The sequence below is a fragment of the Ciconia boyciana genome, chromosome 7, assembly GCF_034638445.1.
Source record: "Ciconia boyciana chromosome 7, ASM3463844v1, whole genome shotgun sequence".
In the NCBI taxonomy this organism is placed as follows: Eukaryota; Metazoa; Chordata; class Aves; order Ciconiiformes; family Ciconiidae; genus Ciconia; species Ciconia boyciana.
The window spans coordinates 4574134-4633807 of NC_132940.1; the positions used below are offsets into that span (position 1 = coordinate 4574134).

The following is a 59674-nucleotide window of genomic DNA, read 5'->3' on the forward strand; positions in this document are numbered from 1 at the left end:
GACAGTATGAGTAAAGCAGCAATGAAATCACCAAAGCCTGTGGCCAGGTTCTGGTGTGCCACAGCAATTAACAGTGTGACACCCATATGGAGAACAGGGAGCGCTCTCCATGCTGACAGATCTCTCTATAAAACATTTGTACTTGTAGCTCTAAGAAGTTGTGGGTCCTGCCTCCTAGACTATGCTAAATGCTCCCCATTTACCTGCTCAGCATCTCCGAGCAGCTTTGGTGGCAGAGTGGTAAGCTCTAGCCATGCATCCTGCATGGCTAAGCCTGCTGAGCACGATAGACTAATGACTAAAAGGGTCCCCTGGAAAATACCAGCAAGAAATTGCTATTATTTTAAACCATCACATGCAAGGTGAAACGGTTCCAAGTAACAGTCGCACTGCGGGAGCCCGGCAAGGTGAGAAGCTGCAGTTCCTGGCAGGGCAGCGGGGCCGCCTGGCAGGAAGCCATGGCACAACACAGTGCCAATAACACACACCTCCAGCTTCTGCTCACCTGCCGAGGAGGCGAAGAGAAAGCAATCTTTTCCTGTTCATTTTCTATTTTTCCTGGAGTACATTTTGCATGTTCCCAGAGGAAGCAGATTTTTCCCCAGTGCCTCTTCTGAGAATTAAGTAATCTCCTAAAGGAATTAAAAGCAAGCATTAAATGCCCAGGTGAGTTTTAAATCCTTTTATTTTAACCTGCATTTTCTTCTCCTCCAAGCACAGAGGGGAGGCAGCATGGAAGGCTGGGCTGGCCCTGCAGACCTGCCCAGAAAAGGGCAGAAACACCCTGTGGCCCCACAGCTGCACACTGGGGCCTAGCACAGCCATACAACATAAAACAAAATTTATAGCAGGTGAACACGGCTTCTGGCAGGGCCCCTTCAAGCATAGGGCTTGGTGGGGAGGCTCTGCCCCCTCCTCTGATTTTCTGTGCCAGGCACAGCTGGGCGCAGACAAGAGGTTGGACTAAGATGCTATTTGTGGCACTGGATGCTCCTGTTTCACAGATCCGTAAGGCGGAGATGTGAGAACACGTGGTGGGAACCAAACCAACCTGTTTATAAAATGCAGAAGACTTGACTGGTTTCTCACTAGAAGGGGGATGAGACATCCCCAACCCCAGCTCCCCACCGCTCCTCTCCCCATGCAGCTGCCCTCCTGACCTGCTCCTGGCAAGGGGCTCCCACATCTTCCCTTCGCAGCAGAAACAAGGAAGTTCATTTGACTTTCTAGACCTTATGTTCTTTCTTTTCCTTCCTTGGGAGAAGCAGAATGGGAAGGCTAGAAGTGGGCTGCATGCCTAGAATTGACTGGGAACAGGAGAGGGTTTCTGTTGTGTAGCATTACTCCCAAAGCACTTCCAGTTTGCAGGTGTCATCTGACTTCTTTTTTTTCCACTCCTTGGCTCAGATTCCCGTTTCCTTTCCCAGGCTGCTGCTGTATCCAGAAGCTTCCTCCAAAAGCTTCCTCCCCAGGTCTCCGCTGCGTTAGTTATACTCTGAGCAAAGAGCACATTTCACAGGACTGTTTTGCACAGGGGGTCCTTGGATATTTTACCCCCTCCACCAAAACCATCTCCCATGCACAGCTGGCCTCGCCTCCTCCCTTTCTTTGCGCTTGGGGCTGCACTCCTGCACCTCTCTTCCAGGGACACCCCTTGCCTAAACATACAAGCTTTCTGCTGCAGTGTTTGGCTCTTAAGGAGCTACCAGAAAAGCCGTAAGCAAACAGGGTCACAGACCCAGGCTCTGCACAGGCAGTCTGCATTTGAACATAGCTTCTCGTGACCTTGGAAATGGAGCACTTGGAAATGGAGCTCCCCCCCGGCACACACCAGCCCTTGCTCACTCCGTCTGCGCTCAGGAAGGCAGCGGTGGCTGCTGGTGTGTGTCCTGTGACAGATCACACACGGGCTGAAAACATCCTGCAGCTCGGCTCAGGCTTCCTGCACAGCTGAGAGCCTTTTCCCTTCCCTTCTCCCTCAAACACACACCTGTGGTTTTTATTCTTCAGTGTCTGAAAATGCTTTTAAGTCCAGCCTGAGAAAGAAGGAAAAATGGTTCTTTTGTATCTGGCCGTTCACTTCATGCTCACTGGGACACTTCTGCCAGTGCAAAGGCCCTTCCGTGTCAAGGTATCACACACCTCCCCATCCTCATAGGGGTAACAGCCCACGACAATAAATAATGGTTACTTACCAATGTCAGGCTAGTCAGGCTGATGATTATGGTTCAGAGAAAGGGAAAACCATGGTCTGTGGTTTTCCAGGTCTGAAACGGGGCCCCTGAAGGAAACTTGTGACACCTTCTCCTGGCTGATCTTCACTTTGGAGGGCTGAACAGCTGCCTGCTCTCATTCCCAACCTCACTTCTGGGTTGAGGTTAGTGCTAAGGGAACAAGAAAGCTGTCAACGAGACTAAGAACCAGGCACATAGGTAACCTGCAAAGCAGACTGAAGAGGGCAGTCGGTTTTCTCTTCCAAATAATAAGCATGGCGATTTAGGATTTGTACCTGTCCTCTGTGCCCTCTTCGGTGGGGCTGAGGAGAGTAGGCAGAGATCCTAACCTATTTCAGTAGCGATAAGCAATTACTGAAGTCACTTGACAGCTAATTTGTGGTGGGTTTTAGTCTTTCCACTTCACAAGGTCCCCTGCCCAGCTCTCAGATGACTGTCAGCACACTGAGCAGAGGTAACCAGCTTTGGGTGGGAGCAGAACTGGACGTGGGAACGAGCTGGAAAGAGGAGGGGAAGGTAGCACAACTCTGATTTGCCGTTCTTACAGCAAAACACACACACACACACACACATTATACTTACAAGTAACATGTCCTGTAACATGACATTTTAGATGGTGTAGTTACATCAACATGCAGACTCAGTTCATACGTTGCCCAGAAGTATGGACGCTTACATCAGCTAGGGACCAAACACATTGCTTGGAATAAAGACACCGAAGAACTAATTTTAAAAGTCTTTATGTGAATATAAAAGAATTCTTTCCAAAGAAAAATAAAACCAAAAGTTTAAAAATTAGTGCAATTTTTCAAGTTCTATGCAACACAGTGTTTACATTTGTTTTAAACAGAAGATGTAGACACCGATACACTGAAAACCTTAACTCTAGCTTGACTAGTGGGGGGGAAGGGAAAAAAGCAAGGAAGTTAAGAAAATTACTTTACTAGACATTACCAACTCTTAAACAATTGTTTTCATTTTCTAACTCCTAAACTATTTATGCCTACCTAAATAAAACATCAGTATTGCTTATATTACTTATTTCCTAGTAAGTGTATATTGTAGAAAATAGAGTACCCATATATATATTTTTAATGAACAAAAAAATCAGTTAGGTGAAAACTTATTTTCAGTGAACATTTCTTAATCCACTATAATACAGTTGTTGCAAAAGAATCTTCTCAAAACTGCTGCCTGATCCACCTTGAGTAAAAGAACCTACTAGTCCAAAATTTGTATTATTGCTACAAAACACTTCTCTTCCATAGTGGTTAATCTTAAATAAAAAAAATATTAACAAATGATATGTCAATCAGAAGATATTTTTGTTTCTTTGGATCTATATTACCCGTTTTACTGGAAACTGGCTAAAGTTACTAATAATGCTGACTAAATTCAGCAATATTCAATGATTTCATCTCGTAATTTGAATCTGTTCCTAACTGTGCTGTCTGGGCATGATATGAATTCATCTTGCAGCAGAGATAAGTAGCCTCTTTCTTTGTCCTGCCTCAGCAGTGGTGCACGTTACCTCAAAGAACATTGTATTGATGTTGTTCTGCTGCTACGTGTTGCGTACAACTCAGCTGTAACACAGCAATGCTAGTAGTAGCTTTTTTTGTTTGACATGAATGAAGTTAACATTAAAATGATACTTATTCTAATGATCCTTTCTGCACACCCAGATGAGCTGAAGTGAATACACCACCATGGCTTATAATCAAATATTTATTTCCACAGATCAGTTCCTCATTCATAGTATGTAACCCAAGTTTAATCAGTTATAAAACAGCCACTCTTAAACAGGTTCTCAGTCCCAAAGAAACAGTTAAGTTATATTCACAGGCTTAACTTTTAACAGTTTGGAAAAGTCTCAAATAAGTAAAATTTTATCTAATAGCTGAAAACCCGATTCATTTTTTGCAACCCCAAAAAGACTATCAGGGATGACCTTGCCCTGAAAAAGGCTGATCCCTGTCTGTAGTTCCGTATTTAAATTCTTCCATCGCTAGTCAGAAGACAAGCTTCCAATTAAATGATAGGGAGGTTCTTGGTTCATTTTTGGTTCCAGGGTCTGCAGTTTTGAGAAGTGTACATCAAAGACATCTGCTCCGAGTTTTTCACTATTCAGCACCTGATAGGACTACTGACACAGCTCTACTACTGTGAGAAGTACGACAAATGCATCAAGCCTACTAACTAGATGAGTATTTGAAAGACGACCATGAAAGTTTCCATGCTGTAAAGAACGAGGGTTAAGAGATCCATTCAACACCATCAGTGACAGTTTCACATTTCACTAGAACACACCAAAGTACCAGGCTTTAGAAATGTAAGCATCTTGCTAAGACTTAGTCTCCTGTTCCAATGCTCACCACCACATCCCACACCACTTGCAGATTAAACAAGCAATTGTATCTTAAAAATACAAACCCCAATAATATCACTGCAGCAATAAAAGACCTCAAAACCCAAGAGGTAGTCCAAAGAAGCACAGAGTCCTGAAGAACACAACCTGACAGATAAAACCGTCCAACGGCCGTTTGTCTGGCATATTCTCTGCTCCTACCACGTTTAGCATGAGCCTGGCTTTTAAACAATGCCTTGTGTAGACAGAAGTTTTGAAAGAAGAAATCTCTGCTGAATGCCTACATGTATAGCACTGTAAAACTATCATCACAACTAAGAAGCAACGCTAACTAAGTATTAAAAATGAATACTTCCCTTTTCTCTAGCATTGCATGCAATGCCCAATAAAGAATTTAAGATACTGGGGAAGGAAGAAATCAAAGACCAAGCCATACTGAGGGGCATGCAAAATGGAAGACTACTCAAATTTCACAATTGAAAACTTAAATTCCGCAAAGGTGAACCCCGCTCTCAAATCAAAAGATGGCCTTAATGGTGAAGACAGACATATGCTTTCATTCATGCATATGTTTGAGTTTTGTATTAGATCACGGACTGGTACAGCACCCTCAAATACTTAGTTGAAGTGTATTCATTTTATTTTAAGGGCTGCTGTAATTTTATTGTATTTAACTATGGGTACAATGAATTTGTTCTAGACAGTTTGCAAAGAAGAATGGACATTAACAAGTTTCCTAAAAATACAGTTCACAACAAAAATAAGACATTTGGTAAATAAAGTGACACAAATTTTGTGAAAGATAGCAACTTCTTGCACACAAACTTCAGATATCAATCTCCATTTCATCTTCTTCAATCTAGACACTGCAAAACTATTACAGTTTATGCACTCTTCTCCCTGCCAACAATCTTTGCTGCCAACAACTAGCAAAACTATCTTTCATTGATCTGCCTACCACAGTTAGTTCAGAACAACTGAAGTGAAATTACATTTAAAAAAAGGAAAATTAGTTTCTATGCACAGGGTTGTATAAATAGCTGGAAATAAATGGGGTTCCTTCCCACCTAACCTCCCTTCTGCGAATAAATGCAGTGTACCAATAAGCCAGACTTCTAAAACATAGCCCAGACTTTTGAATTATTATAATAGCTTTTTTTCTTACACAGGAAAAGACAGCTTATTTGGCTTTAGTGAATTCAACATCTTCAAGACAGGTTTTCCTTAATGTATATATGCACAGACTTAATCTTTTTAAAATAAAGTGAGTAATTCTGCTTCTCAGTTGAGATGACAAAACAAATCCTGTCTTCTGTTATATAAAAATCAACTGGTACTACACTTTTTTTTCCTTTTTCTATAAATGCAAGTATTTTCTTGCTTTTAAAATTGTACTTTGTATTCTAAAAAAAGTATTTTTTAAAACATGGTACCAATCTTTTAAATTTATTTTTAGAAGAGCCCAGCAAAAACGCCCAATATTGCCAGTTTCCTGAAGTACATTTTTGCATAACATCTTCCCATTACAAAAGTCAACTTTCTAGCCCAAACCCATTAAATAAAGTTTTAAATATATAGTGCCAATTTTTATATTTACAATATATTCTGAAGGCAAATATAAATCTTTTAAGTTGTGCTTGTAAATACATACTGCCGTTATTAAACCTACTTCTACTTGGAAAACTATGTGCTACCTTCTAGACACACCACTGATCAACTTAATCACTTCTTGATAGGTTCTGATGTTGAATTCGCAGTTGCCCACCATTCTAACCTCCTCTTTCATGAAGTAGTTAAAGTGGAAGTTATAAAACATTTAAGGACACTTTAGCATATAAGTTTTCCTCATGGTCCTTGTGGTTTAATCAGATGTTGCACCTGGTACTTTAACAGTGAGATTCCTTCTGGTATTGGTGACATGACGTTGTTGAGCTAGGAAAGAGCGTCCGGGACCATCTCTGCAGGCACCACTGCTGCCAACCAGTCTTGCTTCCATACCTAGCTTCTGAAGAGTTTGGCTCTGCAAGCAAGTTAAACAACAACATTTACACTACAGCAAATACAGAAGAAAAAAAAATTGCCCATCTCTTTCATACACAGAGCTCATGCTTACTTAGTATGCACACAGAATTTATTTTACTGTTTTTCTTACTGCCTCTTGCTGCCATAAAAGGTATGAACCAAGGCTGAAGAAAGTAAGATTGATTCACATTCATATAGAATATGTTAATTTTAGCTTATTGTAAAGCTGTTCCTTTATTAAGCCTTTTACTTTCCTTTTTTGAGTTCCCATTCCAGTCTTTCTTTATGAAACTCTATTTAAACATTGCTTCATATGAAGATGAACAACTTTCACCAGTCCTTTTCACAGCAATCTAACATCAAACGTTCTAACAACCTTTGCAACACTGCTGCAGGATGGCAAGATGGCTCTAGCTTTATTTCACAAATACTGCGCTGTTTGTGAAACATCTAAAGCAGGAGTCTGGAAACCTTTTGAACCACAGCCTCCCTTTGTCTCAAGCCCAAAAACTTCAACAACAAATGCTGTTGAACATTCAGGAATTTAGCATGCCAAATCCAGATGGAAGCTTGTGGGAGCAAATAGTACATTATTAACATGGAAGTCATGGCCTATGCCAAATTTTAAGTCTCCTGTGCTTTGGAACAGAAAACATGTAACAAAATAATTTCACAAAATAGTTGATTGTTAAAATATTTTCCCTTTACGCTGCTATCAAAAATGGTGATGCTGGTATTTCCCAAGTTATCTCAACAGGATTGGAAATTCCAGCTAGAACTCACTCAAGTTTGCATTCTTGCTTGAAGTCAGAATTAGCAAGTGGAAGAGTGATCTCATTTTAAACTGGAACTCTCAGGCTTTGTTCCTTTCCTTAGTTCCCTGTTTTTAGACATGAGGCCATGCTAATCTGCAAGTTCAATTTTTCTGCCACAAGCAGCTAAACTACTAGCTTTCTCTCCTAAGCACCAGTTTATAGTGAATCTAAAAAGGAAAAAAAGGCAATGTAAGATTTAACTGTCACATTTAGCAAGATGTGTTTTTCTGATTTCTGAGATATCAACAAATGAACTTTTGACCCACCTTGTTATACCACGCAGTTACAATTAGCTTTTCCTCGTAATCACGTAACTTAGCAAGTTTGCATTCAGCCTGCAAGCAGACAATAGAGAAGACAATCTCAATGAGAACACAAAAATAATCTGCATAAGCTTACTGCAGTCCATTGAGTGAAACAAACACATGCAGCAGAAATGCTTAAATACGCAAAATAACTAGAAGGCTTAGAAGCGTAAATAAAGATACTTCCATAAATGGCTATGAGAGAAGTTACAGACTACTTCAAGAAGAGGCTAAACTTTACACAAGTTGCAGTTCAACTTAGAACCATACTTTGAGGGTGTGTGTGGGGGAAATGCATGAAAGTCTAGGGTGTATCAGAAAGTCTATAAATAATTTAGTAATTTTTTTACCTGAAAGTCAAAGACAAAAATGTACCTCTAGTGGCTGAATATTTTTATCATGTCACTGCACTGTTATTATTTAGTAAAGTTACCTAGTACCTACACATAGAAGAAATCTGAGGCCACAGCATTTATAAAGTCAGACCTTTCAGCCTACTAACTCATGTTGAGGAATTTTGTATTTGCTCAGGTAACTATTCTAACCAGTCCCATCAATATTGCTATAAAACTGAATACAGCATCTCCCACATTTTTTTTGGTCCTTGGACTACTGTCAACAATCCTTTCAGGATTTCAGCCAAGCAGATTTTACTGAATTAACAGGTTTTGCTCTTCTATATAGTTTCAAGAACTCCAGTACATGAAACCGCTGGTATCAGAGGTCTAGTAAATTAAACAAGTCACTGCTCAAATACCTAGTCCCTCATACAAACTAAGTTACATTACTAGGTCGGACTCCACAGCTCTGTACAAGATACCGTAACATGGCAAAACTATTAGTCTTATGAAGTATTTCACTTATAGCTTTTCAGAGGGTTTAGAAAGAATCCAAATTAGAGTTTAAGTTGTACATTGAAAAACACCGCTGAAAAGTAAACTGCTCTGACAGACTTATACTAGGATACAAGGTTAATTAAGCCAAACTAAAAATCTCTAGATTTGACGGTCTGTGCAGTTTCTAACTGAATGCAGCATTGAAGGGTACTGAATCATTAGGAAACAGTAACCTGAATGTCTAATATCAGAGACAGCAGAACATATTAGAAGTTATTATTAAATACACGTAAATTTTTACCTCTAGTGCTTCAATTTTTTTGTCTTTCTCCGTTATCTGTTTTCTGAGCAACATAATTTCTGCTGATGCTGGATTTAGCCTGGGGTCTAAGGTTTTTATCACCTGTACAAGGCAAAACAAAAGCATTACACATCAGGTTTGATTCTCAACAGCTCTACATCTCATTTGCTCACAGTATAAATACGAAAACAGACTGAGCACTAGTCAGGCAATTATGATGAAAACTAGGCTGTTACACTGTACAACAGAAGATATCAAAGCGTACAAAGGAATCATTAATGCATCTCACGCTTTCACCTAAACCCCATTCTCTCATACACTTAACTGACTGCAGTAAGCAATTTGACTAAAACCACAACATGTAGCTACTAATTTTAATTGGGAGGTGGAGGGGGGACTCAATCCATTTACCAGTTTGAGGGAGGAATGTATATGTTCAGAAATATGCCACTCACATTTCTTGCTTTCTCAAGGTACATTTTATATCTTTCTTCCATTGCTTTCATATCCTCATCTTTTTTTCGCAAAGCTGCTTCCAGCTCTCCAATCTTCTGGGCTATTTACAGAAATTATCAACAAAGACATACAACATAAAAATAGATGGTACTTTCAAGGCTTCTGTGTTCTCTTGATTTAACTACCCCCCCAATAAACTTTCTAGCTACTACACAATTCCCTAAGTTATTTTTGTTTCAGTTGTACCATAAGGTCCTGCCTGACCCTGAATTCCTGTTTTGCAGAGAGTATTGTTCAAGAAAATTAAGCCCCCATGAATCTCTCCCTGCCCACCACCATGTGGAAAAAAACCCACTCCCCATTTCAGGTTTAAAGCTAAGCTGTAGCAGAAAGCCTTATCCAGACAAGTATCCCATAACCCAGTGGCTATGGGAATCATTTCAGAAGAAACTTACCATAGTCTCATAAAAAAACCCCAAAAAACCACACAAAACAACTTACGGTTCTGATTAACATCAGGCTGGAGTTCTGCAAGATCAGCCTCTTTCTTCTGTAACTCATCATGAACTTCATTCAACTTTTCCCTATGAATGAAAAGCTGGGCTAAGGATTAAGCTCACAAATAATTCTATGCACAGTTTTAAGAGCTGAAAGCTGAAACTTGATGGTGGAGGTGATTAAACAACTATTTTAAACTCTGGCAATTCTTTCAAGTTTAAATAGAAATATCAGTATGTATTTTTGAAGAACCACAAAAGTTGTGATGTCTGAGGCTCATTGACCTAAAACTAGAAACAAAAAAAGAAAATGAACAAAAAAAACCCCTCCAGCATCTCCTTAAGCAGGAACTACATCTGCTGAAAGGATGGAAGTATTTCAGAAGAATGAAATACTTTGAGTCCAGTAAGAGTGATGGTTTTAGCATCAGAACAGTTAAAACGCTATTGGTGATGAAGAGACAGGTAAGTGGATACTAGTATTACAAGATTATCATGATCGGAGTAGACAAAACTAGAACGTTAATACTTAACTCACTACATGCATGATTCTCAAATCAGTGGCTTAGAAAATATAACACATCCCTACAAAGACTTAGGCAGTTTCTGTGCTACGACAGTCAAATTATTTAGCATAAATAAGCTATTGTGGATGCATGTGCCTTACTTACATATGTGCTGCCAATTTCTGCTTCAGGTTGCTAGACTACAAAAGGAAAGAGTTACAATTCAGTTATATTTCAGTATTCCATACCATGCAATGTTAAAGTGCTCTTACAAATCAGCCAACAATACTTAGCACACCTAAATAAGTCAAACCAAATAAATCCTAAGAACACTGCATTTTTTTCCATGTATTTACGTAAATGCATTCATATTTTTTACATCGCACAGATATCAATTCCAGCATCTTTTTTCTTTAAAGCTATCCTTCACACTATGCCACCATTTAATGATAAAACTAGACATCTTTAAAAGTAAAGTAGAAGAGTTACAGTTCCTTAAAGAAGGCAGGAGGAAGGAATCACATAGAACATGAGCTTTTCAATTGAAATGCAGTTGGTGCGGGGGTCTCGTGGATTCTCATACTATAGACACTAAACTTGTTTGCTCTGAATACAGTGGAGCCAAGTCTGTTTTACCTAAACTGCATTTTTTTCAGGCAGGAGAGAGTTTTTAGAATACAGTGACCAGCCTCACTTACTTAAGATCTTTGCTTGTAAAGTCTTTTGAAAGGTGTGTGTTTGTTTGGGTCAGGGGTGGGGGGGGCTTGGGTGATCCAAAGGGGCTTCAGAGCTTGCTTACTTTTACTACTGCATAAACTAGTGTGTTTCAAACTAACTTAAAAAAAAAAAAAGGGCACCAAACCACAATCCTGCCTTCTTAGTAGTTATCAGCTCTAGACACGCTGAAAAAGAGGCACATCTAAACAAAGGACTTGATGTTACACTGAAGGTTTTTAAACAAAACTGGCAAGATGTCTTCAAGGTCAAGAAGCCTCAACTTTCACTTACTCCTTCAGTCTTGGATCCCTGCTCCTGTAAAGTCTTTTGCAGATCTTCAATCTGCTGCTGTAACTCCCCAATACGCTCTTCATTTAGCCTTTTAGGAAGAAAAAAACAGTTATTACCCATCTAAATAGATCACAACAGACAGACTTTTCTGTTTCATGTCTGGTTGATAAATTTTCAGAGGGTCTACCCAGCAGGACTTGAGCCACAAAGAAACTGATTTCAAATGCTTTTAGCTTGACCTGAATTTCTGCTGAAACAAACACATGGCAGCTTTATTAAAGATTTTATAAAAAGACCTAGAATCATTTTAAGTTTTGAGAAAACTTAATTACCCAAAATTCTCATATTCTAGTAAACTGCTTTCAGCATTCATTAACTGATAGAGAAATTCAGACCATACCCCAGTGTTACAACATGATTAGTTTGAAGTTCCAGAAATAGAGTTTACATCCATTCTTGGTCTACCAAGAATCATGCAGAGCCAAGAAGAGTGTCCTATAAGCAACACTTTCTTCAGAGTATGCTACACACAGATCTACCACATTTTACACCACCACATTTGAGTTACTTTCCTTCTTGCTTGCTTCATAACCCTTCGTTAATGATTACACTGATGAAATAGAAAGGATAATTGGCTTCCTGCACAGTGCTACGCCACAGATGCAAGCCACAAGGTCACTCTGAAGGTCCAGAAATCACTTTTTGCTATGTTTTAAGATGCTGTTTCACCCATCACCTTTTCTCAGTTTCTAGTTCATTCACTGTCCGATGCTTTTGCTCCAGCTGCTCCTGGAGCTCTGTAATACGTTCGTTTTCTGATCCTTCCTGTTGTAGTAGAAGCATCTTATTTTCATGCTGCAGCCGAATAAACATTTCTCTGAATCAAAACCAACAAAAAAGTCACTATTAATTAAGAAAAAGGTGACTAAGAGTAGGAGGTAGTATTCCTGTTCGCTCCCCCAACCTTAAAGTGAGTGAAACAAGTTCTGCTTAAGGATATAGTTGGGGTAACAATGCAATTTTTTATTAAAAGGTAACTTACAATTTTCAAACATCACAATAGTTTTTTAAGAGATATGAACAAAGTTTTAATTTAAGTCATTCCAAATGCAGAGTTTATTGTGCCTTTATGTTTCACTCTGCCAGACATTAACAGTAATATTAGCTAGCCTTTAGCTGTTCTGTCTTAGTTGCTGTGTATTATTTCTTTATTCTGTCTGCCAGTGGCAAGATAAGAATTGTTTCGCTCCTTAAAGAGGATGTTTCAAGCCAAACTTTATATCCAGCAATCTGATATGCTTTTAAGAAAGAATGCAAAGTAATTATAGTATGGGGAAATAATTATTAACAGCTACATGGAGGTCCAGACAAGCATCATGGAGGGAAAGCAAGTAGTGGGATACAGAGTCATGTTGCCAAAAATATTGAACTTTCACAGAGACAGTATTATGCCCCACCCATGAAAATCCCAAAACAACCTCAACCTTTTTGTCTTACCTATATTCCACTGGCAGAATTTCAGCAGCAAGATTCTCATGGCTTTTAACACGAGATGCACCTGAAATTGCATGCGAAGTTTAAATTAACAAACTTAAAGAAGTCACTAATATACATAAAAAAGCCTCTGAAGATAAAGCAATACCTGTTTGACTCAGGTGATCCTGCTGCATCTGTGAATACCGGAGCTCTTCATTTGTCTCTCTTAATGCATCACACTGTACTATCAGTCTCTAAGAAGACATATTTGAGGTGGAATTAAGTCATACTGCACCACTTCAAGACCAAATAACATTAATCAGGAATAGTACTGACACACACACATTTTAAGACACATTTTACATTTTATATGTGTATACACACACAAGGCGCTAAACTTCATTTTTATAGTAGCACTACTTCTGGGAAGGTTTTCCTCAAGCAGAGCATTTGAGATTTATTAGGTGTTCAAATAAACTCTTGTTCAAGAGACTTACCTCTTTTTCTTTGATTAAAGCTTCATGTTTTTCTTCAAGTCGCTTCATTTCAAATGCTAGCTTATCAGCTCTTTTTGATTCTTCAGACAGTTTGTTATGAAGCTCCTGGACCTTTCCATAAAAAGACTATATTCAGCACATGAACGTTGCAAGACGCTATCTTTAAAAGCTGTTATAACCTTCACTCCTGCCCGGTTCAGCCAAAATAAACAGCTGGTCCTCCAAGCTTGGGGAAGGGGAGGTGGGATGGGGGCCTGCATGTTTGGCAGTTTTTTTGTTGTTTTTTTGTTTGGTTTTGGGTTTTGTCTTTTGTTTTTTTTAAATATTTAACTCCTGCATCTCTTAATTACTACTGAAATAAGTGAAATTGAAATAAAAACTTCTACAGTTTAAAATAAATTTCCATGAAGAAAGTTAAGAATATTACATACAAGTGACCTCAGTAATAGCTGAACAACCTCTCCCAGGCACACAAATTACCTCAGTTAAAGTAAAGAAGAAAAGCCTGCAAACCATGGACAACCAATCAGTTGAGAGGCCAACTACAGTTAAGCTTGCTAGTTTAATAAACAGGGAAAAAGAGAAAGTGCACGGCAGAGTATGAAGGAGTTTTCACAAGTAAGAAATTCTAAGGGGACAATACAGGTTAAGCCCATGGACTGTTAAATTAAGCTGTTCAATTTTTTTTTTTCATTGAAACATAATTAAAATAATTTCATTTAGGTAAGATGACTATCTGAGGAAAAAGTAACATCTTAAGTATAGATGCAGCCTTACCTGTCTTTTGTAGGTTTCTAGTTGGGCACGTGCTGCATTGGCTTTCTTCAGTTCATCCTCCAGACTGACTGTATTGTGCATATACATCATGTTGGTTTCCTGCAGAGATTTAACTTGTCTGCGGAAGTCATTCAGATCCTGTAGCTTTTTACGATACACTTCAACAGTTGATTCCAGCTTGCTTGCCTTGTCTGCAGTAGTCCTTAAAGTATAAACAGGAATTAGAAGAAAGAGTATGTTTCTTCAAAAGGTTAAAAAAAGTCAAATTCTGCCTTCATGCACGTTCAAGATATTTTCAAAGATAGATGCAACGTGCTTAACAGCAGAGTTAAACCTTACTGCTTTATTTTTAAATCCATAATCAATGCAAACTTGCCTTGTGCAAAGATTGCTTATAAAAATTGAAATCACCACAGGGTTTAAGTGGGAGTAAGACTGCCAGTCGTGTGCCAGAAGTACAAGCAATGGTTAGTATGTCAAATATCTCTAGGGAATTCTGTGGGGTGCAATGTAAATGCACCACAACATCCTGTGCTAGATAGTCATCTCAAAGTACTGCTACCTGGTAAGGAAAAATACACAGATGTTCTCATTGCGGGTTACACATAATTAGAACGTAATTGCACTATGAAAATTATCATTAGCAGGTATGACCAAGAATTACCAGCTGATCATTAACAAAAATCTACATGGTAAGAAAATATTTGGATCATAAACCCACAAATTTTAATATCTGTGTTTAATATCTGCCATCTCATATCACTAGAAGCTAGTACAAGAAGATTACGGAAGAAAAATCTATTGTCAAGATTTGTTTCAGATGTTTTTTAAGAACCACTATAAGTTAAACACCTGAAACCACTTCTCTTTCCACCTTTTATTCATACTATTTTATGAATAGCAGACCTGCTTTTGCAACATGATTTGCTGTGGATATTTCTTGGGTGGTCTGGTATTTAATTTAGTTTATGCAAGCTGGAATGTTACGTTAAATTCTCATCAAGGTTATTGTGTATTTCATCTTCATTGTGTTAATCATGTTGCTGACCTAAATCTAGCCTAGAATGCTGACACCAAAGTTATGTCGAAGTTTTAGCTGTATGTATGCTTTCCTACATCAGAAGAGGCAGCCTCTTGCCAAGACAAATGTCCCCTTAATAAGAATGCACACCCCCCAAAAAAATTTTCTTAATTCTTGCATAACTTCAACCTTCCACCCCACATGAAGAATAATAATTTCTGTAATCATTAATCCGGCTTCACAGAAAAATTCCATGTTGCTATTCTTATGCAAACAATAGAGGGTATGCCTGAAAGCTTGCACTCCATCTCTGCTTTGTCAGAGGGCCTTTTTCCAACATTTATTTTAGATCTCATTCAGATAAGATCTATCCGCAGAAGTAACGCCTCAGAAAAAAATCTTGTTAAATACAAAGCCTTGGATTTAGTCATTAAATCCTCCTAATGTGCGTGTGGGGAGCTCTCTCTATTACATACTTAAGAATATCATTTTCATCTTTCAAGGCTCTAGATTCTTCTGCTAAAGAGGTTAGTTCATTGTTTCGATGTTGCAGTTCAATCAATTGTTTTTCCAAGTCTTCACAATGGACACGATAATCATCTTTTGCAGCTTCAAGCCTACCAGATCAAAAACAGAAACTCTGTTAAGAACTCATCGGTTATTACACATTTTTCATTTAGAGCACTAAATGGACTACTAAAAATAAACAAGACAAAGGAAACCTATTCATTTAAGTAGCCAGAAAAATTGTAATGTAAACACGGAACATTTTATTGACTAACTGTTAAATCATAATGGATTGTATACTGCAAATTTACCATATCAATATCAAGGGATCACATGAAAAGTGATTTTTTTCCCCAATAGGGATCACAGGGAGAAAGACTAATATGAAAAAGAAATCAGTACAGTAAAGAGATACGGTGGTTTTGGGGGGGGACTAGGGGTTTTTTCTTGTTTTCTTTACACACAAATCACTTCAGCACTCATTTTCTGCCTTCTGTCACCTTTTTTGAAGTGGATATATTTGACATGACAAGCAAGGGATTTTTCAGAGAAAATTTCATACCTGAAGTTTTCTTCTTGCAGTTGTTCCAGCTGCAACTGTGCATGAAAATACTTTTTTGCAACCACAGTATTTGGATCATCAAGAGAGTCGTCTAATTGCTCTATCCTGTCATTCATAATCTCATTTTCTGACATCAAGCTGCTTTTTTCCTCCTGGAGAGCAGCCACCTAGTACAGATAAAACAGCATCAACATTGTAAGACCTGTCCAACTGGAAGCAACTAAAACAAGACAGCAGTATGTCACCAAATTAGTTTATGAAAAAGACCGAGCATTTAGAAATTTTAGAACGTAATTTACATAGCATACTTGAGCATACAGATGCTTTAGTGTATGACAGTTATGAAGCACTAAAGGAAAAGTCCCTCTAAAAAAAGACAAATTTTTGTAACTGAAACCATGGTAAAGGCAGACAATGTGATATGGAGAGAAACGGGTACTTTCATTAAAAAGGATACCATGGACGCCATACAAAAAACTTTAAGTATTGGTGTAAAGGTACTCTCCATCTTGCTTGTACTTAACAATAAAAAGCAGGATGGCACCGGCTAGCACACTAACACAGTACTGCCGTGCGCTCAGCAGTGAATGGTTGCGCAAGAAGCCATTTCAGGCGCCATAAGCTAGTAAGCACACACACAAAAGAAAAAACCTAGACAGCTTCATATAGAACATGCATTTTTTGCAACAATCAAACAAGTTTGATATTGAAAGTGTTCACAGCTAAGCAAATGAGAATACAACACTTCATTGAAACAGTAAGTATATTAACAGCCATAAAATGGGGAAGGATTAAGAGGATAGAACCTTTAAAGTTTTTCTAGTGAAAGCTGTTGTGTTAATTTTAACATCCTGTCAAACATAAGAGCATGTAGCATGTGTTAGTTAACTGGCATTTAAACAGGGACAATATGCTTTTTGGGTTATGTTTTCCTGAATCATAAAGAAAACCTACCTTTCTTATACTCTTGGAAAATATCAAGGAAGACTGAGACCTTACAAGTGAATTTATTAAGAATTAGTTTAAATGAGAAGCATCAGTCAATATTATGGCTTCAAATAAATAAAATTTAAAAAAAAACAACATATAATGGTGACATTATTAGATTAAACATCAGACATAACCTAGAGTATGCAATATTAAGAAACAGTTTGTGATCATAACTTAAAAGTCTATCGGTCAAACAGATGGAAGAAACAAAACAGTAATTAATCTACGACTTCATTAGGTGCTGGCTTTCTTGGTTCACTCCTTTTTACATACCAGAAGTCACTTTACTATATACAAGCACACACAAACACCTGTGAGTAGAGAGCATATCTGAGTCTTGCTCAGCATAATACACTTCCTGTTCAAGGTTCAGCCACTCCTTAAACGTGCATAACATTCACACTTTTAGAATAATGTCTCAGACTTAAAAAACAAAACAAACAAACAAACAAAACACCACCACCCAAAAACCCCCCCAAGAACTTTCACGCAACTCAGAGCAAGTTTTTCATCTTTTCTCAGTTCCTTTCTAATAGCTTTCTCTTCTTCTTTTCTATTATTTCAACATAACAGAAGTGGTGTCAAAGTCAACACAACTTATGAAGAGATATTTTAAAAACACATCCCAGTATTGAAGAGCTACGGTGTCATTAACTCATCTGTTTATACTCAGCAGTACGTTTCCCTCAAACATCTTTCATGCCTTCACCTGGCAAATGCTACATTATGAGCAACTGGCTTTGTGTAACCTATCATTAATTAATACGAGAAATCTCAAAAGAGAAGTTTGTGGGAGACAGGACAAAGCCTGGGACTCCTCTAGTGAGACATACGGAGTCTTCCAACGGAAGCAGAAAGTACAAGTAAATTGTTATCCCAGCACCTCTCTCAAAAGCGAGAGCTTTTAAACAGTGAACACACTTTTTGAAGTATAACAACTGTAGTCTGCGAATTCAGGTGTCATATCAATCCTCTTGCCCATTTAAAAGAAATCATCTTCTCCTGCAGATTCTGCTCACAAGTGTTTTTAGATTTCTGCTTTCACTAGGAAGCCTTACTACTGCCTCAAGAAAAAAAGAAATATCAGTTCAATTCTAGCAACAGCTTCCTGGGCATGGCAATTAGCTATGAGCCGCTTATATATGAGTATTCTACTTTTTCAGTCGTCATCACCTTTAAGAAATGTAAAACTGGCCTGTGGTTTTGTGGGTTTTTTTTCAGAGGCTCATACAGCCAGTGTAGCACTCCGGCTCCTATAAGGAGATGCCACCCAAATGTTCTCTTTGTACAGAATCAAATCTGAGATGAACTGCCTTACCAGATAAACCTCTTTCTATTCTCAGATTATAATGCCATAAAACAGGAATCAGACTTAGGGCTAACAAATGGATTTTTTCTTTTTTCTTTAAAAAGTTGATTGAAGTGCAAGTTCCTGTTTATTGTTACGACACCCTCTCTCCTTTTTCCTAAAGAGTGACCTGATTAACTTCTATATCCATTAAAAACAAAAAGTAGGCCTATTATCAGCATGGTTTGAAAGGTTCTATTAGTTTCCATGATTTTTATTTCCTGAAATATCCCCCATGTTGCAACTGCATACAAGAAAAAGTTAGTAACTTTTAGACAAATTTCAAATTTTAGTTTTTCATCAATTACTGAAAACAGCATCATTTTCCTATGATTAAATCTAATGACTGATTACTACATGAACTGGATTTTTTGGACACAGTTCAGAAGACTGGAGAAAGCAGTGACTAAAAATGAAATGGGCATGATAACTGTTCTGATGTCTACCTGCTACTGAGGGTAAACATAAAGCTAGCAGACCAAACAACCTTTGAGTTCACAGTTGGCACAGGACCTCAGCTTACACTTCCATCAGAAACTATTTCCAGTAATTGCATTTTCCCCCACAAACAGCTAAGAATCCTCATAGAAATTTAAATAAATGCAAAATTCATTTTGCCCTTCAGAATTTCTGCATCCTAATAGCAGCACCACTACATATTAAAGAAATAAGCAACATGCTGTTTCTTACCTGTAAATCTAGCTCTTGACATCTTTGCGCCAACTCTTCTTTTTCTGCTAGTGCTTCCTGAAGATCTTCCAAAGCTTTTTTAAGCTTTTAAAAAATAAGATAGTCAATCATTCTGGCCCATATCCAAAGTACTCACAGTTCTAGCTTCCAAAATGTCTCAGTTGCTTATACCAATTGTTTAAGAAGGATGTTAAGTACACATTGACACAGAAACCTATATATACACTGTTAGATCAAGATCTCTGTTCATTTCACCTGCACTTTAAATGACTACCATATGTAGTAAGTAAATTATTGAAACTCAGAGTAACATCCAGATTCAACTAACAACTTAGGCTAAAAGCATATCATATCCAAACACAGGATCATTCGTGTTGTCACAATTTCAAAATCCCTGCCTGTTAAATCAAATGCCCTTCATCTCAGAACAGAAACAGCGATGCTCCTTTATGGGCAGGTACTTTTAAAGACATCTTCATTTTATGTGCAACATCCTGTAGCGTTCAGGTTATCAAGAATTTTCATGACCCCTTAAAAACAACCTGAAGTGTTTAGCCTGACATGGCTCAGCCTTGAGGTACCCCTAGCTCTTCTTGCAATGTAGGTTTACCCCATCCAGGAAGATGACATAGCAGTCACTGCATTTTTTTTTTTTTTTTTAAAGCAGCTATAAAAACAGCACATAACTTTTCACTTAATTAGCACTGAAAAACAGCATTACTTTCTTGTATATTCTCTGACTACATCAGTATGTTGCTCTGCCCTTTATGAATCAGTATGGTTTAACTAGATCAGCTCTGAGTGGAAAACAGACCAAGCAGTTTGTGCAGACAGAAGACAAAAGACTGCAATTTATTGTTGAGGTTATTTTTTTTTAACTTTTAGAATTGGAGAGGAAGAGCAGCTGTCTTCTTCATTTAAGGGATGGCAAGATACTAACTTATTGTTCAGGCTTGAACTACAAGAGCAATAATATTAGGCAGTTACCTGCTGTTCCATTTCACTTGATGCATCACTTGTGGAAGGACCCGTTATCTCCTTGCTCATGAGCTACAGAAAGAGGCCACAGGAAAAGAAGGTTAAATATCTGTAAGTTCACTGCCTACTGAGTACCAGTTGTATTTTCCACCATGTCCTTGCATCTGTTCAATATATCAAAAGAGATTAATAATAATTAAAAAACCACCTCATGGTTGGTAAAGGATTTAAATAAATCTAGAATAAGATGGCTTTTTTTTACCTCCCCTCTCACCAAATTAACCAAGTTAGCAGTAACATCTTATTGGATGAATCTGTGATCTGTTGAAGTTATTGCTACCCCCTAGTCAAGTTAAAATGGTGTGAAGCAGAGGACAGGATTTCACTCAATTAATTTAATACTTATCACACTTCTTTGTGTCACGTTAATTGCCATTAAGCAAACAATGGGAACATTAAAATAGCTCTCACTGATCTCCAGTACAAAGATGTACACAGCATGTTTGTCAACAATTAAAGGGCTTTACTTCTTACTCAGGAATTACAGTATTATTTCTAGACCTTCCCCAGAAAGTTTGATTAGTCAGAATACAACAAACATTAGGTTTATGGACTTATTTCTCCCAATAGGACACATATAGCTTTAAAGACTATATAGTCAATTTAAATCTAATTTTTAAAGCCTACTACCAACTCCACTGTTACCTTGATGAAGGTGCAATTACACATTACATTTTCTTCAAAGTCAGCATTTAGTTTTTGCCACCCTCCACACTCTGCTTCACAGTCCTGAAGCTCACAGATGTGAGTGACTGTAGAGCTACGCTGTGACCTGGATCACTAAGACGATCCAACTAGAACAAATTAAGATAGCAGGGGAGCACACCATGACAAGAAGAGAAGAGATGCAGCTGGGAGTTTGTAAATCAGATGCTGGAAGGGTCTGTCAGAACAACGCAGCCTCACAAACAGTTACGATCAGCTTAACTTTGGGTCCAAGGCTACAGCACTGGAACAGATATTTCAGAACCTGACTCCAGTATAATCGGTGGTTGGCAACGAGATATATTTCTTGTGTGAAACAGGAAATCTTAAGCATTTATTGTCTCCACAAGTTCTATGTTTGGGCATACGAGACTAAAATCAAAACCTCTTGGTTGGGGTCTGGGGCCTCTTGGTCCTGATCCTCCCAGATAATTTAGGGAAGTACTTACACTCTTCCCGGACCTTTGCTTGGATGAAAGATCAACAAATGGATATTCGGGCTTCTCAACTGACAACATTAGGCTATGAATTATTACTTACCTCTTGAATGGCAGTCATGACAACATGTTGAACAGACTCTTCAAGGGTCATGATATTCTGTATGTGTTCTGTGAAAAAGAATTTGTAGTGACCCATGACAATGTTAATCTTAATGGCTTGAGTAACATGACATACCGTTTGCAGAAAGATCCAGAAGAAACTATTCTCTATCACGCTTCTTCAAAACAGGTAGCGCTCTTTTTATACAGAGCACTACCATTAACCAACAACATTATTATCCAGTAATATGGTAGATAAGCATAAGAGATTATAGTCTCTTAAGTGAACAAATTTATACTATGCATAATAGAGCAAAGAGATTTTTAAGACATCTGTACTTCCATGGTTCTTTTTTCATACATACATCTATGTATGTATATACATAAGCTTTTGCAAAGAGTCAACAAGCCTGCAATTGAGTTAATAAATAAAACTTAATGAAAAAAAGTAATTGGCTAGCATCATCATTGCCAATGCAGCCTGATGGCTTACTTCCCAAACACTCTTGAGTGTGCTGGCTGCTCATGGCTTGGATGGGCATACGCTTTGCTGGGTAAAAAACTGGCTGGATGGCTGAGCCCAGAGAGTGGTGGTGAATGGAGTTAAATCCAGTTGGCGTCCAGTCACCAGTGGTGTTCCCCAGGGCTCAGTACTGGGGCCAGTTCTATTTAATGTCTTTATCAATGATCTGGATGAAGGGATCGAGTGCACCCTCAGTCAGTTTGCAGATGACACCAAGTTGGGCGGGAGTGCTGATCTGCTGGAGGGTAGGAAGGCTCTGCAGAGGGACCTGGACAGGCTGGATCGATGGGCCGAGGCCAACTGTATGAGGTTCAACAAGGCCAAGTGCCGGGTCCTGCACTTGGGTCACAACAACCCCACACAACGCAACAGGCTTGGGGAAGAGTGGCTGGAAAGCTGCCTGGCAGAAAGGGACCTGGGGGTGTTGGTTGACAGCCGGCTGAATATGAGCCAGCAGTGTGCCCAGGTGGCCAAGAGGCCAATAGCATCCTGGCTTGTGTCAGAAATAGTGTGGCCAGCAGGACTAGGGAAGTGATTGTCCCCCTGTACTCGGCACTGGTGAGGCTGCACCTCGAATACTGTGTTCAGTTTTGGGCCCCTCACTACGAGAGAGACATGGAGGTGCTGGAGTGTGTCCAAAGAAGGGCAACAAAGCTGGGGAAGGGTCTGGAGCACAAGGCTGATGGGGAGCAGCTGAGGGAACTGGGGTTGTTTAGTCTGGAGAAGCGGAGGCTGAGGGGAGACCTCATTGCTCTCTACAACTACCTGAAAGGAGGTTGTAGCAAGGTGGGTGTCAGTCTCTTCTCCCAATTAGCAAGCGATAGGACAAGAAGAAACGGGCTCACGTTGTGCCAGGGGAGGTTTAGATCGGGTATTAGGAAAAATTTCTTCACCAGAAGCATTGGAACAGGCTGCCCAGGGAAGCAGTTCAGTCCCCATCCCTGGAGGTATTTAAAAGACATGTCAATGTGGTGCTTAGGGACATGGTGTAGTGGTGGGCTTGGCAGTGCTAGGTTTACAGTTGGACTCGATCTTAAAGGTCTTTTCCAACCTAAATGATTCTATTCTATTCTTTGATGCAGTCATTTCAGACTACCTAGGAATTGTACCTAGTCTACTAATAGAATCATGCTGAGGATTCCTTAGCCATCAGAGCATGGAGCATTAGCTCTGGTAAGGGGAGAGAAAACTAATTCAGTTTGAGCCTCTGCAGATAAACAAAAGGCAGTTTCTAATATAAGTTTTTAATTAAATTTTCTTGATTTGCATTTGAATAGTAAGTTTTAGGTCTTGGTACATATTTTAACAAGTGTGAATAATCCACACACACTTCAGATTATTTTTTTAAACCTACCCTGAGAAAAATTTGAGTCTTATTCATAGAAGTTTCCCATAGATTTTCTGCTTTTAAGTGAACTCCAGTTTCAGAATAGGCATGCAACATATTAACAGCAGAGACTTTTTTGATACTTAAGAAAGAAAAGTTTCTACATCTCTTCCACCTTAACAATCACCTGAGGCAGTGTGCTGAACAGATTAAGGTAGTGTGTACCTTGTTTCCTTTCACAGTTGACTGCACAACCTAAAATAAGCTGCAGAAGCCTGCCCAGTTCAGTGGGATCCGAGTTCTCAGATATCTGGTTTAAGTCTGGAATAAGCTCTTCTGAAATCTGCTGACCCAAGAACTGAAAAAAAAAAAAAATGCAGAGAGAAAGTCGACTCCCACTTTTGTACAACATGAAAATCTGGTGTCATGTAAGAAATCTGGACTCAGTAAACCATCCAGAGAAAACGGTCTATTAATAAGTCTGTTACCATAAAACTTATGGAAGGGAAAGATTTTAAACATTAAACGTGAAGATACACACTAAAAATATTGGCTTATGAGAGAGTACATAGATAGCAGTATCAGGTTAGGAAATCTGAAGAGACCTAGATAAAGCAGATGTTCTTAACTCATTTGTTAGAGGCTTCATACATGAAACCCAGATGTCACACACTGTGCCTCTCTTGGGCCAGCAAAGACCATTCCAAATGTCTGTCTCCATCCCTCAGTGTGGATGTGTGTTTGGGGAAAGGGGTACTCCATCGACTGCTAGCCAATGACCTTTACCATACTTGGCACCTCAGATTTTTCTCTGAATAGGCCTAAATTTAATCTAAAGTAGACAGCATTAAAAAAATATATGAAAAACACCTAGCAATTATTTAGTGCAATGAAGTTATGCACTTTAGTAAGAGTTCTATAAAATCGTTCTGGCAAAACCACAAGTTTTGAAAGTCTATTAACTGGGGGTTTAGTTAACTGACCACTTATACAAGAAAAAGTGATAGTAGTAACTTAAAAGTTCTTGGACTAGACCTCAAATATGAGAGAATTAATTTATTCTACCAACATAATAAAAAAAGGAATTAAAAATGCTTCCAAATTCAGTTGCTCCCTAATCCGTCAAAAAGCTCCTCATAAGCCTAAAGAAGTTCTACTTCTGGGCTTGCCAGAGAGCCTCAGCCCTGGCAATACGGAAGGGCTTGGCCCTCGCTATCACAGCTAAGCCCAGGCGAGACCAGGAAGCCATAAGATGATCTGGCAATTTTTCTATACCATATCCATTACCTAACTGTAATCAAGCTCCATACAAAATTCAGCAATTGGGGTTTTTTTAACTCATAAGACAGCACCCTTTTATGACTACCGTACTCATCCTGCATGAGAGAGAACAAACTATAATCCTTACTATGTCCAGGAAGATTCGTAACTTATATCCCAGCTTCCAAGTATCATAAAACCTAGACTAGGGTTGCCGAACCTGTTCAGTTGTGTAGAGGATTAAAACTTCACTAGACAATAGTAAATATGAATGCACACACAAAAGTCAACAGGGTTCTGTAGCTCAGTCCTTATGACATTCACCTGGGCAATGACAGAGACGTGGTTTCCAGATTATACTCCAAGAGTCTTATCTAAAATACACCTGCTCAAATTAATTTTATATTCACTCAGACCTCCCACTTAACCAGATAATTATCATATACTTTCTGCCAAGAAAGTCCTTAAAATAAATTACTTTGCCAAGGAAAAAAAAAAAGCTAGGCGAAGGAGGACAATAATCATAGCAATTTTTTTGTTGTTCTAATCATTAAATGTTTTTTCCATACCTCATGATAGTAGTCCATAATTCCTTGCAGTATCTTCTTCAGATTACTGGACTAATTGTTGTACATGAAAAGATAAGGTAACAGGCTTTTATTAAAATTCTTAACTTTAAGACATTAAATAATAATTTAATGACATTAAATAATAATTTATAATAAAATGTTTACATAGCAGATCTACAAGAGTACCCTACAATGACAGGGAAGAGAAATATCGCAGCAGAAAATCCCCATGCAACAATGCTGGAAAGCACTTGAACTATCAACAGACAGTTCAAGTTGATCTAAAATAACCTAAAAAACTCAGAGCTTAATTCTGTAGTTTTTTGGACTGCTAGATACTCTCAGGACAGACACAACATCCAACCCCACAAACTTTCACTACCTTCAGTTTTGAATACCTTTATTCTCCAGTTGTCACCAACATCATCTTTAATGCGATTTAGCCAAGATGCATCAAACCAAGCAACATCTCTGAAACAAAATTAAATTATTAAACATCGATAAGCACAGAAATAAATAAGATACCAGATTCCCAGTGTTAAATCATGAGTTGTTTGACTACAGTGTCTAATGAGGCATGAATTCCTGGAGATTGCAAGTTATGTCACAGGAAATTTCCACCCTGATGGCTGAATTAAGACACCACCTTCCAGGGCAGGAAGAATTTCTGTACGTGCTTGAGCTAGCTACAGTTAGGAACACAACGATGTGAAGGCCTTTGTCATGCTGAATTTTTATACCTGACAAAGTGATCATAATGCTGTACAGCAACATCCTCTTTTGACTAACGCTGACATTAAGTTTGGTATCTACTCTCATACATTTGGACTTTCCAAGATTCGCTACAACTCAAAGGCACTTATCAAGGAAAAAAAAACATTTTAAACTACTGGCATTTCATATTTTTGTATGTCTTTGGTTCCCTTGGGCAGAAGTATATTCACCTTGCCAGCATAAATAAGGATGAGTTGCTGAGGGAGGTGTATACACACACTGAACTGCCAAGCGGTACAATCACAGCATATCTTAACTTTTACACCATGGTTTCAAAGCACCTAATAAAAGACAATTATCCCCACTTGCATATCAACCAACTTGGTTGTAAAGAAGTTCGCACAAAGCCTGTGGCAGCCTAGTACCACAAACACATGGGAAGTGACCCTCAGCGAATCTTTACTAGGCAATCCTAAATCAGTTTTTGCCATGCCCCAGGAAAAGGGTGAGCTCTGTCTTTACACAGCACATTCAAAACCTTTTCAAGCAGACAGGGCAGGGTCTGGGTTTGGGCTTTTTGGGTTTTTTTTGTTTTGGTTTTTTTGGAGGTGGTGGTGTTTGTTTTAAGTAATTTCTTGGTAATCAAAAATATAGTTTGAGCAGGAGACAGTAACTCAGACTTCTCCTTTATTATCTGAGCCAACAACAACAATAAAACTGAAGTGATGACTTGCAGCATGATAACTCTTTCAATAAAAGACTTGGGTTACAACCCTCTGAGGTAACTGCAAATTTCCAGACTAGTGTGTTACTCAAGCCGGTACCATTTGTCATCACACCAAAAAAGTAGGAATGATTTTGCTTTTGATTAGCCCACTATTATTTTTTAATAATAAAATTGCCATTGAAGTTTCACAATTCTTTTTTCCACACAAAGAGCAAGTTATCATCTAAATCCTAGAACTTAAATCTAAATCAATTGAGCAATCCCAAGAGGAAGAGAGCACAAAGACATGCCTTTTGAACTTTTAGTTCCTCATTCCAAAGAGAAACATATTGCCTGAAGCATGGATATCCATGGAAATAGTGTTGATGGGAAAAGTGAAAAAGATTGTATCATTCTTGCCCAATTACCCTTAAGTATGAATTTAATGCTGCAGTATTAGAGCATCTCCTCATCACCTTCTCCATTCTATCATATTATTATTCAACTATTAAATCATCCCCAAAACAACAACATAAAAGTACATTTTATCTTCTGCTATAAATTGTCTACTCTAAGTTTCTGTCTGCTTTAACTATACAAAAAACCTTTGGGTGGGAGAAAGCAACTATGCATGTCAAACACAAAAACCTCAAGAAATTAAATACCTCTTCTTCGAACTTAAGTGTCAACTTACATTTGGTGAAGTACCTGCGCCATGGCAACCCCATTAGTCAAGTCCTGAACATCTCTGCAAGGTGCAGCAGTATGGAACGTCTGCAACTAAAAGAGGGAAAAACACTGTTTCTCGCTCAGTAGACAGGTACAGGAAATTAGTTACCATTTTCCTTTTCAAGCCACAAGCACTTAGCAAGATGTCTTTCTACTGGAGGCAGCTGAAATCCTTTTTGAACTATGTAGTTTTTAAGCCAACCCAATTACCTCAATACTTGTGACTGTTGATTATGACTAGTAGCTTTAAAAATTGATATTACCATGCTTTGCTTTTTCATGCTAGTCCTTCTATTGTAAATCAGATTATGGAATATTAACTTGGGAAACTAAAGTCATATTTATCCATCCCTCAAATTATGTTGAGTGCTTAGTTCTGGACACATAACTACCTAAACAAAAAGTGACATCAGAAGAACAGGCAAAAGTTGAAGGGGAAAAAAAAAATCCAGTCTTTTACTACAAGCATTTAGTAATAGAAGTCATGACACCAACAGAGACCCCTGAAATTATTTGGGAGTTAAGAATGGAAGGGAGAAAATTGTGCAAAAACAGTGAAAAAAACAGTTGTCTGAGAGCTACTGCACACTTTAAGTATATTAAGATAGCTGAAAAAGACTGAACCATGTCAAGTCCTGTGAGCTGACAACGTATTTCCTTGCAATTCAGGAATTCCAAAATTACTCTAAAGATGTTCCTATTTAAATACACAACTTCAAAATACTGTTATAAACCCAAGAAACTTTACTATAACCTGAAGTTATACACCTTTTTCCTGGTAATCATGTTTTATTAATATATTATTACTGGTATTTATATTTAATATATATACACATATTTTCCTGTTATTTTCCAAGCATCACACTACCTAGTATTTAAACACAAGGCTGGATGCAATTTTACCCCTTCTACATATTTCTCTCTAAAGATTAAGCAACAAAGCCCCAGTTTTCACTCTTCTTCTCTACTACAAAACCAGATTACAGACAGAAGCATTTCATACTAAGTTGCCTGATCTATCCTGTATGAATTGTTATATGCAGTCTTGTGGTGCTTCCAGTCCCTTTGTAGTAGGACTATTAAAGTCCCTTTGCAGTAGGGCTATACAAACAAGATGCAACTCCCATCCTAAAGAATAAAATTTAATAGCTCAAGTGTTTTGCAGCTAGCTTCTCCAAAAGCAACTCAAATGGCATGAATACCTTCAACATGTCTACATCCTTACAGAGCACGCCAATAAACACCCAGCAGACAGCTCTAAGAACCCCATCATCAACTTGATGTATCATACTAGCTTATTACACATCTATAGGCAGCTCTCCTGCTGCCCTGCTAATTTCTGCCTGCAATTCCAGCTGCTTCATGCATAAAGCCTTAAAACACAGAGGTACCCAGGTCCTCAGATCACTCCACAGACTGTAAAAAGTGACTGCAAACTCTGCAAAATACTCCACCAGGCTCCAGGAATTTGTGTCTTGAAGAATCCCTGGAGCACAGACAGTACATTTCTATTTAACAGTCCTCAGTGAAGTTTTCTTCCATGAGCTTGGCTGAGGCACTTTTTGCAGCCACAAACTCAGCATCTGCAGATTCTGCAGGATACCCCCTCTTGTCAGAGTTTGTCACCTGCTAGCTTCGCCTCATCTTCCCCACTTCTTGTGCAGGTGGTGAACAGACTCTTCCCCAGTTGCCTTCTCCAGGAGCTCAAGTCTGTACTGACCTTTACCATACCCTCCCATTGTGCCTTTCCCAGGACCAACAGTCCTCATCTATTCAGCCAATTCTCATATGAAAGCTCTTTCATACTTCCCACGAGGACAGTAATTTTTTCTCTTAGTTTTCTGGTTTTCCTGCATTTAAGATCTGTAGGGTGGGATTACCTCAATGTTAAAAATGTGTCTCCCCAGTTTGGATATTGTGTATTTTTTTAAACTATTCCCAAGCTTATATCTAACATTTTGACAGAATTATCTATTATAATTGCAATCTTTCATTCCCCCAAAAAGCAATCAGCTTGGAGCTAACTATTCTAAGGTGAGAGCGCCGTTTCCACACACGTCAGTTCATCACATAGTTACTCATGAAAATAAGAGCTCATCAGCAATTCTTTTAAGTTCAGCCTTCTTTACAACAATTAATAAAATAGAAAGGGAAAAGTTTGCTGTTAATACTATTAAAAGATGTATACGTGGAGTAGAATGGAAGCAACAACAGATTCTTATAATCTCTGTCCACTGTGAAAATTGACTTCTTAAACTTACTATATTTACAGTGTCCTAAATTACCTGTCCATCTGTGAGAGGGCTTTCCCAAACATCCTGTGAAAGGTAAGCTTCTTCAGAGGTCACTGGTGAATGACCTTGTCAAGTGTGTTTGGGAAACGGAGCTACTTGGGCAAGAGTGGTGGAAAAGTACAGTTTCCAGCTGTGAGAATCTGAGGCAGTTGTCATCCATTCTCTGTTTATAAAGAATGACCATATACTCTGAATATTTATTTGCTTGCTTCAAAGAGTGTAATCATGCCAAGAAGAGAAAAATATGCAGAGCGAGGTTTTTGTCATTCGTTTTTCAATTTAAAAAAGTATTTTTAAAATCCTGTATTACAGCAAGTGAGAAGTCAGTAATCCCTGGGAAGTTACATAAAAGATTAAATAGAAGAACACAAACTGAAGCAGCTGTGATTGACAGCACGGGTTTCTAATAGTATAGCAGCCTTAATGCCAACGCAAGAACAGGCACGCAAGCTTACAAGTCAAGACTCAGCATGCCAGAACGCAGAGTTTTATGGCACAATATTGTGATGCTGTCATTTGGATCTACCCCCTTGTAAACCAAAGAAATTGCTAAGTACAGATACTACCATTTCACCCAAGCCTGTTAGAGCCAGCGAACAAAGCCTTAGAAAACCTTGTGATATACAGCACTGCTTTATGTATGCCAGTATCTCCCAGAATAGAAACAGTTAATTAAAATTAAGCAAAAAGCAGGAGTGAGAGTCTTAGTTTCTCCATATATTTAAAAGTTACATAAGCACCTAGAAATAATATGAGAGTAGTACTAATTATGGGTTCTCTCCATACCCCATGCCAGCCCAATCATTTCCTCAAAACAGACTTTTACTTTACTTACAAAAACAATAAAGGTAACAGGCATGGGGAGGAGGTTGGTAGAAGCAGCCACAGACTTCAGGACTATGTAGTACTCCTAATCTTTTTTCAAATTTGATTAGTTTTACTAAATATAGCTTCAAGTACATGCTGCTACTCATTATAAAGACCATTTCATGCTAGCTTAAATGCACCCTGCCACTTGCTGCTACAAGAGGAGCAAGTATTTTTCTCTCAGACATACAGCTACTATGCTCACAATAGACATTTGAAAATGTAATTCTATACCACGTAACACTTAATGCCTTTTCTCTGGATCTGCTGAAGGCTCTACCACCAAACAGCTGTAGATTAAACAAGACTGTTCACATTACCCAGCAGAAATCAACCTATCCAGCTCTTGGGAAGGTATGCCCTCAATTTCGTCCAGATGACGTAGAGTTGAGGTTCTCCATTTTATACCCAGTTTACACACATAGAGGGACAGAAGTTTTATAGAGTTAGTCAAAGACATTTTAAAGTAACAATAAACATTCCCATTCTTAATCCCAGAACATTAATAGACTAGCTCAGCCACTGGCAAAGTTAACATCACCAATGCTGCCAGTGCCAAAAAACAGGGGTATATCTATTGTGGAAAAAAGCTTTCCATTTAAGATGTTACCACACATTTAGTCTCTAGTTTGGAGACAAAGAAGCAGCCTCAGAGTGGTACAGGACCAAATGACATTCAAGAAACTTTTGCTCTACTACTGTAAAGAAAACACCTATTGTAATGGCACCTAAACATAGGAGATACTACTGCATCGCTAGGCCTACTGCTGCTACTCTTATCGCTCCACTCCTGCCCAGAGGTGGAAAATATTAAGGTTCACTTCACATATACTAACCAAAGTTTGTTTTTCTGACTTCGAAAATTGCTTCTGCCACAGACTTGTGAGCTCAATCTTAACAGATATTACTTAAGTCAATTTTCCTTGGAAACTCATATACATTTACCTTATAATTTAATCTAACTCCATTATGTTTTTCCTGTAACACCCTCAAAACTTTAAATTCAATGGCACCTGGGTTGCAGAACCAATAGATAACATTTATTTGTATTTTTCTCTTTCTTCTCTGGACAATGCATGTTTTCTAATATAGAATTTCCTAAAATTAAAAAAAAAAAAAGGCAAGCAAGTTCCAGCAGCAGAACACAAGAAAATCATGAGCATCTCTTCACTATATTAATGAGTAAATAAATTGAAAAACCCTTAGAAGCACAGAGTTACAGAACCCCTTTCTCTTCAGATATACAGCACTTCACTCCTCCCTGCCCAAATACGCTCAACTTCAAAAGATCAATTTTTTTTCTATTGTTCAATCTGCAGTTCAAGTTGAAAGGATGTTTGAAACGTATCTTAGTGTTAACAATCGGTTTCTACCAAGTTGTAAACAAGGTTCGAGAAATAGGGTGTTAAATCTAAAAACATGCATCTGGCAATGCATCTGCCGAGTGTTGTATACAAAACCTGAACACAGAGCTGGATGTTCATTTACATCAACACACAAAGCTCTTTCAGTTTAAGGCTAGTTGAAGTTCCATTAGCATTCCCTTTAAGATTCATGATGTAATTGCAGCTATGCACTGTGACAATACTAAAAATGAGAATTAGGCTTAAAATATTTTAAGCAGGAATTGTAAAAATTATAAGAGAGTTCAGCACTACTGACAGGATTTTGAGACAGAGTTCAGGAATGCATTGATTTATTTTGCAATTGAATCATGGTGGAGTTATTCTTACCTGAATACTGAGAGGAAAATACAAAGTTAAAGAGCCCAAAAAAGAGAAAGAAAGGTATGCATAGATTAAACGACAAAAGATATCTAACTCCAGAGAGGTAAGCATAGACAACTGAAATTCTACAGACCAACAAAACACTGGAAACATACAAGGTCACTAAAAGGAAAACGGAGGGAGGAAAAGAAAGGACAAAATTGGTTTTCAGTGATTACAGACTTTAACTCATTAAAACTTCTATACTGTCATGTAGAAAGTAAAAGGAACACCTACTCTGGTAGCTGTTGCTATCACTTTTGCCAGTTTCATCCCTGGATCTCCACAATGCTTCTAAAAGACTCCCTTCTTTCCCTGATTTACACTTCACACAGGCAAAACATCTGCTATTTCTAGAGAAACTCTTCACGCCAGGTAATTGCGGCCTTCCTTGCCAAGATTTCATGCAAAAGTTCTATTTGGTTGAGCTCACTCTCACCAAAAATATTGCATCTGCAAGACCAGAATTACAGACAAGGAAGCAGAAGAAACTTGGAAAGAACAAGGGATAAAAAGAAAGCAAGTTTGATTGATGACCTGAACAAATACAGTCTTACTCCATGATCTTAGAGGTCTTTTCCAACTTAAATGATTCTATGATTCTAAATACGTGCTTCTTGCACAGGCAACACCACGCATTTAGGTGTGCTGCGCCTGACTAATAAATGCCTTAGCCAACTAAAAGCTGGTACGAAATGTTCTGAGGTTTCTGCTCCTGTCAGCTCAAATTAATTGCATATATTTGTTATTATTGTTAATTACTGAGCAGTTTCCACATTGCAGCCACTGCTGGAGAACCACTACTTGGGCCTATAGGATATTTAAGAGACCGCATCCACACTTCAAGGGTGCTTGCAAGAACATTTGACTGGTAGCAAAAACACTTGTTTCTCGTGCAGGCCCCATTCCTGCAGCCATGCTCGTATCCCAGCCGCCTCCAGCGTCTGCCCACTTGCCGCTCGGGCAGCTCTCCGAGCGCCTGACAGCAGCCCCAGCAAGGGGGCTGCTCACCCCTCCGGGCGGGGAGGGCGCCCAGCCGCCCCGGCAGGCCCCATCCCGCCGCCGCCGGGCAGGGGCCGCCTCCCCCGGCCTGTGGCCGTCGCCCCCGTCGCCACGGCAACGGCGCGGGGCCAACAGGTGCGCCCGCGCCGCTCCCGCGCTGCGGGGCTCTGACGGGAAAAGCCCCTCTCCGCCGGGGCAGGCCGCTCCTAGGGGAGCCCCCCCGCGCCTCCTCCTCCTCCCCTGGAGGACTCCTCGGGGGGGCAGCGAGGACGCGCCACCGGCGGGCAGGGAGGAGGGCGGCGGTGCGGCGTGCTGCGCAGGTAGGAGGGACGCCCCCCGCCCCACTCACCCAGAGGATGAGGCTGTCACAGAGCAGGAGGTCCGCCGGCTTCGCCTCCATGGCGGCGACCTCTCCCCCCCGCCGGCCGCCCCCGCTCAGGGCGGCTGCGTAAGCACCCGATGCAGGCAGCGCGCTTACGCCCGGAACAACGCGCAGCTGACGTGACAGAACAGCCCACCCCGCCCGCGCCCTTCCGAGCGGCGCCTACCCCCGCGTGGGGGGGGCGGGAGTGTTGTCAGGACGTACACGTCAGCGCCCGCCCGTGCCTTCAAACGCCGGGAGTGGCAGCGGGGTTGACCAATCACAGGGGAGGAGGTGTAGCTGTTCGCGCCAATCACGGGGGGCACTCGTTAGGGGCGGGGACTCGCCTCTCGGCGGCTCGCCTCAGCGGCACACGCCGCCGCTGCTGCAGCTCGGCGCGGCTTCCGGAACGGGCTGTGTGGGCGAAGCCGGAGTGTGTCACCCACCCCTGGGGTGAAGCGTGGGCCGGGGACTCAGCGGGTACAGCCTCGACCTTCCCTCCGCGGCCGCGAGTCCGCACGGGAGGCGCCGCTCCGTCCTAACATGGCGGCCGCTGCCTCCTCCTGCCCTGGCGGCCTGGGCCGCGGCTGCCTTTTGGCTGTCACAGCCGCTGCCGTAGGGCGGGGACGGAGCGGCCGTGGAGGTCACGGGGTGAAGAGCTGCTGGTGTGGTTCAGAGTTAACTGTGCCTAAGATGTAGGTAGGTCAGTGTACCTGTACCAGCCACAGATGTTACTTTCAGAGCAGGATACAGAATTGCTTAGAAAACACCATTGTTAAATGCCGTAAAAATAGCAGTTCCTTCTTTTGGGGAGGCGGAGGATGGAAAACGCTTAAGCACAAGGCTGGTAAGCAACTGTTTCAACCCTTCTCTAGGAGGGTCCGTTCCTCTGACCAACAGTGCAGTTAGGATTGAGAAGGGCTACATCAGTATCTCTTTAATTTATATTGTCTTTTTTTTTTTCTCTCCTCAGCCTCAGAGGCTGTTGTTAGTACTACCCAAAACCCACCAGACTCCAGAGGCTCATGGGTGGCAGTCTTCACCCCGCCAGCGAGGGGGTGAAGGAGGCCTGGCAGCTCGAGGGGCACTGCTGAACTGCTGCTCCCCAGCAAGCCTTCCATCCACCTGGCAGTGCGCGGGGCAGGCTGCCAAGCCTCCGCAGGCGGCCCTGTAATGACTGCCTGCGCAGTACGTCAAACGCCACCAGACAGGCACCACACACGTTCTTTTCATCTTATGTATTTCAGTACATGATATCTAAAATGTAGGAGTACTGTTTTGTTTGGTCTTTTTTGTTTCAGAAAAAAACACACCGAAATTCTTCCACTTGCTTTCCTCTATTATATTTGTGTCATAGGAAAAACTTAACTTTATTTAATGAGATCTTGCGTATGCCTGGTTCAGGATCTTGTCTTCTATAATACCCTGCCTCAGACACTCCAGAGAAAAGTCTAAGTACCTTACACTAAGAAGATGCGATTACTCTGTCCCTTTGCTGTTTCAGCACAAGAACTCCAGTAACTTTTGTGTCCAGCAGCCTCTTTTACTAATCAATTTGAACTGTTATTTTTTGTTAGCTGATTCTGTTTTATGAAGATCCTTACATTGCCTGTTGCTACTGGAATGTGCAGGATGGCGTTAAACACATCAGTGTTTAGGTCAGCCTAAGAGTGGACTAAGTAACTTGAATAATAGCTGTTAATAGGCATTGTATGCTCTTCTTTTTTGGCTATTCTGCTTTAAGATACATCTTTAATTTTCTGTTACTGATTGTACTTTGACTCACAGAGATTAAAATTGTGGTGGATGACATGGACAGTATTTACATGAGTATTTCCCCCTGTGGTGCTGTCCAGAATTGATAAAGGCTTGAGAGTAGACTTGGATTTCTGGAAACCCTTTGACTGTTTCCTTCACCAAAGGTTCTTAAAGAGATTTGGTTGCCATGGAAGATTATTGGAAATCCTTATTAAAAATAGAATAAGGAATAAAAGGTTTTTACAGTAAAATCCCACAGACTTCTGTGCTAGGATTTGTACTGTTGAGCATGCTCATTTTAGTTTTTTAATATTTTTGCTCTTTTATAATTTCTACTAGCTTTTGTTAATTTTTCTTTTACCTCTCTTCATTTGCTTACTGTTTCTCCTTTCTATAATTACATGTCCTTTCCCTTCTCAGGAAGTATCACATCCTAGTGTCTGTCACTTCCTACCAACCTGTACCCGGTTTCCTATTACCCATTTCACAGGAACACGTAATTCTGCATTTCAGTTTCTTGATTTTATATGCTCTTTCTCTGCAGATTCATCCTCTCACACACTTGCTTTCTTTATACAGTTTCTACAGGCAACTCCTTTTTTCCTGGGTTTATGCTACAAAAGCCAGGGAGCAGCAAAAGCCAGCTGCTTTCCAGGGAGCATGAAGCTAAGAGCAAGAACGTAGCCAGCAGGACAGGGGCTTCACCAGCCGTGGCCCCATCCCACAGTATCCGAGCAAGGCAAGCAGGGGAGGCCAGGGAGTTCAGCCGTGAGTTCAGATGGTCAGGCAAGTTCATGGTGATGAGGCAAGTACAAAGTAAAGCCCGGAAGGCAAACCGCCGGTCAGGGTCGGGCTCAGCGAGGTTAGCCAGAGTCAGGCACAGTCCCATGATCACCGGGCAGTTCTGAGGTCAAGCTGGGAATTCAGTCCCAGGTCACAGTCCAGATCAGTGGAGTCCGTGGCCAGGCACAGGCACGACTGTGACTCTGCTGAAGGCCTAGAGCTGAGCTTAAATAGAGTGGCCCATGGGCAGAGGGTGTGGATGGAGGCACCAAGTGAGGCCATTAAAGTCTATTTGTGCACTCAGGGCCCTGACAACATACCCTGTTTCAGTGGGATCATCTTCCATACATGCAAAAACTACTGCAGAGAACAGTTTTCCATGAGAGGGCTATACAGTGCAGACAGGAGGAAAGGCTGGAGTGTAATCAGATCCAGCCAAGGCCTAATACACCCCTGTTTCAGGGTTGCTCCTCATTCAAAAGCATCTAGAAATTATTATTCATAAGGGGTGCCTCCGCTGGAAAAGTGTTACAGACTGTTGATAGTGCAGGGAGCTTGGCTGAGATCTGTGGGAGAGGCACTTGCTTGAAATAAAAAGGCAGGCTATACAGGTTTGGTAATCTGGGATTATGTCAGAAGAGATTGGCTCACCCATGCAGTCCTGGCTGTTGCATCCATGTCAAATGGCTGACTCCGAATGACTGAGTGCTCACCCAGATAAACCAGTATCAGCACACAGCAAGGATCTTTATGAGGAACGTTACACTTAGGGCATACCGAATTCTACAGAGAACTACAATACAAATATATGTGGAAATCTGTGCAGCTATTTTACATCTTTCCAGTTGCAGCTACACAGGGGCACATCAGGAACACCACAGCACTGGCAAGCTGTGCTTGGAGTTCAGCTGGGGGGGTGGGGGGCAGAAGAAGTAGTAACAAAGGGAAGCCATGTAAATTACCTAGAGTTAAGGTAGTTTGGTTTTATTTTTTATTTTTCAAGCCTGGTTGGAAATTTCTTCATGAGCCGCAGCTGACATGAATGTCTGTCAGCAAATTCTGGTTTTGTGCCAATCAAAGATTATGACCTATATTAACATTCTAGAAACAGGGAAGACTAGCTTGGCATCTCATGCCAGGACTGCGGTTCAATCTCCTGCTGTCTAATGTCTGCTGTTACTACATTTCAAAGTCAGGTTAAATTACTTCTCACAATGGGAACTTATTTAAAATGTGTTCACTCTTTTTGATTGTGCATCCTTTGCCTTTTTGACAAAGCATCTGACAATCTCTCAGTAAGGGTTGTCTACCTTTCTTAACAAAAAAGAAGAATGGCATTTGCTACAATAATTTAAATTGCTAGGCTTAAAAATAAAATCTGATTCCTAAGGTGTTTTTTTCATTTTCAGTGGGACTTACATTATTATATCCAGTAATATGAACAATATTTAGTTCAGACATTACTTGGTGGCGTGCTCAAGAATGCTGCATATCCAGACACTTGAGTTTTCCCATACCTTGTGTGGCAGATATGCATGTCTCTTGTAGTTTAAAAATATTCTTACTCTTGTTGGAAAATCCTCATTTGGAGGACTGCATCTAAAAGGGATTTTCTAAGCACTAGGGAACAAAGACGTCAGAATGTAAAAATACCAAACAGTGACACTTGGTGGTTAGTTATGTAACTTGCACATTTCTTGCCATTAGAATACAGGAGATTAAAAATGATCCTCAGCTTTTCAGTCATATTTGGTAGCTTGACTGATATGGTTTATGGAAATCTGCACTTCCCGAGCATCTCTCAAAAGCTTTAGAAGCATCAAATAAGCCTCATGATATTCTGTGGCACTGAGGCATATTTGAATTTTTCAGATGCAGAGACTAGAAACTAACCAATTGCCAAAATGTGTGCAGTTAATTATTACACAATACAAACTGATTTGATACCTGCTGCATTCCCTGGGCCACACCTCCCTTCACGTCCTGTCATCATCTCTTACATCTTCCTGGCATATACACTCCCACTTCCTTTTGAATCAAGCTCTATGTGTATTGGAAGTTATTATATTTTCATGAAAAAGGCATTGGCTATCTCTCTGTTCCCCAAATGTGGCCAATTTAGCAGTTCTTATAATCAAATAAAGATTATTCAGCATAACTGAATACCTGAAAATCATAAAATATGAAGGAAAAAACCACATCATGATTCTAATGTGAACTCACGTTATCTGACTGGCTGAAGATTATCAGTACCTTGCTGGTTTCACGCAGGTTTGTGTTTCCTGATTGCACAAGACACGGAACAGGCTTCCAAAAACTGCAGGTCACTGGCAGTCAGCACTCGGTGTCTTGTGATTACTGCTGTACCCCCAGGGCCTGACGGCTCCTTAGAAAGATACCCAAGAGACCTGTGTCTGCTGTAAGAGCCATACCAATTCATTGCTTACTCCAGTCGGGTGTAAGAATGGTGGGGAGAAACAGCTTACTTGATTGCTTTCCAATCTCGCCATGAATTGCATTTTACAAGAGTAATAACTCCCAGAGCAGTGAGTGGTTGAGGTACAGAGAAAATCTTACAATGATCTGAAAAGGAGCTGTTTGGGCACATGATACTGGCTTACCTCCTTATTTCTAGCTGAGAAAAGCAGCTTGAGGAGATGGAAAGAAAGGATAAAACCAGAAACAGTAAAAAGAGACAGTCCTGGTGGCTGAAATACTCCTGGGGTCGCTGACCATTTCAAAATATTTCTGGTCTATGCACTTGTATTATTTTTGGTGAGGGCAGGAGGTACTGTTATTGGTGTTTTAGGTAAGGGGTGGGGGGGAGTAGGACAATATAGGGTATATAGGGTATGTCTGTATTGCACAGTTAGCAAACACAACTGACTATTGTGCATGATGTGTTGGAAGGAGATCCCATTGCTTTTTCTCTGAAGATGCTCTACAATACTTTCCAGGTCAATTATGCCCTGAGGGAAATGGGAGCAATGTCATGATGATGAATGTAAAATTTTTCGCTCTATAACTGAAGTACCTATTTTGTAAAATACTCTGAAATATTTTGTCTGGCTGTTATAGGAGATGAAAGTCATTATAATCTACTCGTTATCAAAAATAGTAGGAATTCTGGATATTTTGTGTATGAATTCTGAAAATTAATACCTTGTACGAGAGTATATTCATTGAAGGAGTCTTGTATTCAGGCTTTTCTGAAAGGTGGAAATATTTTTACATGGAATAAGCATCTTTCAAGTATTTTCACGTTTGATGGAAATACTTTCATCACTTGAGGCCCTTCTTGGAAGTCATTCAACTATGAGAACACTTGCTTTTAATAAAAGACTGTTTAAGCCAGTGGGATTCCTGGAATTCCTGAGCTGTTTATGCTCTTCTTTACACTTTTCTTAGCACATCTTAACTCAGTGAACATTTTCTTTGATCCCCACAGACTTAATAGTGGTAAGAAATAGTCATCTCATTAAAACCATGAAGGCTTGGACTGGCATTTCTAGTCTGTCTTACAATGAATTTTGTTTTGACTGGAGTAATTCTAGGGTCCTTGGTTACAAAATTTCAGGAGTAGTTATCTTAGCCGGTGTGATACAGTGAGTGTGTATATAGAGTACAAATGCATCTACACCTGTTACACAGAATAATAACAACAATGCAATTATTGTGTTATTAGTACATTTAGTTTATTATGGTAGTTTCAGAAAAAAAAAGCAGGTACTTATAAAAATATTAATTAAGGTTTATCATATGTCAGTGAAGTAGGCATTGATAAACTGAAACATGTTACTTTAACAATATTGTTGACACGAGTGATGTAGATCACACTTTATTACAGAGAACGTTAAATTGCAAAGTAGGAATCTATTGTAAGTCTCATGCGTAAAACAAATAAACAAAACCTAGACAGATTTTTATCTTTTATTGGAGAAAGAAGAGAAGGGGAAAGGAGCTGAATGGACAGAGAGGCTGCTTGGACTTGATTTCAAGCAATTGTTAAGTTACATGCCTCAGTACTCTTCAGAGCCACAGGCTCTGCAGAAACGTGTCTGCTTTTTAAATTAGATATGTGAGTGTCTCTGACCCGTCCACTCTCTCTAAATTCTCCTGGGGAAAGGAAATTCAATGTGCAGGGTCGAAAAGAGAAAGACAAGATAGACTATATGAGGACTACCTTACCTGGTCACCGCTTAAAGACCTAGAAAAGATGAGTGCAGAGAATGACAGATTATCTCTGCTTTGGTATAATGTAATTCACATGTTGGGGGGGGTCCAGGGAGGGTGTTAGATAAAAGATGGAAATAACGTCACAGAGCCAAAAGTCGTGATATCTCATTAAATTCCATAAAAAGCTATACTGGAAACAAAGCAGGTCAGAGGTGGAAAACTAACTACCTACATTTATAAAACAGATTGCGACCAGATCTTTGTAATTGTACCTTTTGGCTTCACAGAGCAGGAGGATAAATGGTTAACATCTTTAAGGAATGATCTACCTCAGTTATCTCAGGGAAATATTTCAGAATTGGGAGCTTTTATGACCAGTGACTCGAGCAGGATAAAATATTTACACCTCTACAACATCATTTTTCCTCAGTAAGACCTCACTTCCTCACTGTAACCTTCCCTCCTAGCATGCTCTTTCGCTGCCTCAGTTGTTTCTCTAACATTTGTCAATCTCGTATCTTTGCTTTTCTATTTCTGGCTTTTTGTTTACTTTCTCACAGATATCTGCACTTCTGTTTTAGTACTTACCTTTTTTTCAGTGAACAAGGTCACAGGTGAAAGTGGGCTTTGGCAATTTCAGTATTAGCTAGCTGACATTAATTGACATCATGGAACTGTTTGCACTGTCATGGTAGCAGCTCCTGGCTTTACAAGTTCACATGTATTAAATTTCTCAGATACAATTTCAGTTGGTGCCAGTAACACAAAATTCAGTACTGGGATATGAACTATGACAGATGTATTTGTCACAAATAAATCCACATTCACACGTTCAAATCCTCTTTCCACAAGTGCGTTGAAAAGGCAGTGCAATGTTGTGACTTCTAAGGCACCGGTTTGGCAGGTGGTTTAGTGTCCCAACAAGACCGTTTGGTTTGTAGATTCTGATCCTGAGAATATCCTTGCACTTATTTAATACTGTGCACCAAATAATTCCAGTTTTCACTGCAGCCTGGGATTACTCCGTGAGTAAGCTCATGAGCATGTTTTTTTCAGGATCAGGGAAATCACAAACTTAATTTCTAAAAAAAGTAATCCCTTTAGATTGATTCTGTGCCAGGGTACTGGTATGTAGTCTTGCACGAGAAACTCATTCTGGTAGTATCTCTAATCTCTCTAAACACAAAATAATTTTCAAAACTCTATGTTCTATTGCACCTATTATATACCATTATCTTATTATTGAGAAACGTTATCACCAGTATAGACGATTCACTGAATAAAATGTTATTAACTTTTTCATTATTTTTAAGTGGAAAATTCACAGCTAAGTTATTAAAGTGTATTCCTTTCTCAGCATCTGTAAGTCGGTGTGAAAAATGACTAGAAGGCATGTTTTTAAATGGAGTATTTAAATAGTAGTCTCTAGTTGAAGAAGAAAAGTCTGTGTTCAAAAATAGAAACACTAGATGAAAATGTCATAGCTATCACTTGCTATTAAATAACACATAAATGTCTGAAACCCAACCATAGCTAAACAGAGTAGCATAGCTATAGGTATGTAAAGCATAAGATGAATTGTTCTGATACTCACCGCAACATTTATATATTAAATAAGGAAGTTAGCATGCACCTGTCAAAACTGAGTTCAGATTTCCCATCATTTTTATATCAATGTAATTTTTCTTTTTTTTCTTTGAGAATAAGCTTCAATTTGCCTACAAATTTTGAAGGCATTTTCTTTCATGTTCGAAGGTTCTCTTGGTATAGCATATTCCAAAGAGTGAAAGCCAACTCCTACAGCAGGGGGGTCGAGCCTCTTTTTGACAGATTGCTCTCTTCGAGCAGTGCCAGGGAGGTTACAATTCTTTTTATTGGCATTTCTAACAAAATTACATTTTCCACTTGGATCATTTTTTACAATAAAAGTTACGATTGTCTGATTTTACTAGCCATTCACTTATGTTTCCATTTAAAGAGATTTCTCTCTTGCTTTCCTGATGCTCTTCACTGACAGCTGGTCTGACATGTTTTGCTCTTGCATAGGAACCGGGTTCACAGCACTTCTGGTAGCTTAGCTCCTCATTTTAGCAGAACACTGTGAAGCCAGCCTACGTATCCAGCAGCCAGCAGCCACCACTCTTACATCTCAGGACGGAATTAGGTCACAGCTGGGACACACTGAGAGTTCATAATGCAAAACTCCATCTCAGCCGAAAACCCCCTGGTTTGTGTCAAATGCCATCACATAGGCCCTGCTCCAAAACACTGCCAGGAAGTGTTATTTCACATCTTCAGACTTCTCAATCCCATCTTTATACTTCCCAGGCCCAGTTTTTGGTTAGGTAGGCTTTTGTGGAGTAGAATAAGAAAAGTTATTTGTAAAATTGGGAATTAATAATGCAATAATACGAGTGGTTGGCATGAGCAGACCTGTTGGCTTTGATGGGACTAGTTGACTATGCACAATAACTCGGGCACGTAAGTGTTGGCCAGCTCAAACTCCAAAGCCAAAATGACAAGCTTATTACCAGTAAACAGTATTACTTGCACTGTAGTTGTGCTTTAAGGCCTCAACCAAAGATCTAGCACCAAAAAAGCTCAACTTATAATTAGACAAAATGGATCCAGGCTTGCAACTTTCAGGCATGTACTGGGACCAAAAAAGTTAGCAAGGCAATAGAAATGGCTGGCCATGGGCAATCACGTTTTTACTGATTTAACGTACAAGTTTAAGAGATTTCCTTCTGTCCGTTACCTTTCTCAAAATATTCTGGAGCTATGTGAAGGGAACTTCACTATTATTTAACAGTCTTTCTCTGGCAAACAGCGTATGGTCAAATTCAATGAGTTAAGCCTAATAAAATCTCAGTTTCCCTGTTAAAGGCTGGGTGCTGAGTGAAAGTGTGAGAAGACTGCAGATTCCCTGCTGTCCTGCGTCTAGCTGTGCCTGGGGACAGGGAGAAGTGCCTTGAACTGTAATGGTAACTGAGCAGTAATAGGGTTAGAGTGACATAAAAAAATGAAACCAAAATCCTGCTTATTGAAACAATGCAGAATTTAGCATCCAGTTTCCAAGACCAGCGTGTCTGTTAGGTAAAGGCAGAAGTAACTGCAAAAGAGCCATAGCGCTATGCGTACAGCCCCTGGCAAGTAAAAGGAAATCTGGGCTCATTTCACCTTTACAAAACGCCTAAAATCTTTTTGCTATTATGTAGTTAGAGGGGGTTTCACCTCTGTATTAAAACCATTCAAATCCTTTTTTGAGTTAGTACTAATCAAATACTCGAGTGGCCTAGCTAAAAGAGATTTCATGTGCTCAAATCAATTTTCCAGCGTATAAACATTCCTGTCTAAAAATCACAGCAGTAACTGACATCTTTGTTAGCAGCCTTCATGAATTTAACATGTTGAGCGGAGTAGTTGGGAAAAGGTTGGAGAGAAAGAGCTATGCTCAGATATTTGGGGAGTCCATCGGGGTGAAGCATTTTACTGGAACAGCCTGGAGAGGATGCCACCGCTTACGCTGTGTCAGTTCTCTGGATAAAGAAACGGCTACAGCTTCTGCATCTGTCAGTCTGGCACCTTTAATAAGTAATTAAATCACACTGTAGATTTGTATACATACTTGGATAAATAATAAATGACAGCTATCACACTGGCGTGCGAGCACGCCTGCGTACCCAGGGCAGGAAATCGCATACAGTATTTCATTTGTTGCCAATTTATCTGTAACAAAGTGAGGAAGATGCCCTGGGGACTGGTGACTAACAAGGAGCATTGTTTACGCTACAAATCCCATCCGGTTATTAGTCTTTGAAAAGTGCTTTGTTTAGCTTATCAGTGCTTCAGCAGGAATGCCGGGGGCATTATTTTTGTTCTAAGTGTATTTCTGTTCCAATATTACTGACTCCCACTCCACCCCTCCATACGAGGTTATGTGTTACCTGAGGGCTGAAAATTAGGCATGTGCTTCAATGTCTTGTTGAATCAGGATCAGGATGGTTAACGCTGCACAAAACCAAGCCCTGAACAGGTTTCCATATTAATTCTGCTGCATTACATTGGAGAACATCTTTACAGAAATCGAGCCTTTCTTAAGGACCATAGAGCATAACAAAAAATAAATACCTTATGAAGTATATATGCCCATCTGTTAAAATTATCTTAGCAAAATTCTACACTTCACTTGATTAATTGGCTAATATTGTGTTACACAATCTAATTCTGCAGTTACGCAATTCCAAAGTATCATCACAAGTGTCTGGCAGGTTTTAAGTCTGTTTCACAACAGTACTGATAAGCTGCTACTCTATCAGATGATCAAAATATCTGTAGTGTGCCCTTGATCAAGTTAATATTTAAAAATAGTAATGCAGTTTTTTTATTAGGTTCAGGTATCTTTTCAATTATGTTAAACGTCTTTTGGGGGGAGAAGATTTATTTAGATATTTTAGAAAGGGAGGGCTGTTGTTTTTTTTTTTTCCCAGGAGTCCTCTGCTTTTTTAGCAGATTTGCTTTATTGGGGGGGGAGGGGGGAACCCACCACGTTTCATTCATAGCTGTAATTTAGAAAACCTGACAGACCCTTGCCATTGGGCAACCAAGTTAATAATTGACAACGCATAGCTGGCCTCAATGAATGATTCCACACCAACGCTGTCAGCTGGTGTAACCTACTCAGCTCCTCTCAAACATTTCTGGAAAGAGGAATGGTAAGCCAAACTTTATGTAGGTCTTCTGAACCACGGTAGGAAGCGTTCATTCGAATGATTGCGAATAAATAGTTGAAGTATTTATTTATACTTTTAATAATTGGATTACTTTTGGAAAACTTGCATGAATCAATTCTTCCCTTTAAAATATGTCATATTTTTAATTTGCTTGTGATGAGGTTAAATATGTATTGTCAAATAATGAGCTGTCCTGTGTATCCTCCCTGATCATCTTAATTGGCCTTGTAATTGAGACACGGAGCAGCTGCTCCCCTATCACAGGAATCTGACCAAGAGGTCACACAGCATCATGCCTTCCTAACAAGTTTAAACCTCAAAGCAAGGTCTGTTTTACTTCTAAACGATGGCACATGTTCATGGAAAAATGAATAAATATTTGTTAGCACTTGAATTTGCTAAGTGCTTTTAAAATTTAAGTTCTTCTCTTCAAACATGCTGATGAGGATGGACTCATCACTGATGCTTTAAAACTAAATTTCCATGTGGTAAAACTGAAAGATGTCGTGAGCTGAGCTGTGTCATGGAGAGGAAGGTTTCTGGCTTCGTAATCAAGGACCTGATCACTACTTCATGCTTTTCTTTTGCATAAAAGTATTAAAAACTCATCAAATCTAGTGGCAGCATTTTAGAACAATAGGCTTAATTTTGCAGAGTTCTACTAGAATTACTTTCTGAAATGCTCAGCTTTCCTTTTAAGCCAGAAGATCTGTCTGGATTTGAAAAGATCTCCTTTTTCTCAAAAAATCTGACTGTCACACAGGGAACTTGTGGGCTTGAACAGCTTCAAAGCCTGGCCCCTGATGAGGTACCTATGTGGAGAATTCTTTTGCAGATTTGACCCCCAAAGCAAGTAATGCCTGTGGTGCTCACTGAGAAAGGAATACAAACCTAAGGACCTGATTTTAGAAGAACTTAAAACTGTATTTAGAAATAAGCATGGAAACTTCCCCTGGTCTTTGCCAATCAGCAAATTTAAAATTTGACATGAAGCACTGCACATTGGCCATCCATTGCAACTCCTATAATCTTAATGTAAGTCTTCAAAAGCCATTTCTGTCATATATGAGCATGTATGTCACAGTACATTCAGCTCACTGTCTTGCTAGTTTGTTGAAGTGAGTGGGTTCATTTTCCCTCAGTATTTTTGCACAAGGAGTCGCTTTCTGTCCATTAGCTAGTTCGGGCATGTGGTCTGGTGAAAACTGCTGCTGGTCTCCGCTGGTGTGGTGAGGAGGGTTTTCTCACTGGACATGGGGGTTGAATCTCTTTGGTCAGTGAAAGCACTACGCCAGCATTCACTGCGTGGGCGAAAGCTTTCACTACTGAGAATTAATTAAAAGGTGACCAGTGCCACTCCTTGAAAATCCTGAGCCCTGCCCAGTTCTTTCAAAGAATACTCCTGTGCGCTTGAGAGGATGCTGGGTCCCCCAGCTTGACACCATGATGGAGTTTTCCTTGCAAATGGTGGGAGTTTAGACATAACCTGTGTGGTCAGTCTTACCGTTGGCTAGTGGTAGGCATCTCCAGTACTTGGCGTGGGTGATTTGGGCATTATCCTTACATGTCTCACTCTCTCTGTGCTATATAAGGTGCTCGGGAGTCGTAACTCCAGAATAGGGAATTCATGGTGGGACGGATGCCCAAAAGGTAGGTATTGTGGCACTTAAAATTTGAGGTGGCAGAGTTTAAGGCTTTCTCTGGATCCTTGGATTCTAAGTCCATTTTTCAGAATAATCTGCTTCTGAACTTTGGGTGTTCCCCCCCCCCCCCCCATTTCTTGCAAATGCAGCAAATTGAATTCTACTGGACTATACATTTTACCATCCCATTCCGGCCGTAGCATGATTCCCAAGAACATATGGGTTAGAAACACCAATATTTTAGGATTTGTAAAGATGAATCTTAAAAGCTAATATTAGGTGTTCAAAGTAGTATTAAGAAAACTGTACGGAAAATCTTGACTTGGGTATCTTCCTTCATATAACCCAACGGGAATACTGTGGTTTCAAGTATGAGGAATTCTTGAGCTTCCATCTGTCTCTTAGACTTGTGAACAAACTCATTGCAAACCTCACCAGTGTGAGCAGTACAAATCCTGAAGGAGCGTCCACGCTTGGTTTTCTGTACTATAATTTGTGGCCCTCCCTAATTTGACTGCAGCTAATCAACAATTACTGGATGGAACATGATGTTTCTGGTGACAAATGGTGCGAGTTTGCCCCACTTCTCTCAAAGCAGAGATGTTCCTGGCACAGGAGCTTAATTTCCAGATGCTACATAGAAAACTACTTCCATAGTCCCCTTTTTATTCATCAAAGCTGCTTTACAGTATCAGCATGGCATTATCCAGGCCTGGGATTTTCAAAGGTGAGTCGGGCACCAAGATCCAAATACAAGGCTATGAAATAGTGACTTTTATGGGCACTCTCAAAGTTTCCAGCCTAAGATGTTCACAGGAATGACAATTTTAATTACTGTTTGTAATTACATGTAGAACTACTGTATGAGAGGAAGCTCCCTAAAAATTGTCATTTTAGGCAAAGTTACACTAAATATTTTATCCTGTTAAGACTATCTAATGCCATCAAAAACTCACAGCCTCATGACACGAAATACTAACTGCCATAATCGCTACTTCAATCTCTAATTCAATCTGCTAGTTTAAATGTTCAAAGGCTGGCTCAAGATTTTGGAAGGGGTAAATTAATTCTGGCGGACTTACAGCTATGTCAGGATTCATCTGTCTTCTCCTTCTATCAGATCGAGCTGTGTGGTCCCTTATAACGATGATAAAGCCAACTCAAACACCATTTTGAGTGCTTGGACTAAATAAATCAGAAATTTGATTATGTGCACATAATCTATTAAAAAGAAATGAAAGATTTGGCATGTTTTTCCTAGCCTATCTATTCAGGACAAGACTAAGCCACTGATATCTTTGCTGAAGGTGACTCCAAGTCTCTTTTTCCTCCCAAATGCCATGCTGATGGCCATACCAGGTCAAACCAGGGCCATCTTGCCCTCTCTGCAGCAATGGATGCCTACAGCAGAATAAAGAAACATTAATGATGCTTCCCCAGAACATTCTTTCATTCTCTAGCAATTATGGTTCAGGAACTTCCTCAGTCAGAGGTACTACCTCTGCATTTAATAGTACTTGATGCCCAGTGCCTGTTGAACTCAGAGATTTCTAGCATCCGTAACAAGAACATCCCCTGCTTAACTGTACATGTAAAGAGCTGCCTTTTTTTTTTTTTTTTTTGGCCCTCAGAATTTGCCACCTGTTAGTCATACTGGCAGAGCTGGCTGAGTTTCCCACCTTGCTTCATTCAGTAAGAAAGAGAGAGATTACAAGAAGATAAAAAATGCTGCTTCGTGGTACTGAGTTTGAATTATTTTCCTTCATTGTATACCTGCACATATTCTTCACCTAGTGCCATTAGCAGAGGATCATTGCCTGGTTCTTTGCTTTAATTCATAGAGTCCTAACTCTAACTCAGATGCTCCAAGAGCATTTTCAAGGTCTCAACAGCAACTTGCCCTCAGCTGACGAGTTCCCAGCCCCGTTGCGTGGTAGCTTACCTCAGCAGCCAGAACTGGTATCATACGGCAACACAGCAACAGTCAATTTTCCTATTTTCTGAACAGCACAAACTCTGTTTCTGCAGACTTGCTCATTAAGTCAGCAGAAGATGAGTCATCTGGAAAAAAACTATAATAATTTGTCCCCTAGGAGTCATATAGTAAGTTAATTATGGTACAACACATTCTAATACAAAATACATGAGCGGTTTCAACTTGTTGAGGTTGCAAAGGGCAAGAGAGCTTTTCAAAATTTCCATCGGTTATGGTCTGGGAATGCTGGGTTTCCCTTGACTCAGTATCTCTTGCATAATCGCAAACACATTTGGTTCCCTTTGTTGTATGAGACAAAGCTAAAGAAATGTGTGTTATTACTTTGCAAAAATAAAGAATAGATACCTAATCGGCTTATGTCATGTACGCAGTGTTTATAAACACAACTGCTCTGGGGCAGTTCCTCAGCTGACGAAAACTATTACAGCTTGTATCAGCTGAAATAATGCTCTTCCGAATCTGCAAATACCCCATCGCTATTGCATGGGAAGTCAAAATACAGGAATGGGATGTGCTGTATGAATTTTCGGTAGCATTGTGTTAAAACCTGCTTGCCTGGAGTTCAGCTGTCGGTGTACTGGACTTGAATCTTATCGTTATGTTTTAGTTATTCATATCCAGTCATCCCAGCTTTGTGGGGCTGTTGTGTGGTTGATATCTCAGCAGGAGATAATCTTATCAGTGCATAGAGAGGAAAATCTGAAAACAGTGTCAACACCTTCAGCATCTGAAATTTTTCTGTTGAGAATCAGAAACAAATACAGCTGTAACTTCACAAACTGTAAAGGAGAAAGACTTTTTCCAGTAGCTATGGCACATTGTTTTAAAACCTCCGGTGCTTCTTATTTACAGATCCTCGTTACAGGAAGGCAAGACTGGCATTAAAGATGTGGATTTAAAATTAGTAACTTGGTGAAGTCGTCATTTTAGACATGGCGGTGGCAAGAGACCCCGTTTCCTGCTCATTCATTTGGCAGACCTACATGACGACCTCTCTCTTCTTTCTTGGAATTATTACATTAGAAAAATTAATCACTTAAAGAAAATCTTTGTTGTCAAATGAGCTTGAATCTTCACAGGCACTCAGGATCTTCCAGCATTTGACATGCAAAATACACAATCTGTTCCATCTTCTCTTTATCAAAACTTCTATAAATAGGTCAAATACTTGGAAGAGCATGCATTGATCCATCATGTAGACAGGTGCCAAGCAGGTATTTGGAAAACAAATAAGCAATCCAGATTGGGCAACAAGGGACAGCAAGCATACAGTGATGCTGTAAACCCAAAGTAGGCCATCATCTCATCTGAATGTCTTACTTCAGTAATGGAGAAATAATACCCATTCCATAGAATGATGCTCATTAAGAAACATGTGAAGTTCATCATTTTTTGATCAAAATAAAACTGTAATTGACACCGTCTCCTGTTAAACCGCGCTAAACATGCATAGGTAGTGGAGGACAGTCAAGAACCTCAAGACTCTGCCTTAAAGCGGAGGAACTTCCCCGGCAGCTCCCTCCCAATTTCAGAAGCGCTCCTCTGTTTCTGGGACTGATAGAAACATTGAAATAACTTCATCTTGAGAAAGAAAGGACACTAACCACATTATTATTACATTTTCTTCAAAGACTGATCTCATTGTGGTTATGGCAATCGAACATATGGTCAAACGCAAGTTTCTCCATGGTGTGCCAAGACAAAGTAGGCAGGTCCATCATCCATTACAGATTGGCTAGTGCATCATAATAAAGGTAGCAAAAACTTTCAATGTGGTAAGGAATCAATATCAAGTAAGAACATTTTTTTATCTCCCACTGTATCAAACAATCCTGGCATAGATGAATACACTGCCAAATAGATTTTTACTGCTTTCAGGCAATGATTTAGGAGCAAAGACTGGAAGACCGACGTACATCCTTCAGCCTTTCCCCTACAGAAATATAATGCAAATGTGCTTCAAAATGCCTCTTTAGCATTTCAGAGGCTTACAAAATTCTTATCTTCCCGCTCTAAAAACAAAGCTCAATATTATTCTTAATTACAGACTTTGCTAAGGAAGGGTTGTTTGGAAGCAATCTTTTTAATTAAATAAAGGAGTCTTTTTGTTACATAGCCTATGGGACACACCAAGGACACCATTCTGCCACCCAAGGAAGGCAGAGAACACACCGGTCTTTATTTCAGCACATTTAAGTGATAGATGTAACTACAAAGGAGGAGGAAAAAGATCCAAAAGCTACTGAGGCAGACTTCGGGTGCTGTCTGACTAATAACGACAGCTAGACAAGGCAGTGGTGCAAGCTCGGGTGGCTTTCAGAATATAAACATTATCCAGTGGTGTGTGGATGTATCACTGGAAGCAGAAACGTGGCATCATGATCTTACCTCTGACACTGGTCCTTTCTGTAGGATTACACAAAACACTTCATTTCTTTGTGCCTCATTTTCATTATCTGCTGAAGTACCGATTAGTTATGTGTGACATCTGTACTTAGTTTCTGTGACTCTCTGCTAATCATAGTAAATTATTATTAATGAACTGAATATGTCCATCGAAATACTAATTTATTGAAGACTCTGTACTACTTCTCTTCCAGGAATCGCTCCAAATTTGGCAACCTAGTAATCACAGTGACTTCAGCTGCCCCATCTGCCTCCAGACAGCTACTCTCCCAGTAGAAACCAACTGTGGACATTTATTCTGTGGTAAGTTTTCTGGATTGACAGTGCAGTGCTTATACAGGCTACTAAATAAAGCACTCTTCTTACAGAAATCTCTAGTCCTATGTAACAACCAGGACCAAGCCCTTCTCCCTGGAATTAATGTAAGTGCTCTCACAAGCAGCAGCAGAAGTCCCATCTTTATATCCCCCAAAAAAATCAGTAACAGTATTTTTATTTGCTCATTGCTTTCACATCTACAAGGTGCCACTTTTGAAATGCCCAAGAAGTCTTAAGACGACAAGAAGCAACAGATCATCTCACAGGATACTGTTAAATTACAACACAAGCTCATGGAATGGGTAAAAAGCACCAGAAAATCACACAATTTGTATTCAACTATGCAAAAAACCCCTGTTATAAAAATCAAGTCTAATAATCACACAGTTTGTAACTGTGAAAGCTCAAGATGTAACAAACATGAAGTCTTATCTTCACGCATGAACTCACTTCTGGGAAGACAGCTTGTCTTTTTAATCAACAGCATAAAAATCCAGCTATCCCATGAAATTAATTCTGATTGTATTTATATTGGTGAAAATTGAGAGTAAGACACACTGGACTTAGGTCTGATTCTGTCCCACAGACTTGCTTCCCATGTGAAAAATTTGCCTGCAATAAAGCAGAAGTGATCTAGAGCAAGAAGGCATGATTACATTGGCTTGTAGTCCTGTAAAAGCTTTCTACACATATTAAACAATTCAAAAAGTGAGTTTCTAGTCATGTATAAACCTTCTTTTAATCTGTTTATTGTTTTTTGAGTAAATTTGTGTGGTCATACAGGGGAAAAAAAAGTTCAAAGACATCTCATCGCGATGCATGCTCAGTAACTGTTTATTCCAGTCCAGGATCTGTCTTAACAGGAAAGGGACAGATCCAGATTGCAGGGTCCTTCTGTTGAGGCTGCCCATGGTGTGGTCTCCTGTCCTCACCCAGCACGCTTATAGTCACTGGATAATCTAAGTAAAACCATAATCCTCTAGATAAATGTGTCTGCTAAATGCCGCCTTTGAGGCTGCTAAGCCATGTGGTTAGGATTACAAAATTTAAATAATTTTTCAAAGGGAATACAAGGATGAAGTTTAGAATAGGGGAGGGAGTTACGTTCATAATTGCATTTATAAAGAGGATTTCAGGATTTTTAAGGCCCACATTCTGCACCACTAGAGCCAGTGGGAGCTTTGCACCTGCTCTGAAAGGCAGCAGGATAAGGCCACCGGCGTACGTGGACTGAACATTTTCTCTCAGACCTCCGAGATACATCGTCCAGTCAATTTACAGGTGAAGTTTACAACCTCACTGCCCCAGCTGCTTATCAGGTTCCTTGCTGAATGCTCTCATCCCCACAGCAGGGCTGGCAGAAGAGAACTGGAGTTCATGATCTGATGAGGCTGAAACTGCCCGTGAAGGTACTTCAGGGCTACTGTGCAGCCTGTATTATTACTTACATTATTACTAACCCAGTAATCTCTGGCAGAGGGGCAGGCAGGCGGCTGGAGGCAGTACCGTCTGATACTGCAACAGCAAGACACATCAGAAGACACTGGTCAGAATGGAGCCGTAAAGCTCCTTTCTACTGCTCTAGCATTTTACAGAGAGCTTAAAGCAAGCGCAAGTTATATTTACAAGCCATTGACACTTTTTTCACCATCTAAGAGTGTTATAAAAAGACCTAAGCATAAATGAGAACAAGGGACTGTGTTGTTAATGCTGGTGCAATAAAAGCACATTTTTATCTTTAGGAAGTGTCATTTTTCTCTAGATTGAAATGATGTTCACACAGCACAACTCCTCATCACCACTGCCACTATCTCCATCCTCTGAAACAACAACAAATCAGTGGATCACCAACAGCTAGGGACACTTTGTAGGGCCCATCTGCCTCCTGAGTGATTTAATACCTTAGGTTGTTTCATGTTTTTGTAACAGTTTTATAACATACAGGAAAAGGACGCTTTGAATATAACCCACTCCAGGACAAGCAGTAAGCATACGGCCTCAAAATGTGTTTCAAATGTCACAGTAAGTTAAAGTTTCAAGTACAAAGAAAGACAGACATAACAACAAAGATCATCAACTTTCTTCTTCTGGCCTGGTTAATTTTCCCTTTTCCGTCTGTGAATACGACATAATGATATGGACTTTATTTTTCCTTTATTCTGAGATCTGCAGAGGCGAAGTACCCTATACAAGCTTGGTATATATTGTTATCGTTAGCTGTCTATATTTAGCTCGGCTTTACTTTCCTCAAGTACATCATCATTTACACTCTGAAGCATTGATTCCAGTGCCATGCATTATATCACTATGTTTATATAGTAGAAGTGGCCTCTGTAACGTCTGTTTTTCATGTCTTAAACCAATAAAACTTTACATTGGGCTTATCAAAACCATTCGGCATAGATCTAAGTCTGTTGTGACTGAAATCAGTAATAAAACTTCTCTTGATGCCCTGTGGAACAGAGCTAAGGCAATGCTGAGCTCTCTTAATAAATTCCGCTCTGGTAAAAGTTTTATTTAAAAAATGTGGTCAACCCAGAGCTTTTAAAGAAGATTAATGTGGACTTATAAAAAATGTCTGATTTTATTATTAGTAGTAATTCATACAGTTTGTCCTGAAGTTTTCCTTTTCAGCTTCAGTTTGAACCATATGTTCAGGAAGTTCAACTGAAAAGCGATCCTTGAGCAATATTATTTTTTTCTAATTAACAATAACCACAGAGGTATTTTAGAGAAACCTACGAACTCCCTCAGAAGGTTGTGTAGCAGGCTAGATTAAAACAGGATTTTGTCTATTTTATGAAAAATGCACTGAAGACCAAATAGGTCAACTTCAGAGGAGTCCTTCCTTTCCTGTTCTACTAAACAAAGGATTCTGCACGCAGCAAATTTTAATTTCCACAGGCTTCTTTTTTGAAAGCCCTTGAAGAACTATGGGATCCATAAGTGCCCCATCGTCCTCACTGGGACTGAGCACAGGCACAGCAATACAGCCGTGCGGATCACGATACAGGATCTGGACCCCGAGGGTCAAAGCAGTTCCTGAAGCCAGGCACGATGTTTGCCAAATGCAAAAGTTCAAGCGAAAGCTGGAAGCTGGCTGCCAGACTGAGTTTATACATACCACAGGGGGATTTAGATATAAACACAGCCATGTGCCCAGCCAACTGGTCTGTATATGCAAACAAAATAGAGGAGTCGTAAAGAAAAACCCTGCACTCAAATGAAAACAGAAGTAAAAGGCACAAGTCAAAGCGAGGTTCATAAGAAGTATCTTTGGGCCAAATTTAACATCCCTAGTCCTGGTATGTAAGATGTAACTGAGAGCATCATGAACATTTTTAGACTTCATTTCAAACAGTTTCTCCAATATTCCCCTTTTCAGTGACAACAGACAAAATAGGTCTGCGTGCAGAAAACCCCTGCACTGAGGGCTCCTGAAGACTTCTTGTTATAATACGGCTTACAAGAAACTACTTGCTGGTTATTTTTAAGAACAAAGAGCATTGTTCAATTCAATAAGACAATTCCATCAAAATGGCAGCGCCACGTTCTGCTGCTGTTTTCACTGGGGTCCTTGTCAAATTTGATCAGTTTACATGTTGAGAGATTTTTTTTTCCTGACCTGTCACACTGCGCACTGCACCCAGGAGCTGAAAGCCAAGCTGTGCTGCTTCTGATTCGATGCTATTTATGCTTTGCTGTTTTTGCCGTCAGTGCCAGCACTGACATTCATGTGTGTCAACCACTGCTGTCAGTTCTACGTGCAGTCTAATCTCACCGTCCTCAGACTGCCCTCTTTCACACCTGATACCTTAGTATGTTGTATTGGGAAATCAGCAGTTGTCTGGGTAAGAAGAATCAAAAAGAATGTAGCAACTCGCTCTTCCAGAGCTACGCAGTTCACAGGGTAACAGAGTCAAAATATAGTGGGGGGGGGGGGGGGGGGGCAAACAGACAAAATAGCCCAACGAATGATACTTCACCACCATGATATATGTTGTGCCACCAGGAATCTGCATCACCAGGCCGTCCCTCAGCTGTGCACGTTGGTTTATTTGGGCTAACTGGCCCTCATAATCCTTAAAAGTCATACTAGGTCTGGAGGAACTCTACCGCAGCCAACGCTGTGCTCTGAAGGGTGCCTGTATTCCCGAGTGCTTCAGCCACAGTCAGAGGACCTTCAAGAATAAGATGCCATCCACAGGAAAAGAAACTGAATCAAAGCCTCCTGAGGAGGTCCATGTATCTCTGTGTATACCAGTGCAGAAGAGCTAAGGCTCCATTTTTACACAGTCGCTTTGCAGAGTGAAACCACATATTAAAATGAAAGCAAAGAATTACATTCATTTTCACAGTCAGTTGTAGAAAGAGGGTTTATCAGTTCTGATAACTTCCTTGTAAACATTAAATATCCTCAAATATATTTAATGTATTTAATACAACTTTTTTTTTTTTTTTTTTTTGGTAGGTTCCTGTCTGATCACATACTGGAAACATAGTCCCTGGTTAGCAGCAATAACCTGCCCTCTCTGCAGACAAAAGGTAAGACTTACCTCCCTTGTACACATCTGCGTTATGACACATACAAAATGACAAGCTTGAGCTCTTAGGATGAACTTTATTTATCCTCTGATTTTGCATTCCTGCAGCCATTTGCATTTATCATTTGACACGTGTCATATCAGGCAACTCTGTGAAATATTAAACAGGCCTCCAGCATTTTACTTTTGTATAGTTTATTGAATCTCTGGGACAACATTCCATCAAAAGCAATATGGAAGTTCCTAATCTCATCTGACCCCGGTCAGAGGCTGCCTGTTGTACTGGAAGGTCAGACACCGGTTATAAAAGGAAAATGTTCTTGTTATTGTGGAACTGCTGGAGCTGGACAAAGGTCCAGTTGCGAGAGAGAGACTATGGAGAGACACATACTACAGAATGCTATCTTTGAGACGGGAGATTAAAATACACCGTGCTAATGCCGATCTTCTTTTCTTATGAAGGTGGTTCTTCTGGATAACGTCTCTTGTGAAAAGCAACAAGATAAGCCAAGTAAACAAGTTGTACAGGACATTAGAGATTACAACAAGCGTTTCTCAGGGCAACCTCGACCCGTAAGTATTTATAATCTATATTTACCTAGTTAGTAATGCATAACACGTAGAGGATTGAAAGAGACCCAGCAATGAAAACTAGTTTGTATCATTATATGAATTACCTTTCCATGCACTTACTGGCGATATCATAGTGGAAGCATTACCATCCACTGCTGGGTCCAGCACCTTCTAGGAAAGGTGCTTCTTGGAGTTCCTAGCTCAGAGGAGTCCTGCAGTCATCCTGGCAGGGAGGAGAAAGCAGTGTGGGATGAAATACAGGAAGCAAAGCAGAACTAGAGATGGTCAGGCTGGAACTTTCAAATATGAACTCAGATTTGAACTCCAAGATTTTAACTTGCCTCTAAAATTTCAACTCAGATTGCAGCTTAGAAAGCAGCTGGTTTTTTTCCCCAGGTATTGCCAAATTCAAACAGGCCACACTGGCTTTGCACTTTCTTAACGCTGGAATCCCAGCTGGTACAGAGACGTGACAGGCAGTGGAAATGATGTGAAAGATGAGGGCTGCAGGCACAAGTGAGGCCCATTCTTGACAGGGTGTAGAACATCACCAAAGCACATCTTCCTCTCCTGCCACATCCTGGTAGGGGGCCTGAAAGGACCGTGGAGTCTCTTTCAATCTACGGACTAAACTAAGCACTGTGGAGGGGAATATTATTTTTCAACCCAACAAAGTGGCATTAATGAAAAGGAATAATCACTCAGTCCTATGGTTCCTGTCCACACCAAGGCGAGACTTGAGGCCTCATTTTCAAGCATTCATAGACTACACTTGATGCCAGATTTTAAAGACAAGCATATACTCAGTGCAGCCATTAAAGCCCATTTTCCACAAGGATTCAATGTCAAGCATACTACTTCCTTTTCAAAGTGCTGGGGCAGCAGGGATTCCTTTTAGAAGTGTGCCTCTAGATACTGCAAAATAAGTGAACGGTGTAGGTGGATTTGGACAGCACAGAAAGTTTCTGCACTCAAGAGATTTGAATCTAAAAGTGCTTAAGAGACACAGTGAACTGCAAGAACTGCAGGCATCCGAACGCAAAATAATGTAACTCATCTGAATATTTAGTTTGCAGATTACCTTTATGACATGCCTTTATTCCTGACTCTTGCCTTGCGAGGAATCTTCACCTGGGGTGGTCTCGTATGGATTTTTGTCCTAAGAGTTGCTGTTTGCTCCTTTGGAACTATCATATGCTTGTCTTCTCCATTTGACATGAAGCCTGGGCCTCTCTGTAGGATGCTTGGAACAGCTGACGACATGGTGGTTGTTTTCCTTCTTTTAATTTGCATGATAAACATTTGTCAGCAAATTGCATCTAATGGGGTAAATATGGCAAGGTCTGCAGCTCAGAGCATGCTGTCAGAGTCCTGACTGACTCAAACTTGGATTCCTTGGTCAAACTTCACAAGCGATGACAGGCTTCTCTTTGATTTGGGGCAGTGCATGATGGATTTGTCATTCTGCTGCTGACAAAGGCTGAAGCAGGCCTCAGCAATACTTGGCATGGCCAAGTGATTCGATGTGCAAGCGCTTGGAAGGCTAGTTTTACACTGTAAACTTGCTAGACTCTTTCATGCTGCATTTTTCTGTAACTTATCTTCATACCAAGTGCCTGAGTTGAAAATGCCTAAAGCTATGAACAGAGCTTAAAATTACAATGCCAATCAACTTGCAGTTGAAGAGTTTTAGAACTCTTGAGCTTTAACATTTTACATCTTGGCTCAATTGGAATAAAATTTTAATTCGAGAACTTAGCAAACTGTACAATTTGCTAAGTCTTGTATAACACAAGGAATGTTAGATAGTATCACTACAAAATCTTGTATCGGTGCTTTGTGTTATCACAGCTGATTATACATCCATTGGAAAACAGATTTTTTACAGCTCTGAAATGAGTACAGTCCTGATTTTAAAATGGATAATATGAAACTGGTAGTAACTCTGGCTTGGAACAAAAATGCAACCAGAAAGTAGAAGTATTACAAGGGGAGAAAAGCATGAAAAAATCAGGCAAGAAATGTGAACAAATCTCCTTGTAACTCTTTCGTATAAGCCTATGCAAGGTACATAGCTTCCCTGAACTCTCTGCATCTAAGCTTCAACAAAGTCACCATGACTGTTTGCTTCCTTTCTAGACTTCATACACTCCTTGTGATTTCCTTGTAAGCCTTGGTACCAGTTCAGCCAGAGAGATCAAGGCCAATTTTATGATGATGATATAAATAGCAGGAAGTTTATGGAAAGTTTGCCGAAGTGGGGGGGTGGGGTGGGTGCATGTCTGTTTGTGTTGAGCTGCAAAGAGTTAAAAATGCTGGTACAGTGCCACACATCTGTCCCTGTACAATCTGTACATTTGCTATGTATTTGGAGTCAGTGGACTTCATTTTTACATACGGATTGTATATTAAAATAGCTATATTACAATTTATGAATATTTATTGTTCACAATACACCGGTCTCCAACTGGTTTTTCCTTCTACGTATTTTCAGCTGACATATTTTATTGTGCCCTTGAATTGTAAGCTATGATATACCATTATGTTGCAGTCATTTTCTTGCTTGTTTTACTCTTTTTGTTATGATGTTTCTTCATTTTATTCCCATCAACTTTCATTGTCTTTAATTATGTCCCTGAACTTGTGAAGCTGTTTCTCTTAACAATGGGTACTTTGGAAATGGCAACAATTGCTTTTCCATGAACTACAAGGCAGGAAGTGCATTGTTTCTTTAAAAAAATTACCAGATGTTTTTGAGTGCTGGCTACTAACATAAAAAAACCCCAGAAACTATTATTTTCCAAGTTCTCTAAGTGTAATTTTGTTATTGTGTAACTTCTGTTTGCATTTAACTGGGAATTACAGCCCATGCCAATACTAAAGAATGGAATTTCTATCAAGCTAAGTGTATAAAGATGGAGTCCGCCTATATGGATACTGACTCCGTGGAAGTCGCATTCTTATAGAGAATGCAACTCTATACAACAACTCCGGTTGTTTCTCTTGCATAATCCAGGCTCACCAAGAGGGTGGCAGTTTGCAGTTTGAAGAAAAGAAGGGTTCTCATGAGTGACCTGTAACAGAGTTGCAGTTGATCTGAATATGCTCTTCTGTTCTGTCACCCCTGG

At 39.9% G+C, this 59674-nt stretch overlaps 2 protein-coding genes across 3 annotated transcripts; one reads left to right on the plus strand and one right to left on the minus strand.

Moving 5' to 3' along the window:
- Positions 1–2886: 2886 nt before the first annotated feature.
- On the minus strand, positions 2887–33790 carry HOOK1 (hook microtubule tethering protein 1). Of its 2 annotated transcripts, XM_072868094.1 has the most exons (22): positions 33605–33790; positions 27292–27377; positions 25576–25648; positions 25178–25228; positions 23574–23706; positions 21500–21567; positions 20204–20266; positions 19217–19300; positions 16189–16355; positions 15596–15736; positions 14099–14300; positions 13322–13432; positions 12991–13078; positions 12846–12906; positions 12085–12225; positions 11349–11436; positions 10506–10540; positions 9839–9921; positions 9337–9437; positions 8882–8983; positions 7706–7774; positions 2887–6622 (listed from the first exon to the last, which is right to left on the minus strand). In XM_072868094.1, the coding sequence occupies exons 1-22, from the start codon at positions 33653–33655 to the stop codon at positions 6464–6466; spliced, it is 2157 nt and encodes a 718-aa protein (XP_072724195.1). In that variant the 5' UTR covers positions 33656–33790; the 3' UTR covers positions 2887–6463. The 2 variants fall into 2 exon arrangements, with proteins under 2 accessions (XP_072724195.1, XP_072724194.1); XM_072868093.1 differs by lacking the exons at positions 23574–23706; positions 25178–25228; positions 25576–25648; positions 27292–27377; positions 33605–33790 and adding an exon at positions 22787–22958 and having other exon boundaries at positions 2888–6622.
- Positions 33791–34159: 369 nt separating this feature from the next.
- Positions 34160–58803, plus strand: LOC140654086 (E3 ubiquitin-protein ligase RNF170-like). Its single transcript, XM_072867065.1, has 6 exons — positions 34160–34231; positions 34431–34463; positions 51306–51414; positions 55901–55974; positions 56436–56546; positions 57616–58803. Exons 1-6 carry the CDS (start codon positions 34160–34162, stop codon positions 57919–57921), a joined length of 705 nt encoding a protein of 234 aa, XP_072723166.1. The 3' UTR covers positions 57922–58803.
- The last annotated feature ends 871 nt before the right edge of the window (positions 58804–59674 follow it).

What these genes read in the sequence shown, in the direction of transcription:
- LOC140654086 (XM_072867065.1), top strand. Translation starts at nt 34,160, where the DNA reads ATGGCGGCCGCTGCCTCCTCCTGCCCTGGCGGCCTGGGCCGCGGCTGC. An exon ending in AACGCTTAAGCACAAGGCTG is followed by an intron (nt 34,464 to 51,305) that starts GTAAGCAACTGT and finishes CTTCTCTTCCAG; the next exon opens with GAATCGCTCCAAATTTGGCA. An exon ending in CTGTGGACATTTATTCTGTG is followed by an intron (nt 51,415 to 55,900) that starts GTAAGTTTTCTG and finishes TTTTTTTGGTAG; the next exon opens with GTTCCTGTCTGATCACATAC.
- HOOK1 (XM_072868094.1), bottom strand. Translation starts at nt 33,655, where the DNA reads ATGGAGGCGAAGCCGGCGGACCTCCTGCTCTGTGACAGCCTCATCCTC. An exon ending in AGGGATCCAAGACTGAAGGA is followed by an intron (nt 10,541 to 11,348) that starts GTAAGTGAAAGT and finishes TTCCTTTTGTAG; the next exon opens with TCTAGCAACCTGAAGCAGAA. An exon ending in CAGAAATTGGCAGCACATAT is followed by an intron (nt 9,922 to 10,505) that starts GTAAGTAAGGCA and finishes TTTCATTCATAG; the next exon opens with GGAAAAGTTGAATGAAGTTC.